The 72089-nt window shown below is 45.7% G+C and overlaps 1 protein-coding gene and 1 long non-coding RNA gene across 3 annotated transcripts; one reads left to right on the top strand and one right to left on the bottom strand.

Moving 5' to 3' along the window:
• Positions 1 to 32258: 32258 nt before the first annotated feature.
• LOC146892959 (uncharacterized) lies at positions 32259 to 51370 on the bottom strand. 2 transcript variants are annotated; one of them, XR_015003613.2, is made up of 3 exons: positions 51140 to 51370; positions 37667 to 37765; positions 32259 to 36641 (listed from the first exon to the last, which is right to left on the bottom strand). It is a non-coding gene; the product is annotated as an uncharacterized LOC146892959 (long non-coding RNA). The 2 variants fall into 2 exon arrangements; XR_015003612.2 differs by lacking the exon at positions 51140 to 51370 and adding an exon at positions 49315 to 49473.
• On the top strand, positions 48677 to 67057 carry Pirt (phosphoinositide interacting regulator of transient receptor potential channels). Its single transcript, XM_085695116.2, has 2 exons — positions 48677 to 48926; positions 63141 to 67057. The coding sequence occupies exon 2, from the start codon at positions 63161 to 63163 to the stop codon at positions 63572 to 63574; it is 414 nt and encodes a 137-aa protein (XP_085551242.2). The 5' UTR covers positions 48677 to 48926; positions 63141 to 63160; the 3' UTR covers positions 63575 to 67057.
• The last annotated feature ends 5032 nt before the right edge of the window (positions 67058 to 72089 follow it).

Raw genomic sequence — 72089 nt, 5'->3', positions numbered from 1 at the left:
GGGAGAAATCGGGCATTAGATTGACACACACTGAGGTCGGCGGTGAGGCACCGCTGTAGAAGGAGAGCAAAGGAATCGGGAGGCTGAGGGCATGGTTGAGAGTGCCCTCAGAGAGATAGCTGATTAAATCCAGTCCAGGAAGGAGGAAAGGCAAAGTCAACAGCCTGCAAATTCTGGAACCAATTATGTCGGAGAATGCATTTAGGTATAAGACTGTGTAATTCTCCGGTGAAATGGGCAAGCTAGAGGTGTACGGTTTACCCCCAAGAATTAATTCTGACTGTCATGGAAGGGAGGCAGTCACAGCCTCCTGACTTCAAGCTAGAAACACACACCAAACCAATAGTATCAATTCCGGTGGGAGAATCAGATGTACTGACTGCTAAGTCCCAGTCAGGAACCGTGGAAGACCAATACCTCAGCTCCAGGAGAGAGGGACAGAGTTTGGAGGGGAGGGGAAGTGGGCTGTAGAGAGGAGGAAAAGGGAGAAGAGACAGAAGAGACATAATTTTAATGCCAGCCTTGAGAGAAAAGGGGTTCAGAAGACATGCCAAACAGTATAGTGAGGGTCAGGAGGTTCTTTCTCCACCCCAAGGCCTAAGGGCATGCTCTTGGATATAACTAGACCCCACCCCTAAGCACCAAGCCGAGAAAATAACCAGGAAGTTGGCAGTGGGCTTTGGTCCACTTGTACAGCGGACTCTCTGGACAGAGGCACCAGCATCCTTCTATGACAGAACCACTCACTGAGCAACATCGCCCTGATTATATTGGCTCAAAATGATGAGAACTAGAGATGGAGAGTAAGAGGCTCAAAGACAGAGACACAGAGAATAGGATGGCTTCTCACAGACCTTATCTGCCACACACTTACATCCAGACACGGAGCACGCCTGTTAGGCAGGGAAGAAAGTATATGGGCCCTTTGTGCCCAGACTTCAAGATCCAGGACAGCACTCAGTTGTGCCTGAGGCCTGTTCAGCTTTGCCATGGCCTCCTGTTCTATGCTGCATGGTGGGCCACTCCCTGGAAAGGGACTGCCTGTGGCAGAGGACATCTGTGAGAGTGTTGCCCTGTTTCTCTGTACTGCAGCCGTCCATGAGATCTTCATCCAGCTGCCCATGGATAAAGTGAAAGATCCGTGCCCAGCATTCGTGCCTATTTCACAAAAAAAGCCTTTGTACACAGGCAGAGGCAAGATCTGGGCAGGAAAGGCAACTCAACTCCCACATCTCAGTTCACAAAAGTTACTTTTAAAAAAAAATGAGTTAATGGAAAGAATCCATGGTAAATTAGAGCCTGCTATACTAAATCATGGAGGTGGAAAAAGGAAACCATAGTCCCCAAAGGGCCTCTGTGTCCCGTGGGGAGTGTACCCATTGTCGTGAGTCAATGTGTGCTGTGGGAAGTCCTTCTGTATATGTGTTGCTTTTATTAGTTAATGAATAAAGTTGTTTTGGCCAGTGGCTTAGCAGAATAGGGCAAGGTGGGAATTCCAAGAGGATAGAGGAGGCAGAGTCAAGGAGAAGCCATGGAGTCACCAGAGGAGACAGATGAAGAAGATGCAGAAGACACACACCAGTTGGAACCTTACCGGTAGGCCACAACCACATGGCCATCCACAGATTAGTAGAAATGAGTTAATTTAAGATATAAGAGCTAGCTAGCAATACACTTAAGTGATTAGCCAAACAGTGTTTTAATTAACACAGTTTTTGTGTGGTTATTTCAGGTCAGGGCGGCCAAGAAACAAAGGAGCAACCTTCGCTTCAATTGTGTGTTGCCGACATGAGTAGAATCACGTAAAGGAGCCCAATGTCCCTGACCCATGGGAATGGCAGCTCCCCCTAGTGAATTCAGAGAATTGGCAAAGCCTTCCTCTGGTCTTTATGTGTATGTTGGCCCTGTGTGTATAAAAAGCAGCAGCTGCACCTTCCTCCTCCCTGGTGACTGCTGGCTGAGGCTGCTCCCATCCAGAGACTCCCCACCCAGACTAGCTAGCCTACCTTCTTGTGCTGTACATAAAAACAGGTGAGTTCCCACACTTCACAGTAGGTGCCCTCCACCAGCTTGGGCACAACCCACCCGATCCCAACTTTTCTGTGTGTCTATCTGCCGTTTTTTCATTGCCACCTTGTCCCAGTCAGGTTTCCAGTACCAAGCCATGCAGGACACAGAAGTGTCCTACCTTTCTAAGGTCAAGCCCATGGTGCTGGGACAGCCTTGGATCCAAGAATAGTGCTTGCTAGCTAATCCGGTCTCAGAAAATTGAAGGTCTTGAACTTCTCCACTTCAACCCACCATGGAGTTTGAGGGATCCAGGGAAATAGTACTGTCCTCTCTCTCCCACTGGTAAGGTAAAAGGCCAAGTGCTTCCCATTCATTCTTCAAGGACAATGAGCCCTGAAGTCTCCTGGTCATCATGTAGAGGTTTATCATAGCCTTTACAGATAAAGGAGACCAGAGAGAATGGATGATGGCATGTGGAACCAGTGGAAATCTGACATGATGCTTCCATCTTTTTAATTCCTGAACTCAGGGATGAGGAGAGGTCAGAGGAAGCAGCAAGCTCTTCATGTCACTTCATGATGCATACGTCCACACCATTTATTTTTCAAATCAAAATTCAGAGTGCATTGTTCTGACCATTGAACAGGAGTAAAGAAGAGTCCCCCTCCAATAATGTGACCATTGTTGTATAGTTATTTCCTCCAAATTGACACACCCCCTCCTGGAGAGAGGAAGGGGGAGCATAAGACTCAGGAAGCAAATGGGACATGCAAGCTTCAGAAGTCACAGGATTCACATAGCCCCGCCCTGTGGTTACATAACCAGGAAACACTGTTTGGAAGAGGAAGAAACTCTGTTTGTGGCTCTTCCTGCAAATTTGGCCGGAAGTCCTGGTGATGCAGCTTTCTTGTGTCACTACCCATGCTGCATTGGGGGATGTGGGTGATATAGCTGACTCTGGGTCATTGATACTCCCTGAAGAAACCCAACAAATTCATTGGTTCACCAAGCTGCACACACTTGAATGGAACCATTTCTCTGATCTGTCCTCAGTGTCCATCTGTGGGGCAGCAGTCATCTGTTCAGCTATCTCCGGGAATGTCACTCTGCAGACACGCACATATTTAGGACACCTTCTTCCTTTATCAAGAACACAGCCAGTCCTGACTAGACAGCATAGGCTTTGACCAAATACTTGGGAAAGGGAAAATCAATGAACAACTTTTCGGTCTATGGAACTGCCTCAGACATACAGTAGGACCCCAAATGTTGGAGTGTTGGAATGACTTCAGGGGTCAAGTCAAAACTTCTTGTAAAAGTGACAAAGTTCTTGGGGATGGGGTCCTCTTCCCTGGCCATTGTCTTGAGGCTATGCAATGTCATCATTGTTCTAGTAAGTATTGACAAACTTCTACAGTGTTGTATTCTCTTGCCCTGGTCTGTGCTTGTGTGTGTGCATGCATGTGTGTGTGTGTGTCACATGCATGTGTGCGCATGTGCATGTATGTACGTGTGTTTGAGGATAGAATTTAGGGCCTTGTCCATGCTCTATACCTAAGCTGCACCCCGTCATTGCATGGCACTGAATTGTCCTCCCATGCTCATTACCCAGAGTACCCTACTTGTCTTTCAGTTTGAACCTTCTATTTTTATCTCACTTGGTTCTGGTTGTTACAAGAGTAGATGCCTTATAAGCTCTAGAAACCCATTTCTCAGTATTCTATATTGGAACTCCAAAGCTCAAGGTGACAACAGAGTTAGTGTCTGGCAAGAGTCCCCTTCCTGCTCACAGACATGCTGCCTGGTGGTCTTCACATAGGAGGCATCTCTCTTACCCCTACGACTCATGGAACTCTTTTATGAGGGTGCTCATCCCACTGGTGAGGGCTCTACCTACTCTCCTGACCTAATCTTTCCTAAAGGCTCTGACTCTTGGGGCATTGAAGAGTAAGTATTCAATCTATAGAAGAGAGAAAACAAACATGCACACCATAGCTCTCTTTCAGACGTATTCCCGAATCTTCCCCCAAATGGTTCCATTGTCCTTCCCTTGAACTCCTAAGGAATCCTGAGCTTCCCTGGATGGCTCCGCATTTAACACACTATGGTTCCATCATTAGTTCATCTCCTCTATTGCACTGTTAGCTACAGAAGGGCAGAGACGAATCTTGACCACCATTGTACCAGGGAATCCCAAGCAGTGCCCAGTAAGTGGGAGATGCCCAGTAAAGACTTGTTAAAGAGAAAGAAAGCTTTGCCGTGGACTACTTTAGAAAACGCAGGCTGATTGGCTCACCTCCCTAAGGAAAATGACCCAAGCAGACAGAGAACTGTAGCCAAAGAAGTTTCCTTTGTTTGTTCCACATGGGAAATTACAACTATGAGAGCCACAGTTTTACAAGCCTGACCCTGTGAGATGGAGGGATTTCCCAGAGCAGTTAACTCTCATCAGAGTATAAACAGCCATGCTCTCCACGGGGTCTAATGGTGCTGGGCGCAGAAGGCTCCCCAGAAACTGAAAGTCCATGTCAGAGCCTGGTTTCTTAGGGCTGCCTGTGTGGGCATTCCCCAGCGCTCCTTTTGCTAAAGGTCTTTTACTGTGAACATCTTAAACAGAGAGACTCGGGGGCATCTTCCCAGTCAGTGGCCTGCACCAGGCACTTCCACACATGCCGTCTGATTGAATGTGAAAGAAAGCTGCTCCCCTCAGATTTACAAAGGTGCACCCCAAGGCACGGATTGGTTAAACAACTCACCCAAGGTCACAGATGGTCAGGAGGTTGAGTTGGTCTGGGGCAGAAATATGTCCTCTGTCATGTGACTGTTCATGCTTTTTACACTCCCGTGGCAAAAAGCCATAACATTTCACTGCCTGCTTACTTGCACACACACCATTAAGAGTCCAGCAGGTGATAATTGGCGTTGCTACAGCATGAAAGATTAAAGGAACTGTGAACCTCCCTCCCACCCTGGGAAAGAACTAGGTGCTTTCTTCTCCAAGAATCACAGTTTTCTCAAACACAAGGTGCGGATGGGAGCAAGGCCCTCCCACTCTAAGTTTTCCAAGAATATAACCTAGCAATTAGGTCCTTCTCTCCCCACTCATCTTTTCTCTTTTCTCCCCCCCCCTTCTTTGAGGTTATGTAAGTTGTTTATTCTCACAAATAACCCGGAAGCGCTTAGATGTGCTCAGAGGCCTGCACATAGGGATTCCATGGAGTCAGTCATTAATCATTCAGGATGCTTTGCTACCCTGTTCATGTCTTCAAATATTCCCTTATTTCAGATGAGTGAATTAAGTTCCAAATTTCAATTCCCACAAGAAACCAGTTCACAATATAAAATATAAGGCTTCTGAGGAGAATAGTGGAGGGTCCATGATGCGTCCTGGTGCAATACTGTGATTCAATCCCAGCCAATGATGGCCTCATAGTAACCCAGAGTCAATATGGCTGACTCCCCTGATTTTGTGGAAAGGGAAGCTGGGAGGGGGAGGAGGCAGTCATTAGCCTAGAAATTTGCAGTAGCTTCCCTCAACTTAGGAAAACAAAATGTAACCTGAGCAGTAGATGCAGTATGTGCCTCTGGGGTAATTTTCTACTGTCTGTGACCCACATAGGACAAGAGTTTTCCATGAACTTACCAAACAGCTAAACAACAAAACCTGAGACCCTAGATGAGAGAGCCCTATGTGTGATGATGTCTTGAGTGCTGAGCCAAAAGAGGAAGGAACTAGCTGTCCTCTAAGAAAGCTGTACAGCTCAACACATGCTGCCTGGCTGGCTGTTAGCATCTCTGGCTATGACTGCAGCTGTAGCATCTGCTCAAGCAACAGAAGACACGGCTCTGGGAGCGCACTATAACACCTTTCATCTCAGCCTTGGGTGAAGTGAGTGGCAAGTACAACTAGGTACAAGCAAAACAAATCACAAGTCCAGAGGTGTGCCTAACTCTTGGTGCAATTCCCAAGGAGTCTGTCCAAGAATTAACTGGGTTTCCAAAAGTGTAGGGTGAGACGTTGGGAGGGGCAGCTAGGAAGTCTCGTGATACAGTATGTTCATCTCTAGAAACAACCTTTGTTTATTCCAAAAGCGAGAAACCGAAGCTTTGCCAGGCTGAGGATGAACCACACTGTAGCGTTATTATTACTTATTATTATTGTTAATATCCACCAACAGAAGAAACTGCACTGTCCAGGTAAGATTTCCTTCACCGAGGCATTCCTTCCCAGCAACAGGACTTTCCAAACGTATGCCCATTCTTTTCTCCTCGCTCAGGCTTCTGTGCACCCCTAATCTGGCTACCCCTAACTTCCCAAACTTTTCCACTGAGTCCTCTAGAAGGTCAAGGTCATTACCAGCATCTCTACCTGCATTTTTGAGCTATCTTCTTCTGTCTTAACGCAGTAGGAATCATATTGAGAACAAAATAGTTCTAGGCCTGTTCCAAGCACAAAACCTACATTGATTCCTTTTTATTTTCAACTGTATAACTGAGCATATTATTACTTAATTTTCTTTTATATTTGCTTATTTATTTATTTAGATAGTAGGGCTTGAACAACAAACTTCAGGCTTGCTCTACCACTGAGCTACACCACCAAACCCTCCCATCCTATATATTCTGATTATGAACCTGAAGCACAGAGAATTAATTAGCTCTGGATCACAGAGTCAATAAGAAGTAGATTAGAGACTTGAGTCAAGACAGAAGCTAGACTCTAAGGCCCATGTGTGTAACCACTATGGTATATTGTACTCGGGAGAGTCTGAGGTCAAAGAAAAGACACCTTCACAGAGCATCCCCCATGAAGAAATAGGAAGACATTGGATAGATTTGTGTTCAGAATCAGTACCTAAAAGCAATCACAAAACTTGCTACCTGTGAAGACCCAGCTCCCTGCCATCCTCTGAGGTGGGAGTCATCCAGTTCTTTCCAATGCCCCTCTTCCACTTGGCCATTGTCGATCTACCCATGTACTCCCTACTTTGATGGTCATGCGGTTGAATCACCACTTCCCATAATGTTGTGGTCATCCTAGACCCTAGATTATTCCCTTTACTACTACAAGTCCCTACCCAGATCACTGCCACCCTCTGCAGTGCTTCCTCAGTTAGGGCTTTTGGTGACTTCACTTTCCATAAAGAAATCCCTGAAAAACCCTAAACTCTGGGTTCTCTGACCATCTCTCATCCAGCATTTTTCCCTTCATCCCATAGTCATACCTAAACATTTCCATGCAACTTAATTTTATTTCATCATCAGAAGAGAATGCTTATAGCTCTATTCCAACCATCTCCTCTCACCTGTAACTAGCCAGTTCTAAAAATGATGCCCCTCCCCAAAACCCAAGTCCACTGTGGTGCCACCATCTTACTGATTTTTATCTTGTAGACAGAAGTTCCTGTTCTGCCTGGTCCTTCAGCTGTTCATCCCCCAAAGAGGCTTATATTAATTATGAACTGGTTAACCTATAAGCTCAGGTTTATTATTAACTAGCTCTTACAATATAAATTAACCCATAATTCTTGTCTATTTTTGTCATGTGGCTTGGTACCTTTTATCAGTGAGGCATTCTCCTCTTGTTTCCTGTACATCTGACTGGTGACTGCAGACTGAGCCTTTCCTCTCCCTAGGATTTTCCTAGTCTAGTTGCTCTACCTATACTTCCTGCCCAGCCACTGGCCAATCAGCATTTTATTAAACCAAATGACAAATCTTTACAGGGTACAAGAGCATTATCCCAGAGCATCGCCTGCTGCATAGATTTACCCCGTTTCTTACCTGCTTCCTTTCTGGTACATCTTACTGTTCTTACCCCCCAGTATCTCTTCCAGTTGCTTTCTTTCTCTTACCCTAAGACATACCCCAGGAGGGTGGAGCCAACGCTTATTAAATCTCACTACTCTGAACCTTCACCAAAGATTACATAACTTCTTCCTTTCCCTTCTCTTCTTTCTCTGATAAGAAAATAGAGGCCATTGGATGATGAGTCCCCCAGGCTCTTACCAACACATCTACCCACCTCAGGGCTATGTCTCCCCACTCAACCCATGGATGAGCTAAAAAATCTCCTCTCCGAGGTCATTTCCTGCATTAGAGAACCCGGAGCTCTGGCCCCTTTATTAATACCAAAGTCACTAAATCATCAGTCACTCTCTCTCCTACATCATCAATTCTCTTTCCTTTTGAGCTTTTCATCAGTTACAGAGGACAAGGCCCTTACCAACCTTCCACTCCCTTCTTGTCCTACCCTGTTTCTCTGCTCCTTTTTACAGAGTTCTCATCGTTTTCTCATTTCCCTTTTTCTCTTAAACTCAACTCTTTGTGTCACCCCTGCCTATCTCTAGGGGAAAAAAAGTTCTTATGTGGGCTTTATATGATGTGCATCTTATGTAGTACAGCACGTTCTGATGGATGGATGGGTGGGTGGATGGATGGGTGGATGAATGGGTGAATGGATGGGTGATGAATGGGTGGGTAGGTGGATGGATGGATGGGTGGGTGGATGGATGGGTGGATGAATGGGTGAATGGATGGGTGATGAATGGGTGGGTAGATGGATGGATGGATGGGTGGGTGGATGGATGGGTGGATGAATGGGTGAATGGATGGGTGATGAATGGGTGGGTAGATGGATGGATGGATGGATGGATGGGTGGATGAATGGGTGAATGGATGGGTGATGATGGGTGGGTAGGTGGATGGATGATGGATGGGTGGATGGGTGGATGGGTCGATGGATGGATGGATAGTTGGATAGATGGATGATGGATGGGTGGGTAAGTTGATGGATGGGTAGATGGATGGATGGATGAGTGGATACATGATGGATGGTTGGGTAGATTGGTGGATAGGTTGATGAGTGGGTAGGTGGATGGATAGGAGGCTGAGTGGGTAGATGGATGGATGAATAGATGGGTGGGTGGATGGATGAATGGATGGAATAGGCAAAAGTTGGGATAATAGAAGGGTATTAAGTTAGGAGGCAATCAGATAGTTGTCTTTTTTCTCGCTCTGGTTTTCCAAGGTCCTCGTGAAACAAGAATGAAAAATTCACAAAGAATCTGTTAGTGTAGTTATTGGTTTTTGAATTCTGATACCTCAGAGTTGAAATGCTAAATGTATTAGTTACTTTCCTCATGGTTGTGACCAAATTCCTGATAAAAGCTACTTAAGGAGTGAAGGGTTCCTTACAGCTCACAGTCTGAAGGTGCAGTTTATCACTCCAGGGGTGCATGGCGGCAGGGGAGTAAGGTCACTCTGTGCCCATAATCATGGAACAAACATATGAATTTGCTTCCTCCGTTGTATCCACCCCAGGACCCGAGCTCATTCTGAGTCCACCCACTCAGCGTGAGTCTTCCCACCTCAGTTAAATCTTCCTGCTAATGCCCTCACAGGCACACCGAGAGGCACATTTCCCCAGTGACTTTCAATGCAGTCAAGTAGACACTGAAGATTAGCCATCACGCTAGCGATCTTGGACTGCGGTCTGTGGGATGTCGTCTTCAATTGAGCTTTCCGTCCTGGGACGCAGAAGCAGCTCATTAAGAACTAGATCATTATCATCACTCCGAGGCACGGCAAGGAGGGAACTCTCACTCTATACCAGTCAGGTTGATGTGTGTGTTACAGAGATCACCACATTTAATCTCACCCTCTTAACATCTTCCAAGATAGATATCTATTATCTCTATTTACGGGTCAGGGATCAGACACAGGAGATAAGTAACTTACTCAGTGTCAGGAGCTAAAATCTGACAGGGTCCAATACTCAAACCCTAATTGGGACCCCACCCCCTGATCATTTCAGACCTTCATACCATTTGTCCCCATACAGTGCGACCTCTGTCTGACATTCTAGATTGGGCATTAGACACACCATCGCAAATGACTTACTTTGCATAGCAAATCTGAGATACTTTTCTGAATGAGAAAACTGAGTCTCAGGGAGGTGGTAGCACCTGTCCACGGTCACAGGGCAAGTATGTGTTATAGGTGTGTTTGACAAAAGGCTAACTAACATGGCAAACTCATTTTAAAGAAGAAGCAAGGAGGGCAACAGAGGTCAGAAAAGATTAAAGAATGTTTAAGGACAGGGTCACCAAAGAGTGAGAAATGTGGGACCTGACTCAAAGTTGCCATCCTATCAGGGACAGCAGGGGAACCTGAGAATTATGCCCTGCATCCAGGACATGCTCATTGCACAAGTGCAACACAACCAAGGAAATCATGAGGGAAAAGAAAATCAAGTTTGACGCTGGCAGGAGATGAGCAACAACCAGGGCTGCCCCTCCTTTCCCGGGGTGCTAAGGGGTGGACGGTAAGAATTCTGCTCTGCCTCAGGATTATGCTGGAGATTTCGAAAAGAAAGCAGCCCAAAGCCAGCATCATCTGGAGGAGGTCACGACTCTGCCTGGGTGCTGGAGTGTAAACTCCCTGCTGGCTTTGGATCCTATTATTTATCTTCCTCTCTGAACCCTGCGTGTTCTGTTGACTTTCTCACCGGAGGTGCAATTATTTAGCATGGTGCTGAAGCCCGGGGAAGACTGCGCATTTTAATCAAAGCACCAAATGAGGGAGTCTTAGATGACTTTACAAAATGTATTGGAAGGGAATTTTGCAGAGCAATGTCTGGGTCTTAGGTAATTAAGTAAAAAGGGAAATAACTTCCCAAGGGGTGTAAACAAACACGCCGAGTCAGTCTCACTTCAGCATCTATGCTGAGTGAGGAAAATGGATTTCTGAGTGGACTGTGGGCTCTAGACCGGGACTGCCTCCTCCACTGTCAAGACCAACAGACTCCATGAGACCGAGCTGTGGAGTCTCCCACGAAGTAGGGGCCAGGAGGAACTAACAGATTTTCTATAATGGTAGAGGAAGGTGGAGCCTGAGGCCTTGAAGAACAAAGTGACTTTCTCAAGGTCATGGGCAGCTGAGGCTCCACCCTGGCTTTCTGAGTCCCAGACCTCAGTTATTCCCCAACAACCAGACCGAGGATGCTTAAGGATCAGCCATGAATAACAGCAAAGGGGCAATAACAAAGTCAGTGACAATGAAAAAAGTGAAAGCTGGTATCCCATCCATGGGAGCAAGTGCCAGTCATACGCCCTGTACTCTGTGCCCATTAACCCCCGTGGTACTCTCCCATGAAGGAGATGCCACTCTTATCCTCGAATAGAGATCAGAAGACAGAGACAGGACGTAAGAAACTAGCCAAGCGTTCTCCACGTTGAGAATGTCAGAATGTCAGAGAGCAGGTGTCAGTGCAGACCCCTTCCTTACTCCATTCTGCACTTGGAGAGCACCTAAGCCTTTCCCTGTTTGCTGGGACCTCTAGTCCTCAAACTTAAAAGCCTCAATCCCTCGGCTCCTGTTTCTAACTCTGCTACACCCATATGAACCATGCTTACCCTGAGGATCCAGCCTTTTTCTCATTTCTCCTGAAAGATAACAAGAGCAGCATAAAGTGAGAGGAAAGAAAGGTGCAGATGTAAGCGTGAGTGCTGTGCCTCGGGATCACATGGGAGCATCCCATACCGTGCCTCCCAGCACTCTATGGAAACCACACACTAGGTTGTTTCTTCCAAGGCCCCAGACTTCTGCTAGCAGGTTTTCTCACAAGGCTATCTCACTCTTTCCTCCTCCAAGGGTCTCCCGTTGGCTCCTCGGGTCTTATCTCTCCCTTCTTCCACTCCCCTCTGTCTCTTTTCTCCTTCCTTCTTTGCAGGAAGGAAACCAACAATTTATTTCCTTGGACACCCATGCCTTCAGGGTCTGACCTTCCACCCTGAGTGTCTTATCAAGGTATTCTCCAGGATAGAGGCAATTTCCTTTTCAGAGACAGATTCTGGAATGAACAGTTAGGAAAATTCATTATTCACTTTGTGACACCAATAACTAAGAGGTCTCTCCCTGCGTTTTTTTTTTTAAGGTGGCGTATCTATTTATTTGTGCAGTGTACGGTTTCTTCAGGATAACCTATAGTGGGAACACGGAAGTTGAGTTCCTACATTTATTATGCCTCTTTTGGTACTTGTCCTTTCTTGACCTTCAGCCTCCAAGACATCCTAAAGATACAAACTTTATTTGGAGTGAGACTGCAGACAGCTCGTCATTGCCTGATCTGACCTCTGAGCGATGGCTTTCAGAAAACGAGCGTGCTAAAATGTCCTTGAAGGTAGAAGCCCTCTTTGGTTCCATTTCTCCTCCCTAGAACCTCATAGAGGGCCTACAGATGGGAGATACCTAATTCACTCAACACAAGCACCCAGTCATGTCTATGTAGTCTTTGAAGGTATATGAATAACAAAAAGCTAAGCCCTTGCACTCAAAGACATGTCTATATTAGATGACAATGATCTTTGTGGACATGGATCCCAGTGAGAAACTGGAGAAAGCCTCAGCACATCTCTCTGGAAGGTTCATAGCATCTTGTACGCACTACATGGCAGGTAGCATCAATAGAACCCATACTTTGCTCTTTCCTGTATCGTGGCTTTGGCTGAGCCGCATCTCCCCACTGTAGTAGGTTCCACTTGACTTTGAGCTTATCTGTGTAGATGACTTGGGTCAGTATGATGATGGTGGGAACAATACAAGCAGAAGTTTGCCAGGTGAACTTTCATGTAGTGTTGGGTATTTGCACATCTGCTACCACCCTTGGCCAATCTGGACTACCCTGCTAGTCCAGAAGGGAGGACCCCAGCTAGTCACTGCAGCAAAGGCTAACCTAAATTGATCATTGACCGGGTAATCCCAGAAAGATGAGCAGAACCCATGACTAAGCACCATCTGATGCCAGACACATAAGTAAAATGTATTCATTGGGAGGCTGCTGGGAGTTAGGATATTTTTCTCTAGGATCACTGTAGTGGTAGATGAACAATATGGAATTTTAAGGACATCGTGGATTGCCTAAACACACAAAATCTATAGAATAAGAGGTAGCATTGTCAGGTGATCTCTTTGGGAAGCCTTCAAATATTTTGAGTGACTTGTACAAAATCGCTTTACAAAACCTGAGAGAGAAGTCTTAAACGCTTCCGATGTTTTAAGTTTCTGATACTTTAAAAATGAAGATATAAGGGCTGGAGAGATGGCTTAGTGGTCAAGAGCACTTCTTGCTCTTGAAGAGAACCCGGATTTGATTCCCAGCACCCACATGGTGGCTCACAACCATCTGTAACTTCAGTTCCAGGGAATTGAATTCCCTTTTCTGATCTTCGTGGGCACCAAGCACACACATGGTACACACACATACATGTAGACAGAGTGTTCATAAAATGAATAAATCTAATTTTAAAGAGTAACTTTTTTTCAAATGAAATTGCATCAAAAGTAAGGACAAAATGTAACATAAGTTAAATATTTTTCATGCAACAGATGAGCTTTTTAACACTAGGAGAGGCGGAATCACCCTGTGAGCAGCCTTATTTGGATGTAACATTAAATGCCTAAGCATGCCCTTCATAAATGTGAGAAGTAAGACTAATGGCCTCTGTGCTGCCCCATTCCAGTCCAGCCTAAAATAGAGGTGTGAAAACAGAGGGGGTGTGGGTGAGAACTGAGATTTAATAAAGATGTCTGGAGTTGGCTTAAGAGGAAGTGAGTTGTTCTGAGCTGACAGAAAATGCACCCTGGTTTATTGAGGGTCCTCAAAAAGAACACCCACAGATACCTGGAAAGCCCTGAACCCCAACTTCAAGGCTTGGTGTGTGGGCCCCGATCTTGGTCACCAAGAGGCCTTCAGATATCCCACCAGCCCCTCAAAATTGTTATGGGAGTTTCTAAAGTCCTAGCAGCAAGAAGCAGGGATAATATCAATGTCACACCGCCACCTAATGGTCATTATTGTAAAACCATAGTCTCCATTTCAAGGAGATTTATTAGTCTCCTTGGGGGTAAGGAGAAGGCTGCTAGCAGAACCTAGAGTTAACACACACACACACACACACACACACACACACACACATGCACGCACACACCACACATACACACATATATGTATAAATCTCTTTACACACATCCTAGCATGTATCAATGCATAATAACTGCAGCTATTAACACTATTATTTTACTATTGCCACATTACTGTAGAAATACCTGAGCCTGAGATTAACTGGGTTAAGGGGAAATGAGATTTTTTTTAAAGATACTAAGAATTCATTTCTTCCTTGATTTCACTCAATAAACAGCTACTAAACATTTACTGCACACCAACACTGTGCCATGTACCTGGGTCCAAGTGAGAAAAAATATTAAAACGGGACTTCCATTGCTGCAAGAGAGGTGGGCATTCAGGTAGCCCACTCTCAAGTGCTGCAAAAAAGACACTTCCATGGAATGTCAAAGTGGTGGCGGTCCCTGGGTAAACGCTGTGACTTCCTTCAACTCAGAAACACAACCAAGGTCCCTACAGTGTCCTCCAGACTAGAGTCTGAGGACAGCCCGCTTCAGCACTTTGGAGAGTTCCGGGTTTCAAAGAAGCAGGCGGGAAACTTCATGAGTTCACTGGAATAAAGAACTGTGGGTGTGCACAAAATAAGAATAGAGTGGGGCTTGGGGTGATCAAGCTGGATAGTGTTCCTGACTGTTTGGGTAACTGCTTGGTGTCCCTGCATCATCGGTGTCTTTGGTGGGAAGGGCACTGGTCCCTTGATACTCTTACTTTCTGACATCTGCTACACCACTATAGTTTTATAACAGTCTGTTCTGTAGACTCCCCTTCTGGACTCCTTGCAAGAACTGACTTCAGTTCTGGTGGCTTATCCCACCTCACTCTCACATACGGTTTGGACTTCTGCACCTACCCTTCAGAGCATTGAGAACTGAAGTTTTAAAATGGGGCTCTGTCCCTCCTTCTTTCTCTCAATGTCTGGTTTATTCTCGGTAAGATCAGACATAGGTGATGGCATCTTATCCCCCCACTGCCTCCTTTTCGAAGGATTATCTCTACAGGAAACTGCATGACTCTGCTCTTCGGCCCCTGCCCCTCCTTGTTCTCTAGGCTGCCATCCTACCACGTAGCCTGTAGACTGTAGGGTGGGTATGGATGGGAGACAACAAGGTTGGCCCTGTGGCATGAGTTCCAGGTGTCCCAGGTGGTATATGTGAGGCTTCAAGTCTTCGTGGTGCTTGTCACAGATTTCCTTGGCAGGCCCCAAGAAGGTAGGATTCAGATCACTGCCTAATCTTCTTGACAAAGTAAAGAAAGCAGCCAAGAGGTACACTGGATGTCTTCCATGGGAGGGGCACACGGATGGCCAGCAAGCCCTGCGGAGAGCCTCAGTACTCCAAGAGGCCACTTTTCTGGTCCTTGGATAGGCTTTATTTGTAACTAGGTTGGGGGAAAATTCATCTTTGTATCTCAATGAAGGGAAGGGAAGAGCAACCCAGGTTATTGAAGTGCAACTTTCCCACCCAGAGTGGGAAATGGCTGCCATGTAGGTGCCCTGGGAGGTTCTGGGGTGCAGCTCCAGGCCCTCCTGCTTGTGTTAGTCCACTACTCAGTTCCAGGAAATGGCTGACGTTCAGGGAAGGTGGAGTAGATAAACGCAGTGTTGAATCACCCAAGGGTGGGTGGCTCTGTGCATGCAAGTGAAGTGCAAGAGAAGAAGGTGCGTTGGTCACCACGTCCACACAGAAGGAGGGGCTCTGGGAGAGCCAGCAGAAGCTCCCAGCAGGTGCTTCTCGACTAGACAGGAGCCAGGCTCTTTCTTAAGAGTCAGCAGGCAGGAGGCAGAGTCTATAGGCTGTCTTCAAAGCAAACTGCGTTTCCACTGAGAGAGGGCCAGGGAGCCCATCAGAGCTCTGCACAGACGTCTAAAGGATGCAGTCAGCCACAAAACTAGGAAAATACCCATCGAACATGTGATGTGTTAGAGTTTCTTTCTTCTTAGCGTCTTTTTTTTTTCTTTCTTTCTATTTTGCCTCTTGATTCTGTTTGCGTTCATATTTAGTTTTTTTGTTTGTTTGGCTGGTTGGTTGGGTATTTTTTTTGTACTGTTTTGATATGTTAGTTTTTGACACAGAATCTCACTAAGTATCCAGTTCTGGTCTTGAAATCACAATATTCTTCCTGCCTCAGCCTCCCCAGTGCTAGGATCAACGGTGTGAACTATCGTCGACAATATAAGGTTTTTATAGCTTTCCTGAAGTATAGTATATATGTATATGTAGTACTTGCTTTTCTTAGTTCCATAACAAAAACCTCTACCAACACAAATGAACTACAGAGAAAAGTTTTATTATGGCTCACAGTTCGAGTGTACAGCCCATTGTGGTGAGCAGTAGAGGTGGCAGGGCCATGAAGTGGTTCGTCTCACTGTGCTGACGTTAGGAAGGAGGCAAGGGTGAACGCTGATGCTCAGATGGCCTCCTGGCCTCCTTCTGCTTTTATTTTCTCTTGACTCCAGGCCCTGGGATGGTGCCACCCACATTCAGTATAGGAATTCTTACTTAAGCCTCTCTGAAAATGTACCCTCGTGGAAGCCTCTCAAAGATGTACCCGGAGATATGCCTTCTAGGTGACTCTAAGTCCAGCCAAAAAAAAAACAAAGATTTATTGTCACAACATAAAATGGACTCTGCGTAGTTAAAGGATACAACATGATACCAATGTAATGGCTTCCATGATGACTATGTAATGATTTCCATGATACTGATACAATAGCTTCCATGATCAAGAAGAAAGGCCCATAGCCAGAGCACAGCTGACAAAAGAATTTAGCTTTCCCATTTGCTTATCTATCTGTCTGTCTGTCTGTCTGTCTGTTTTGCATGTGCGTGTGTGTGTGTGTGTGTGTGTGTGTGTGTGTGTGTGACAGCATTCATGTGAAGGTCAGAGAACAACTTGCTAGAGCTGGTTGTCTCCATACTATGATGTTCCTGTTATCCCCTCTCCCCAGATAAACTGCTAGTTTCTATCTCTGACTGTATGAAAGTGATCTCTCATTACGGTCCTAAGTGTCAAAATGCACTTTTGCCCAGAAAGGGGCAACCTCCATAAACCTCCCCAATCCCAACAACCCAAGTGAAACCCAAGTGAGAGGTGCAGGCTTTTTTGTGTGAGGGAAACAGAGAGCACCGGTATCCCTGAAGTCCCAGCTGTAGAAAGGGGTACATCTTCCTTAAGAAGCCCATGCCGGAAAAGGCCATGGCGTTGGTGTCTGCGATGACCATGCTGCCAGCACTGTGTATATGAATCATAAGCATCTGCCATGTATGCTGGAATATAGGATCCATACTCGCTGATGGTTCTGTGTCAGGGAGTCCCCCAAATAAACAAATGATCATAACTACATTTGTTGAGCCTTGTCACGTCCATCCTTGAAACAGTTCCAAAAATATTTCATTTTACATATGGGGAAATTGATGTTCAGAAATGTTAGATTACAAGCCCAAGGTCATGTCACTAAATGGCAAGCAGAGACAGAACCACATCTAGGACTGCCTGGCTCCAAATCTTGAGATCTTTCCACCATGAAAGACAGTTACTGTGGGTTGTCACAAGTAAGATGGAAGAAATGTATGATTAGTGTCACAATATAAAATTCAATTGTCCAAAACGCCAGCTGCTCATCCTCTGGGAAAAAGACAGCAGACCGTCTTCCAGAATGTCTCAGAAGCTGGTACTTCTTACCTTCAAGAAGTCTCCAACCTCAGAAAAGCCTTACATCTGACATTTGGATATTGCAAACCTAGAGAGGGATCCATCTTGAAGACACAAACCAGACAGCACTCCTGCATAAAGCCAGGCTGCTGAAGGCCCCATTGACAGTGGGAGATTGTTGAGACCAGTGCTTTTGTAGAAGATCAAAGTTCAGTTCCCCTAACCCATATCAGGAGGCTCAAAACTGCCTGTAACTCCAGCTCCGGGGAATTTAATATCCTCTTCTGACTTCCATAGGTACCTGCGTGACGACACACACTACACACACTGCACACACGACCGATCTTTTAAAAAAAAAACAAATTTCATAACATTTTTTCGTATAACACGAGGAGAGAATAAATCACAGAGAATAAATTTCTTGTGAGGGTCAGGGAGATGGCTCATCCATAGCAAGTTTGTCACACAAGTGTGAGGACCTGAATTTGCATTCCAAATACCCATGTAAAAGGTGGGCACAGAAGTGCACCCCTGTAATCCTCACACTGGAGAGGTGGGGACAGCAGGAAATTCCCTGGAACTTGCCACTTAGCAACCCTCACCCAATTGGTGAACTCCAGGTTTAGAGACCCTGTCTCAAAATGTAAGATGAAGAACAATATAGAAAGACCTCTGATGTCTGCCCCTCACCCCCACATATGAGCATACATACATGTATATGCAACTGTGTACAGATGTGCACATGCAACACCATGCACACACACACACACACACACACACACACACGAGTTTCCAGTGAGCCTAGACTCACACCAAGAGAACGGTGACAAGTCTAGGATTTAGGCATCTCGGTGAGATAATCAGAAGTTTCCAGCTCACAAGTATGGGCTTGCCAGTGCAAACCATGTGGGCTCCACGCTGCCCACATGGCACCAGAGCCGGAATCTCCCTTTTCCTGGGAAAGTGCTGGGGTGGACCTTGCCAGCATTTGTGTTTTTAGGGCTGGTTTCTTTTGCTTTCAGGGTTGACTTTATCTTCCTTTGATGGGCACATCTGCAAATGATAGTAAGGTATCCGATCTGTGATGGCAGAAGTCTGATCCACTGGAAATGATATCTTCTCCTTAAGCCCTCTCTGACGTGAGCCAGTATGCGATCCTACAGCCTAACCCCTGAGAACCCTACTTTTTCCATTTCCTAATCTAGAAAGGTGCATGTGTACTGGGGGCAAAAAAAAGAAAAGACCCTAGAAAGAAAGGCCAATATATTCTCTGTGCAAATCCTTCTACACTTGAATATGACTTTTCCAGATGACAGAAGCATTTTGACAAAGCCACAGATTGCATGCAGGGAACCCATAAACAAGGACTGGGTATCAGCTCCCAAGCATTAAATAAAGGCCTGGTATTGTGCTAGGGGCTGTGATCAGTGCCAGCACCAATCTTATTGCTGTTGTCACTCTCCAGTCGGGAGAACTGGAAGTCAGAAGGGTTCAATTTACTTCTCGTTCTAGGCCAGCTGGGGCCTCTACTCAAACCCAGATGATTTGGAGATCACTGGGCACCCACAAGTCAAGAAAAGCACTGATGTGAGTGATTGTTTTGGGAGCTGTCAGTAGGTCTGAGTTGCTGTATCCAAAACTAAGGGAGAGTTAGGGAGCCACACTTCCCAATTAGCAGACTGCTTTTTCAGCTAAAACGGCAGTCGCCTGGGATTTCGCAAAGAGGCTTAGCTACCCAAACTCATTGCATTTCCATAATATCACCACTTAAGTTTGACAGTTTCTCTGCCACAAACCAGCTTCACTGCTCCTTCTGTGTGGTTCCATCCAGGACACTAAAACCAGGAAGGCAAAGCCTGACAAGTTCCTTCAAAGATAAGAGAAAAGCAAAGCCCTCTCAATACCCTGTGTCTGTGGTTACAGCATGTAGAGAATCCACTCAGACTTGCAGGCAGTGGATCCTTTAAGGAACTGTTCAAGGGACAGGGACGCAGTTTGCTCCAGGTCATGGGCAGCCTGAAGCCCACTGAGGTTTTTCTGATTGCTCCCATCACTCAAACAGACCCCAAAACACTGTCCTGCTGGCTCACACATGGAAGCCCAGGGGAATTTGCATTCTTGGCTTCCTGATCCTTAGCGTTTTCAGCTGCAAGAAAAGAAGGAGCAAAAGAAGCCCCTAGAGGGTTCCTATTCCCAAGGATTAGAACAGAAAACAAAGCACTGACTTCAGAAGAGGCAGAAGCACAGCCTGCCATGGTGTATAACTCTAACTTCTTAACCATCGGGGACCACATCACTCCTGCACCTCACCCAGAACCACTCCCCCACCCCCCACGCCCCTGTGCTGAGAAGCATTCTGGGTATCTCCCAATCAGGAGTCCACGCTCTCAAGATCAGGAAGGAACCATCCAGGAAAGAAAAGAAAGAAGATGCATTTATCAAGTTTTTAGGAATGCATTTTTGACTTAATTTAATCCTCCAAAAACATTACTATGCCCTGCATCTTATGAAAGAAGAAACTCAAAGAAATGAAGTGGGTAATCTTAAATTAAAGCAAGTTATAGACCCAGGCCTGGGGGAAATCAATAGTCTTCACTAATATCTGGATCCTTCATGTGTCAATTAGAAAAGGAAAAATTCCAAGTTTAGTAACTAAGCAAAAGGTTTCCTAAGCCAGAGAGCCTTTTTAATCAAGTCTATATGTTAATATTTGCTTTTTTCCCCCTATGTTTGCCAAGTCATGTATGGTATGTAGAATAATGCCACCCACCCCTCAGGGCTGCCCATGTATTAGTCACTGGGATATGTGTATTTCTAAGTTACATGAGGAAAAGAATTCGGGTTGATAATTGGCTAATCAGAGATTTGTCTCCCGCGTATGTAAAAGGAGGAAGGGGCCACAAGACCAGGAATGTGGAGTACTGTATAAGGCAAAATTGATCAATTAATCAATCAATCAAATTTTCAAGCGGGGTCTTTTTCTAGAGCTACCAGAAAACACCTGCTCTGTTAACGTCACCATGCTGTCTCCCTGAGACCCATGTCAAATTTCCAACCCCCAGAACTGCAAGATAATGAAGTCACAATGCTCTGTGCCACTGAGCCGCTGGTAATTTGTTTCTATATCAATAGAAAACTAATATATCCCACGGGAAACCGAATCATTATGCAACAAGGTGCTAGCTCTCATTGTCATATTGGCAGGCCATGAATCTTAGGTGTAGACATAGACTCAAATTCCAGCCTGGGACAGCTTGATCCATCCATCTTACTCACAGTGAACTGACCCTCACCAAAGAAACTGAAATAGTCAAACCTGTCAACTCAAAGTCTGTCTCAGTGGAATGGTTTCATTGAGTGTACATTAAACTCGAGAAAAGGAGGAGGTTAATCAGAAGCAGAACAAAATTTATGGAATATATACATATTTCTCTCTCCTTTTCAACGTATAATCCGTTTATTCTCCTCTTGTTACAGACACTTCCTTGATTACTCCTCATTGGTGCGAGGCTTCAATATGGCCACCTCCAGATGGTGGCTTTCTGTTACAGTGATGTTCCGGCCTTCCAGCCGGTTTCTCCTTGCAGTCAGATGACCCAGTCTCCCAGCATCTAATTCAAATAGCCAGAACATGGAGAGCTCCCTAAACCAGGTTCTACGATGTCATCAGTCATGGTCAAGGTGGAGAGCTGGGAGCCAGGACATTTGCCACAAAGACCTGCCTCGTCTAGGGCCTGAGGTTGGCTGGAATCTTAAAAAGGGCGTGAAGGAGCAGAGAGTGGATAAGTGGCGTCTTCAGTGCCTCTCTGTACCCTGGAGACTGGCTTATCTTTGGAAACAGAAATGCGTGCCCTCTGTTGATCAGTCTGCTCTCTCCCCTCCTCCCCTCACAGGCCACGTTGAGCCTGTTCACCTCTGTGACTACTTTTCCCAATCCTTCCATCCTCTGATTGACAGCCTCTCTTCAAATATGCTAAAATATTCACCAAGTTCCATTCAGATGGTACCAGCCTGGGAACCATTCTGCTTATTTTTGGTGACTTCGCATATTTTACAGTTTAACTCTCAAAGGAAAAGAAGGGCTCCCTGGTTCTTGAAGGAATAACCCAGACTCACTATGGACCCTAAGTTACAATAATTGATGATGAAATTCTTATTAATGGCAGTTCAAGAAATGCACATCTTGCAGCTGAGTGTGGTAGAAAGGGTACATAATGTCATGGATTATAACAGTGATGTTCAGGGAGTCAAAGGGCAAAGTCCCACAGCCTTCTACAATGGTCAGGCTTGAACAAGGCAGCAATGGTGGTCATCTGTAAAGTGTGGTGGCAGGCATTCTGCACTTGATATTTCTCATCCTCACAGTAGCCCTTGAGGGCACAATCTTTCCAACTAGAAGCACCTGACTTGGGCGCCCAGGTCCCTCCTAATCAGCTCCAGCTATACCCTTGGGTTCTTGGGAGCCTTATGTGAATCCCTTTATCTTTCCTTCAAGTCTCAGCTCAGACTCCATCTCCTCTGCAAAACTTTCCCTTGCCCTTTCTGCAGACTTGGGTGTTCTTTCTCCAGCCTTCCCCAACTCGTCAGTACAACCAGAAACCCACTAAGGACCTTAACACCAAGGGCTGCATATGCAGCTGGGAATAAGCCATATTGACCCTCACCTCCAAGGAGCTGACGAGTTCAGGGAGAAATAGAGAATGCCAAGAAGCCTCCCTTCATAGGGCATTGGCCTCATCCACGAGGCTGACCAACAGCTTTCTTGAAAAACTGGCATGTATGCCACAACCTTCTCTGTCTCAGTTAAGCTTTTACTGAATGCTGGTGGGAGGCTCAGGTTAGGCACCTGCAGCCAGAGCAGGGGCTCTGCCCGAGGGATATGACCAGAGGATCTGGGTGGCATCAGGACAGAAGTGTGATTGTTTCTTATTGGCCATGGGAAACTGGTCCCAGGGTTCTCCACAGAAACCAAAATCCATAGGTGTCCAAAACCCTTATTTAGAATTATATAATATTTTCCTGTAATCTATGCACATGATCCTGTATGAACATGTCCCCCTTTATAGTTTCAGTCATCTCTGGATTACTTAGAACACCTAATGCATGGTACACGCTATTTAAGAATTTTAATGTGTTCTTCAGGGAATAATTTCAAGAAAAAAGTTTTTCCGAGTGTAACAGCAATTATTTTCTGAATGGCTTTGATCAATGATTTACTAAAGCCCTGGGTGTAGGGCTGCAGGCACATAGGGGTCACTTGATTTCTGCAGTACCTGTGCCTCTGTCTTCTTCATGATAACCAGCATGGGCAGTCACACCAGGGTCACCAGCTCAGCCCACCACAGTCCTACTGAACAGAGGAAGAAACCAAGGCTTACTGAATGAGGCAACTAGAAAAAAGACCCATAACCAATGCAGGACTTGGGTTTCCCTTTTAAATGTCATTACATTGGTTTACTTATTTATTTAGTGAGTGAGTGAGTGAGTGTTTGTGTATGTGCATGTGTGCATGCACGTGTACACGTCATAGCTTCCTTGTGAAGGTCAGAGGACAATTTCCAGGAGCTGGTTATCACCTTTCACCTATGGGTTCCTGGGATAAAACTTGGGTCTTTGGATATGGGAGCAAGCACCTTTATCTGCTGAGACATCTTGCTAGCTCAGAACTCAGTTTCTTTATTCCCAAACCTACTCTTGGACGCTATGCCATCACCCATGAGTTTGCCCCAGAATCATAGTGAGAAGTCATGACCTGTCCCCTAACGGAGAGTGCTAAACCAGGACTTGCTGAGCGACTGTGCCACCCTAACCATCACCACATGGCTACAGTGAGACAGTTCCCCCATGGAAAGTCCATACTTCTTATTATGAACTCATCTATCTTAAAGAAACTGGTGAAAGAGATGAGCAGATGAGTTTTCACAGTTCTCCCAGGGGGAACCTCTCGGTAGGTGACCCATCATCTGACTCATTTTCACAACAGGCTGCACTGACTTCCATGACTTTTTCACAGGCCAAATAGTCTAGGTATGAGGCACAGTATTAATTGTGTGTTCTGATAAATGGGGGGGGGGGGGAATTAAAGCCGAGGTTGCTAAGCGGCTCTGAAGCAGTCACCTGTTAAGGTGTAATTCTAATATTTTGTGACAAAGGTCTGAAGAGAAGCCTAGAATGGCTCCTCCTATTAGCTATGTTTTAATTATTAAGCCAATTATACGGATGAAGCAACAGGCGATAATTCAGCTCCTTGACTGTCATCTAATTCTTGCTCCCTCAGCTATCAGACCGCAGGACTCCCAAGGACAATGTAAGAAATGTGTTCTACAGTGTGTGTTCCCTTGTCTCCCTGAGCTTACAGTCCTGAAACACTGGAGCTAGAGAGGACCTTAGAATGTCTGGGCAGGTGAAGTGATATGAAACAACACACGGTCTTCACTAGCTCTGAGTGGAAGGCTGGGCCATCACAACATTCAGGATTACACTGCTTTCATTCTGGAGTCCAGAAATTCTTGAGAGAAAAAATAAGATGAATGTTAAGTGGAATGTTTTTTCTAGACTCCTCATTTAGCCAGGAATGGAGCCTCAGTGTTTCTGGGATACATCTGCCCTCTCTTTACCACATTTGTAGAGTTTGGTACGCTCACTCACTTTCTGGAAATGGTTGCTCCGTTTCCCCCTTAGCATCTCTTCAAATGCAGTGCTTCTCCTCCCTGTGGGTGCTGGACCCAAGGAACAGAGCCAGGAATCCAAGAGAGGGAAAGAAGGGAGATGCTGAAGAGTGTGTCCAGAGAAGGCAGACAGTCAGGGCTACACTGTGAAAAAATGTTCTCACCATTAGAGGTAACTTGGGGAGCAACAAGGAAACTGACCTATCCAGGTTAGACCACTTTATGTAGACAAGGAAGTGTGTTGTATTGCTAATCATTCATGGCGGGACTGAAGCTAGGGACAACGTGCTTTGGTACCGTAGGCTGCTTTAAAAGATAGATCAGGATAGACATATTCACACATGACAGTCATTCGTGTAAGGACTTACAAATGTGCATATCTGGCAAAGGTGATCGTACTCTTCCTGTAGGCAGATTAACGTTGTTAGTAGCATATGCTAGTGTCCACACACACACACACACACACACACACCCCAGCACACATGGGTGTGTTCTAGATGCATCTTTGTTCCATTTGTCCCTCAAACTACTTATACATCAGTAATGTTTATATTTTAGGATATCTAATCTAGGATTGCATTGTTTAATTCTTTTTTAAGATTTAGTCATTTGTTATGAATATAGTGTTCTACCAGCATGCATATCTGCACACCAGAAGCAGGCACCAGATCTCATTACAGATGGTTGTGAGTCACCATGTGGTTGTTGGGAATTGAACTCAGGACCTCTGGAAGAGTGTTCTTAATCTCTGAGCCATATCTCTAGTCCCTTTTATTGCATATTTTTATTCCAAGCTCAATTTCTCTTTCAGAATAAAAATTCCCACAAATTCTTGCTTGAATCACTTTATAAGTCAATTACTCTTAATAACTCAGTTTTACCCCTTCTGTAGGCTGCCGTTTTATCTTCACCAACCCCATATCAGACAGAGGTCTGATCTCTAAAATATACTAAGAACTCAAAAAAATGGTCATAAAAAATGGGGTACAGACCTAAATAGAGAACTCTTAACAGAGGAATCTAAAATGGCCAAAAAAGACTTAAGGAAATGCTCAACATCCTTAGCCATCAGAGAAATACAAATAAAAATAACTTTGGGATTCCATCTTACACCTGTAAGAATGGCCAATATCAAAAACACTGATGACAACTTTACGCTGGAGAGGTTGTTGGGTAAAGGGAACACTCCTGCATTGCTGATGGGAGTGTAAGCTGGTACAGCCCCTTTGGATATCAGTATGGCGATTTCCCAGAAAATTAAGAAACAACCATCCTCAAGACCCAGTAATACCACTTTTGGGTATATATCCAAAGGATGCTCAATCGTACCACAATGGTATGTGCTCAACTATGTTCAGCATTGTTTTTCATAGCCAGAACCTGGAAACAACTTAAATGTCCCTCGACTGAAGAATGGATAAGGAAAATGTGGTACATTTACACGATGGAGTACTACACAGCATAGAGAAATAATTACATCTTGAAATTTGCAGGCAAATGGATGGATCCAGAAAACATCATACTGAGTAAGTATGGCTTTTTGACATAAAGCAAAGAAAAACAAACCTACAATTCACAATCCCAGAGAACCTAAACAACAATGAGGATACTAAGAGAGACATACATGATCTAATCTACATGGGAAGCAGAAAAAGACAAGATCTCCTGCGTAAATTGGGAGCATGGGCCCATGGGAGAGGGAGGAAGGGGAGGGGAGAGAAAAGGAGGGGGTGAAGAAAAATGCATCATTCAATAAAAACAATTAAAAATATTAAAAAGATTTACAGATTTTAAAAAAGTCAGTTTTAGTTGAGTTGACTTAAAGGGACTTCCAACCAGAAACATAGCAGCTCTCTACTAATTATTACTTATTATCAATAATTATTGATTACTTATTACTAATCCACCTTCCTTTGTGCTGTTCTGAATGGTCTCATTGATACTTTATGCATGGAAAGCTTACCTTTCCTAATTATTGTTCATAGTATACTTTTGAATTATCAAATGTTGCTTTCTAAAATAGTTCCCATTTTTTAATATGTTGTGCTTACCTCTTTCTCATACTCCTAAGAGGCAGGTTACCTCTAGTGATGGGAGAGAAGGTAAGAAACTCAGGAGTAGCCAAAGAAATGGTCTTATAGGGAAAAAAAGAAATTGGCAGAAAATTCCAAATTGAAAGGATCTCCAGTGAACTAGTTAAGTATGTCTCCCTTGGCCACAGGTTCCTCAGTCCCTGTGCCACGGGCTGCTGCTGTCATCTCCTGGACTCTCTGGTACCACCAGCTTGTCGCTACCTAGGGTACTTGATACACAAATTTCATGCTCAGCTGGGGCTGCCTCTGATTCCCACACTCCCACTGTTGACTAAGAAGTTTCTATCTGTGTTCTGTGGCCAAGTTCTCAAAGAGAAGTGGGTAGCTTTTTCCTTTTATCTGTTTTCCTCAATCAATAGGGTCACTCTTGTGGACTCAGTGTGTGATCCTGAATTGTTTTTCAGCTTCCTGTGGACTACCCTAAGTAACCATCTATGCTGGAGTACAGGGTTCATGATACAGACAAAGTGCTATGGTGTGGATGTGGCTTGTTCTTAAAGGTTTGTGCCATGGAAGCTTGATCCTCGGTGTGGAGGGACCTTTAATACATGGGAATTGGAGGGAGGTAATTAGGTTATTGGAGGCTTCACACTTGGTGTGGGACAATTCTGCATTCTTTCAATTATGTTTTAAATAAACACTGATTGGCCAGTAGCCAGGCAGGAAGTATAGGCTGGTCAATGAGAACAGGAGAATTCTGGGAAGGAGGAAGCCCATTCCTCTGCAGTTGTGAGCCTGCACAGAAGAAGCAAGATGTGACCCCCTTGCTGAAAAGGTACCAAGCCATGTGGCTAGCATAGACAAGAATAATGGGCTAATATAAGTTATAAGAGTTAATAAGAAGCCTGAGCTAATGGGCCAATCAGTTTATAACTAATATAGACCTCTGTGTGATTTCTTTGGGACTTACCAATTGCAGGGACCAGGTGAGACAGAAAACCTCAGACAACACATACTTCTGAAGGGATAAATGCTATCTTGTGGAAATGGGTTAATTTCATCAGAGAACAGGTTTCTTGAAGGCAGGTCACTCATGCACTGCCATCACCTGGACATTGTCATTTCCCTTCCTGCATTTTATCTACCTCTAGTTCTGGTCTTCTGAACCCAGCAGAACCACCCATTAATCTCTGTGTACAGAATTCAAGGGCTTCTCTATCTCACAGTTCCAAATCCTTCCACACCGCTCCCGAAAACAAGTTCCAAAGGTTTGTGACCACAAGGCCAAGTTTATCCCAGTCAACTCCACTTGTCTCAGCACCAGTTGTCTGTATTAGTTATTGGTGACGGCTAATTTGATTGTCAACTTAACAGGCTCTAGAATTACCTAGGGGAAAAAACCAATGGGCAGGCCCTACGATGGACTTTCTGCATTGAGTTAATTAAGGATAGAAGATCTACCCTACATATGGGCAGCAGCTTCTCATAGGCTTGGGTCCAGGGATAGCATCACAAAAGAAAGTGAGCTGATCAGTAGCCTCCATCACTCTGATTTCTGAGTAAAGCTACATCTCAATCAGTTGCCCAAAGCTCCTTCCACTATGACTTCCCCACCATGATTGGCTGTGATGGCCCCTTTCTCGATTTGCTTTTCTTGGGTATTTGTAACAACAGGAAAAGTAGCTAATGCATTGCTCTTCTTCCTGCTGTGACTAAAATACCTGCAGAAACAGCTCGAGGGATGTAGCTTATTTTGCTTCTTGGTTGCAGGGGGATTTTAGTCTAGCATGGGAGAAAAGGTAAAGCAGCATAGTTCTGTCTGGTCCTAGTGACCTGCTCCTGCCATTTGGGCCCCATACCTAAAAGCTATCATAACCTCCCAAAACAGTATCTTCACCTCTATAACATTCAACCTATTACTCTTCTTAGTCTGGGTGTGCTATTATGTCAATACAGAAGGAAATAAGACACCAGGATTTCCCAAGTTATGAAGCACATACAGATCACTAAGGTATCTTGCTGACGTGCAGACTTTGATTCAGAAGTTCTGGGATGGATGCTAAGAACCTATGAACCTTATCAGTCCCCAGGGATGCCTGGTACACTGGTCCAAGGACTACATTTTGAGTAGCAAGGGTTCACAGCCTCATTTTTTTTTTAGGTCACAGTCTCATGTTTCCCCAGCTGGTTACATAGCCAAGGATGGCCTTTCCTTTTTCTTGCACATCCCACGTGCTAGGATTATAGTCATATGCCAGCATGTATTGTTTTGTGTTAGCATTTTGAGCCATATGTTTTCTTATCATGAAGAGTTGACCTTTGCATTGTGTCATGCTTAGTAGCATCTCTATATTCCTCCCATCACGCCTCTTCCAAATTCAGACAACTAACATGTCTCCAGAAATTGCCAGCACTACCTGGTACACAAAGCCCCCAACCCTCCAGGTCTGTTGACCTATCCCATAGTGAACTGTATGAGCTACTCTGGAATGTTTAAATGTGGCAGGCACTCTCAAATGTGGACCGTCCATCCAAAAGGCAGCATACCTACATGTCACAGGTAATGTCTGAGAGAGATTGTCTCATGTGAAATACTTGAACTCTTGGCTTTTCTTATTTACACAAGTACTTCCCTTTCTGAGGCTCTCTGCCTTCTGTTTAAACCATGCATGAGTCAAAAGATTTCGTTCCCAAAAGCAAGAATGAAAATTTTTAATAATATACATTTATACTCTGTCCTCCAGAACTATAGGCAGTTTCAGAATGTCACACAGAAACAGAGCCCTGTAGAAGGATGAAAGTGAATTTTAGCAAATGTCTTCAAGCCGCATAAAAGTATTGTCTGTGGCCTTGCAATTACAGACTAAGTTTGTGAAAATGTGGAAAGGGACTTCTTTGATGTAGAAATCAATAGACACAGATAATAGAGAGACAGGGCTGAAGATGACAGGGACAGAGCTCGAGACGTCACAGCATGTGGCTGGCTTCCTACCTCTGATCTAGGTGGACCTTCAGTTATGTGATTCCATTGTCAGTAAGATGTGCATTCCTCCTCTCTTGAATGGCTAGTAAAAATCAAAGAAGCCAGCACCTGTCCAGCCTGTGTTATCCAATACAGCAGCCGCCAGTGCTGAGTGACTATTTAAATTAACTGTAATTAGACAAAATTTAAAATACAAGTCTTCCCTCACGCTGGCCACTTTCAAAGCATTCACAACCACAGTGGACAATCACTGCGCATTGGACAAGGATAGAAGATGCTGTAGGCACTGTAAAAAGTTCTCCTGGACCACCTTGGTTTTAACACACAAGGAAAGATGCTCAATCATGCACGCCCACACAGTGGCATGCAGTAATGCAGCACTGCCCAAACACACTTCATCATTGCACCTACTGCAGTCATGAAAGCAATATGAAAACATAAATTTGAACCTTGGACATTAAGAGTGGGATTCACATAATTACTGGCACATTCCTTCCTACAAATGTCAAATGTCTAGACTCCAAATAGCATCACAGATATTCTAATTACAGCAGAATAAAGGAGTCTCCTGAAATTCTAGTCTCCTGTAAAATTGCTAATACAGTTTGCATTTATAAAAGGGCATGCTAGCTTCTGGACTCTGATATTCTCTACTCAGGTTCTGCAAGAGGCAGAGCAGGACTAAGGGAGATTGACTAGAGGGGATCAACACGGCATAGCTGCAGCAAGCAGAATCCTGCTCAGCAGGTGCCTGGCTGTCTTGGGTACGATACAAGGAGGGGACAGTCAAGATAAACATGTGGCCCTCCAAGGACTCAATCAAGCAATAACAGATAACAAATAGAACATTACCATCAGACACTGGCACAGCCCAGGCACTATAAGTTCTCCTAGATCACCCAAAACTATGCTAACTGGATTTCTCTTCTTACTGCAGTTGCTCTTTCAAATACCTAATACTCTAGGTATTTGACTTAACTGCATTCCAACTTTACTGATACAGAAAGGAGGCCCAGAGATGATTAAAAACATGTCCATGGCAACTCAGTCAAGAACTGTCAGAGTCAAGGATGGAACTGGGACGTGCCGAACTCCAGAATTCAAATGCTTTAAAGTCCTTGTCCCTCGTGTGTGATCAGCTGGCACTGTACAGGGAAAGAGATTTCACCTACTCAAGAACATTTGGCCCCCGGTCCTCACCCCTCCCCATTCTTCCAACTTCGGCTCTACTTGAATTGCAAGGATCCCACAGCATGTGGGCATCCAGCCTGTACATCCCGTCAGTTCTCCAGTGACCCCCATGTATGGTCTCCCTTCAAGCTCCTTGAGAAGGCTCCAGATTGCTTGCACAAGATCCCAGACCGCCCACAAGAGACAGCCTACAAATGGAGGGGACAGGCCCTTGTCCTCATGGACAGCCCTCTGAAGACATGTATGCAAGGAAAGCAAAGGAAGGCTCACTGAAGGTTGTTCGCTATTGGTGTATCAACACACATGTTGGAAATGCACCATCTGCCCTCTGACCTCCTAAACTGAAACCCTGGGGGTGGGTACCAGCACTGTTTGGTGTTTTGTTTGCTCTTTTGTTTGTTTTGGCTTTTATCCTTTTTAGTTTTTACTTTATTTTTCAAACTTTTATTTAGCATACAAAATACTGGGTTTCAACATGGCGTCTTCATACATGTGTCATCATACTTTGCTGTCAATCAGTTCCCTCCCCCACTGTCCCCCCTCCAGCTGGATCCCTTCCTATCTCCATTTATCCCTCCTGTCTTCTTTTACCACGTGGTGTAGTAACATCCCTCTTCCCCTTACAAGTCTTCTTCCACCCTCATGATCCCTGTTCTACTTTTGTGAGCTACAAACACACACGGATGTACATACACATGTACACTTTTTGTTATGTATTTTTGTTGACTTTTTTGTGTGTCACTCTGGGGCTGGCTTATTTTGCTTCACATAAAGTTTTCAGTGGCATCTACTTTCCTGCAAAACTCATCATTTCATTTACCTTTATGGATGTATATAATTCTATCGTGTATATGCACCAGATTTTCTTTATCCAGTGAATCCACTGATGGACATTTAGCCTGGTTCCTTTCTCTGGCTATTGAGGGTAGTATAGCCATAAACACAAATGGACAGATCTCTCTGTGTTCTGTTGACTCTGAATCTCTCAAGTATACACACAGGACTGCTGTAACCGAGTCATGATCGCTCTGTCTTCAATTTTTCGAGTAACTTCTGTACTGATTTCCACTGTAACTGTGTACAGTCACATTCCCCGCCCCCTTGAGGAAGTGGCCAATGAGGATTCCTCTTTCCCCCAAGCTCCATCACATTCGTTAGCAACTGTTTTCTTGGTGACTGGAGTAAGAGAGATTCTCAAATCAGTTTTCATCTTCCAGGTGGCTAAGCATGCTGGATCCCTTTTTAAGATGGGTGTCCGTTTGTTCTTCTTGTTTTAAGAATTGTCTGTTCTGAGCCCCCCAAGATCCAAACGAGGAGCAAAAGGAGGAAGAAAATGACGAAGGACTGCGAGGGATACTATCACCCACTGATACAAGGGGTCGGATCTAATGAGAGTTTACCAAGGCCAGATGGACCGTGACTGAACGAGCATGTGATCCAACCAGATTCTCTGAATGTGGCTGGTTTTTCTGAATGTGGCTGGCCTGCAGTCTTTCCGAGAAGCCATTGACAATGACACTGGGACTTGTTTCCTCTGCATATACTGGATTTTTGGGATCCAGTCTGTTTGGATGTTCACCTTCCTGGACCTGGAGTGAGGGGGGAGGAACTTGGACTTCCCACAGGGCAGGAGACCCTGACTTCCCTTGGGGACAAAGAGGGAGGAGGAGAGGGGGGGGGGGGAGTGAGAGGGTGTTGGGAGGAGGGGCGTAAATGGAAACTTTTTATAATTTAATAAAATTACAAAAAAAAAAAAAAAGAATTGTCTGTTCAGTTCGTTGCCTCATACATGGGTTGGATGTTTTGTGGGTTTGATGTTGAATGTTTGCAGCTTTATACAGAGGACAGACATTAGTCCCTTGTTCGGTATGTGATTGGTAAAGATTTTCCCACATTCTGTGTAACACCCTGGTTGTCCTTTCCCTTGCTGGGTAGAAGCCTTTTTATTTCATATAACCCCGTTTGCCAACTCTTAGGATTATTCTCGCTGCTGTTGGAGCCCTGTTCAGGGAAGCTTTGTCTATTTTATTATGCCTTCCTTCAGCAGCTTCAAATTCGGTTTTCAGGTCTCACTCTGTGCCCTTTGGTCTGTTTTTCCATTGAGCCTTCTGCACAGGAACAAGATACCAAGTCTCACCGCCAACATATGCAAATCAAGCTTCTCAGAACCATTTGTTAACGACGTTGTCTTTCCTGCAGCACGTGTCACTACCAGCTTTCGCCTCACCCATGTGCATATGGTCCGCACTAATTGGACTCAAGGAGTTAGTAAGAATATTGAAAAAGAAAAACGGGATATAAAGCTGGAAGAAAGATGGCTTGAAGTATCCTAAGGAAGATGGAGGGAGCTAGTAGATTGTGGGTCTGATCAAAATACACTGTAAACAAGCATGGAATTTTCAAAGAGTAAACAAAATGTTATTTAACTTTTTTAATTAGTTGGTTGTAGCTGTGTGGGTTTATCTTATGGGCATGTTATGCAATCCCATTCGTTTACAGACCTGTGCGGTATGGGTACCATGCTAGTTTTTGTTACTATGGCTCGGTAATATAATTTGGAATCAGGTGTTCTGGTACCTCCAGCATTGCTCTCTCTCTCTGCTAAGGACTGCTTTTGCTATTAGAACACTTAGCACTCCTATGTGGACTTCAAGATTTCTTTTTCTTCCTTCTGTGAAGAATGAATGTCCTTGGGAAATCGATGGGAATTGCATTGAATCTGTAGATCATTTTTAGTTACAACAGTTTCCACAATTTAACTCTGTCTGTTCAGGAACATGGGGAGCTTTTGATCTTCTCTTGTCTTTCACTTTTTCGAGTCTTACTCTTTTCATTGTACCCCTTAGTTAGGGTTATTTTTAGGGTCGGTTTGTTTTCTGTGGATATTTGCTGTTAGTTTTTGTTTGGGGGGAGGTGTGTGTGTTTGTGGCGTGTGTGTGTGCATGTGTGGCATGTGTGTGTGCATGTGTGTTTGTGCATATGTGTGTGTGTGGCGTGTGTGTGTGCAGCGTGTGTGTCTGTGTGTGGCATGTGTGTGTGTCTGTGTGTGTATGTCTATGTGTGTGTCTGGTGTATGTGTGTGTCTGTGGCACGTGTGAGTGAGTGTGTGTGTGTGTTTCCACGAATGGGAGTTTTCCCTCTGATTTCTATCTCAACAAGTTCATTACCAGTGTGGTGGATTGAATGGCAAATGCCCCCCCCCAGAGTCTCAGGCCCTTGAACACTTGGTCCTCAGTTGGTAGAGCTGCTTGGGAAGGTTTATACAGTTCAGCCTTAGTGGAGGAAGCACATCACTGAGGACAGATCTTGAGGTTTTAAAAGCCTGCTACCACTCTCAGCTTGCTGTCTCTGCTTCATGCTCCTGGCTAAGAATGCGAGCTCTCGGTTTCCGCTCCAGCCACCGTGCCTGCTGCTTGCTGCCACACCTCTCTACCATGAAGACTCTCCACCTCTGACACCGTAAGCCCAAATAAACCCTTGCTTCTATAGTTTGGTTTTGGTCATAGTGTTTTATCACAGCATAGAAAGCTACTGGTGTTTGTATCGTTAAGTATTTATTAAGAACAAGACCCACTTGTCCCCACAGGGAAGTGTGGTCTTCACTCACCATCTAGGAAAACTCTCTTTGTAGCAGATGGAGACCACTACAAAAAACCACAGCCAATTCAAACACTCATAGCTATAAACCTTCCTCTTTTTTTCTTCAGACGATTTATGTTTGTTTATTTATTTTATGTATATTGGTGTTTATCTGCATGTATATCTGTGTACCACATGTATGCAGTGCCTCTGGAGGCCAGAAGAGGGTGTTGGATGCCCTAGAACTGGAGTGTTGGAAACCAAACCCAGGTCCTCTGGAAGAGCAGTCAGTGCTCTTAGCCTCTGAGCCATCTCTCTAGCCACTAAATTATCCTTCTATAACTGCTCTTGCTTAGTCAAAGAGGTTCTGGTAGACTGTGCTTTCATTTTCAATTTTTTCTAGAAACTTTCAAAATTTCTTCCCATTTTCCTGATTTTGATGACTCAATCTATTGTTCAATCTCCATGTGTTAGTCTAGTTTCTATAATTTTTCTTGTTATTGATTTCTGCTTTTTTGAGCTAGAATCTGAAACGATACAAGAGAATATTTCAATTCTTTCTATTTATAAAGACTTATTTTGTGACCTAAAATGCCATCTATTTTTTAGATAGTTCCATGAGCTATTGAAATACATTCCGTTTAAGTCCATATGAACCTATATCATAGCTTAATTCTGAGGTTTTTTTGTTGATTTTTGGTTTGGACAATCTGTCTAGAGATGAGAGTAGAGGATTGGAATTGCCCAGGATTATTAAAAGAACCTATGACTTTTTTTTTAATCCATCAGTGGTTTTGGTTTCTGTTTGCTTGTTTGCTTGCTTGCTTGTTTTTGTGAAACTGGGAACCCCAACACTTGATGCAGATATACTTACAATAGTCATATCTTCTTAATTAATTATTTTCTTTATTAAATTATAATGATGTTCTTTATCTCTTCTGACTGATTTTGATTTGCAGTCGACTTGATCAGATATTATAACAGCTGTGTGTGTTAGCTAGGTTTTCTGTCAACTTGACGTAAGTCATCTGGAGAAAAGAGACCCTCAGCTCAGTAAGTGGCTCCATCAGGTTGTCTGTGAGGCATTTTCTTGATTAATGATTGCTGTGGGAGAGCCCAGTCCATGGCAGGTGGTACCACCACTGGACAGTCCTGGGTAGTCCTGTATGAGTTCTATAAGAAATCCGGCTGAGCAAGGCATGGGGAACAAGCCAATAAACAGAGCTCCACCATAGCCTCTGCATCAGTTCCTGCCTCCAGGTTCCCGCCTTGAGTTCTCGCCCTGCGTTCCCTTCATAATGGACTGCAATCTGGAGGAGGAAATAAACCTTCTCTCCACAATAGGGACCCTAACTAAGACACTATCATTTGGTTTCAGTTTTTTTGACAGATTTTCTTTTCATCCTTTGTCTATTTCTAGTAAGGTATAGATTTTGGTGACAACAGAGGTTGAACCCAGTTTTTAATCCAGTTGGGACGTCTGTGTCTCTTAACTGATGAATTGAGGCCATGTACATTTATGATTACTATAGAGGGAGGTTTTATAGTCCCTGCAATTTTGTTGGTTGCTTTTCTGGTTGGCAGGATTCTTTTTCTCTCTCCAGGAGTATTAGAGCTCTATTGATTTAGTGCACTGATCATAATGGATTCCGTCCTAGGTCTCCTTTGTCCATCCATTCCTCTCTTGAAATGCATTCTTCCCTGTACTCTTGTGACTACGACCATCTTCCACCTCTGTGTAAAGCATTCGTTTCATCTGCAGTGATGGCCTGGTAGTCATGAACTGCCTTGGCCTGTGTTGGATTTGCATGTCCTTATATCTCCATCAATTTTAAAAGGTAGCTTTGCTGGATCTAGCAATCTAGGTTGATAGTTACTTACTTTCAGGATCTGGAAGACATATGTCATCATCTGCCCCTGGCTTTGAGGGTTGCTAACAAGCGATCTGATGCTATTCTTCTGACTCTGCCTGTGTAGGCGCGTTGACATTCCCCATTACAGCTTGCGGTGTTGTATCTTTGTGCTGTATTTTGTCATCACGACTATCACATGCTGTGAGGAGGTCCTTCTCTGCTCATGTCTATTTGGGGTTTTAAATGCTTCTTATATTCGAATGTCTATTTCTTACCCTAGGTTTATGAAATCTTTTGCCTTAATTTCACTGACTAGATTTTCTTTGCCTTTAATATTTATTTAAGCACTTTCTTCTATCGCATGAATTCTTCAGTTTGTTCTCTTGATCTTATCCCAGAGTTTTCTATATTAATATTTAGGTATATTGTTTCATTGGCCTGTCATTTATCCCTGGTTTTTTGTTTGTTTGTTTTGTTTTGCTTCTTTGTTTGTTTGGTTTGGTTTGATTTTTTTTCCTTCTGCTTGGTAGAGTCTCGACAACAATAAAGTACTTCCTTGGGCTGTGGAGATGGCTCAGTGGTTAGGAACTCTGTCTGCTCTTCTAAAGGACCCAGGTTCAGTTGCTAGCACCCACATCAGACGGTTCACAACTACATGTCACTCCAGCTCCAAGGGAACAGATGCCCTCTTCTGACCTCCAAAGACATCTGCACAGACACATACATGCAAAATATAAATAAATAAATCTTTAAAAGAAAATATTTCCCAAGTATTAGTGCAATTCAGTCCTAGAGCATTTGCCTACATGCCCAAAGACCTGGGTTCAATTCCCAGTACTGAAAAAAAAAAATCAGCCACAGTGTACAGGGAGCTGGAGAGATGGTTCAGCAATTAAGAGCACTGGCTACTCTTTCAGAAGACCTCTGTTCGATTTCTAGCCTTCATTGATAGCTCACAATTGTCTGCAACTCCAGTTCCGGGGATCTGATGTCCTCTTCTGGACTCTGAGAGAACTGAATGAACCTGGTCCACAGAGAAAAATGCAGGTAATACACTAAAACCCATAAAATAAAGACAAATAAGTCTTTTTTTAAAAAAATACAATTGTAAAAAAAGTTCAAAATCAGAATTAGATAAATTTAAGAAAGAGTAATTTTTCAAAGTATATGATATTTTTGGGAGACAATCAAAGTAAAGAGAAAATGCTATTCAAAATGGGTGAGAAAGAAGGACACATGGGGAGGGAAGAAAATAATGAAGGAACAGAAAATATTGCCTAAGAATGAAAAAATGCAGAAGTAACGTTACCTGAATGTATGAAGCAAAATAAAGATATCAAAAGTTCAAAACTACAATAGAATACAAATTCTGCCAGACATGTAGGCAAAAGGAACCCATGGGGTTTAAAAATGAGAGATTAAAAGAGCTGCTACCTCACAGTATGGAGACGAACAGTTATAGTGTTTGAATGGGGGAGGAAAATGAACTATGCTCAAATGGGCCAGTTTCTGATGCCTGCCACTACTACAGTAGATTCGCGCCCTCTAGTGACCACACTCAGTTTTACATTCTGTAAACTGAACGGAATCTAACCCTTTTTCGGACTTCCCAAATCATACCCACCCACCACGATGCCCACAGAAAGTCCGTTTTAGCTTAGCGGTGTCTCCTGGATGCAGTGGGAGTGTGGAGGCAACCTCATTACTGAGGTCAGATTAGGCACAGGACCTACCTGCCTACTTTAAAGGTCTCCTGAGTGTTAATCACCCAGGTGGAGGAATGCAGCCTTGGAGGGCATCTTGGACACCCTTGGAACTTTAGAGTTCTCGATCTGTAAAACAGTGAATAATGGATAAGTAACTCCAGAACTGATTGTTCCTTCTGCCTCAAGCTCAGATCCATCAAGCCTCAGGTAACTCTCGGTTGGTGGTGTCTGTTCTGGTCCACTGAGCTATCTATCTCCCCTACGTAGATCCTTTCCTAGAGACAGCGCCTTGCGACTCATCAGAGCAGGACCTGCTTTCTCCACAACAGCCTCTCTGGGATTTCTCTCACTCCCTGAGGAAACTTAGTTTTTAAGAATAGACTCTCTCTCATCATGGTGCCTGGCCCCGGCTCTCCAAGGCACGTAGTCTAATAAAATGGGATTTCTCTCCCCCCCGACCCATCTACCACAATCACCTAGGAAATGGCTGTCACCAACTTCTGGGAAAGGCTTTGAAGCTCTGGGTCGTTAGCACTTATGATGGACTAGGGCTGTAAATTTGCCCTGAGGTTGGGGCAGCCACACTTTCATTGGGCTTACCTTTAGAAAGAGGCTTCTGAATAGACAAACCCATCCCTTCCTGTCCCTCCCCTACCCACTCCAGACCCCAGAAATTCTGTTTTAATAGCCTGACAGGGGATTTTGATGTTAGCTGATGTTTGAGAGTGAGAGCCCTAGGAATCCCTTGTTATACACACCCATGTGCACACACACACACACACACACACACACATACACACATGCATGCACATGCAAACACACACAAAATACACAACTATATACATACATATATACATGCATGCATGCACACACATACACGCATGCATGCACACACAAGCACACATGCAAACACACACAAAATACACAACTATATACATACATACATGCATGCATGCATACAGACTACATACAATGTCTGAACAGTGGGGTTCAGAGAACTTTCCTGTGGGTGAACCTTAGAATTGCAGAGTGATGTCCAAGTCATGGAGGCCTCCCTCATTCTCCTACCCATGCACCTGTCCCTGAATTGAATCTTTTCTAATAAATATGTAACTGCAAATAAAGGGTTTCCCTGGGTTGTTTGACCCATTCTAGCCAAGTATCCGAAAATGACAGCAATTCCCAATTTAAAACTGACCAATCAAAGGGAGAAATTATATAATTATATTTTAATTTCAATTTTTAAATGAAAAAAAAGAACTAGTCCAAAGTACCAGTGACCCAAGCTTGTGTCTGCCATAGAAAGTGGGGAGTGGCTTGTGGGACTGACTCCTCAAGGTTTTAAGGTGGTTAACACCAGAACTGAACAAAATCTAGACCCTCCGTGGTGGCTGGAAAACTGTAGAATTGCTTGTTGGTGCTGGGGAACACCTCGAGTGTTAAGATGTAGTCTGCATTATTCCAGGTGTGATTAACTGGCAAGTCTCATGGGTCCACAGTACTAATTCAGAAGCACTTTCAGGTAAGTTATGAATAAACTCTCTACCTTAAACTTACTCATACTGAATGGACTTGTAAAGCTAATCTGAAGTCTTCAGTTGTGGAAGTCTCTGGGAAGTTGCTGGCATGGTTGAGGTCCATATGACATCTTTGCCTGGACTGAGTAGTTTTATGTCAACTTGACACAAGCTGGAGTCATCAAAAAGCAGAGCACCTCAATTGAGAAAACGCCTCCATAAGATCCAGCTGCAGGGCGTTTTTTAAATTAGTGATCAGGGCTCAGTACATTGTGGATGACGCCATCCCTGCCCTGGTGGTCCTGGGTTCTATAAGAAAGCAGGTTGAGCAAGCCATGAGGACAAGCCAGGAAGCAGCACCCCTCCATGGCCTCTGAATCAGCGCCTGCTTCCAGATTCCTGCAGCCCCACTTGAGCTCCTGTCCTGACTTCCTTTGATGATGAACTGTGATGTGGAAGTGCAAGCTGAACGAACCCTTTCCTTCCCAGGTTGCTTTGCTCATGACGTTTCATCACAGCAATAGCAGAGTGGTCAGAAAGAGCGGCTGCTGGGCACTCACGCCACTGTCTTCATTCACTTAGTTCAGCCCCTCGAGCCAGAGGATTATCATCCAGCCAGGCAGGAACCAAAAGTTGCAGAACTCCGAGAAGGCATTGAGCCTCGCGGGAGTTCTAGAGTGTCTACATCTGTATCCCTTGACTGCTTTTCCTGTTGATGTGACAAAAGTCACAAGGGATGTGTGTCTATTTTGAAGTTGGTACCAGGGATTGGGCATCGCCCCCAGTGAAAGGGTCTTCCCAACTCAAGTAACCTAACCAGGATAATCCGCCTCAGGCCCAGAGGACCCTCTCCCAGGTGATGCTAGACCTCATCAAGTTGATAATTGAGAGATTAACCATCACACTGAATTTCGAGAGTCAAGCACACTTACTGCCGTTTGGGTATTTGCTAAGGTACTGTTTTCAACCTGGAGCCTTCCAACCTCATGGCACAGCGAACACACAAGTTACACCCATAGTAAACAATGACAGTGGAGGCCCAGAGATTCTAATGGAATCAATGACTTCTTGTTACTCTGGGAAAAACTCAGCGAATTTTTCTTTCTAGTTTTTAGAAACATTGATTTTACCTCAATTAAACTTTTTGGAGCCTTGGTGGAGCTTGCAGGAATAAAGAAAGGCTCCCGCGTGACTCTCTATGGCCAAGTCTACCTACGTGGACTGTACAGAAACCGAGAGTGTGGCTCCATCACTGGCTTGGCAAACGCAGCCCTCAGGTCCCCTCCCCAATTAATTTTGGGGAGTAGGCAGGACAAGGTCCCTATTAATTTCACTGTTATACTTTATAACAAGGGTCTGGGGACACAGCTGTCGCTGGCTGACACTGTTTAATCTAGTTTTTGAAAACTCCACCAGGGAGGACAGCTTGATTCAAATAGGTCCACAGAGAAATTCTGTGAAAGGACGCATGAATGTCAATTAAAACTGGCTAACAGTCCTGTGCGGCAGGATGGAGACTGTATGGGCTGAGCAGAAAGGGCCTTTCCTCTGGGTTGTAATGCTCTGTGAGGAGACCTACCCACCACAGTGCTGAGATCCTTAGCGAAACAAATGACCTCGTTAGTTAAGTAGGTTAGTACTCCCACCACGCTGTCCTGAATTGCTCTTCTGCTTTTCAGGAAGAGGTATTTTTGAGCCAGATTAAACGTCAAAAATCAGTCTGCGAAGTTTGAAATCGATTGCAGGCCAGGTGTGGTATCGCACATCGGCCATCCCAGCGCTTGGGAAGTGGACTCAGGATGACAGCAAGTGGGAAGTTAGCCTGGGCAAGTGGGAGGTTAGCTGGGCTACATGGAGAGACCACCTCAAAAACAGCCAATAAAGATAACTGAACAAGCGAGGAGATGACACCCGGCTTATCCCCAACTACTGAGTGCAGTTCTGAAGTGTCCCACCCAGCTGGATTTCTCCTCCAACCTGACCCAAAACTGGAGAAGGCGGTAAAAAAGATTCCTTGACTTTCTACAGCCCTTCCTTTCCCACTTGAAGACATGCTGAGTTCCTGTCCTGGCTTCCTTCAATGGTGGACTACAGTGTGGAAGTGTAAGCCAAACAAACCCTTTTCTTTCCAACTTGCTTTTGGTCGTGGTATTTCATGGCAGCAGTAGAAACCCTGCTGGTTTGAATAAGATGACTGTTCATCCTTTCCCACCATTTAGTCCAAAAGCAGAAGGCCCAAAAGGGCTGTCAGGGTGGCTGTAAAATGCCACCAGCATACCCTGGATCCATTCATTTTCTAATTGACACTCTTTGGTAGCTAATTCCACCCTTAAGACTCCTCCATTGTCCTCCACTGCAGCGATAACGTTCACACTCACAGCCAAAGCAATGAGAGGGAGGAGGGTGGGCAGAGTGGACCTATGATTTGAGCATCTCTTTCCAGACTCACGCTGGAATTTAACTGCCATTATAACAGCATCAAGGGGTGGGAGATTTAAGAGGCAGCAAGCTCATGAGGGCTCCACCCTCTCAAATGAACTAGCGCATCATCCTGGAAGGGAGCTCCTAATACAAAGATGGAGTTCATTGTTTTCTCTCTCTGACTCTCAACTCTCAGGCCACCCAGCCGCATTAGGACTCTGCGTGGAAGCCCTCATCAGATGTCAGCTCCGTCCCCTCAGACAATTTAACCTCTGGAACATCTTGACCGATAAATCCTTTCTTGATAAACTGCCCAGTCTGTTATAATGGCAGGGAAAAAAAAATGGACTCACACAACAAACATTCTAAGAATTCAAGTTTTGAAATCCCCTCCCACATCTTCCCTTTCCTTAAAATGGTGCTGATTTTTAAGTTTATCCATAAGTCCTTATACAAGCCTGCCCTGAAAGGTGGGGCCTCCCCACCCGCCTCACACACACTCACACACACAAACACGACATGTTGAGCGTACTCACGACACGTTATTAATAACTAAGATGAGTAGAGATAGCTGTGTGTGGCTGCCGGGCCTCGGTGATGAAGAACTGAAAAGCGCCTCCCTTCTCTCTAGATCCGCTCCTTCAGGGGGAAGCAAGCTGCCACACTGTGCAGGAGCGCTAGCCTGCCAACTGCCAGCAAGAACTCCCCAGGCCCTTGGAGTACATCCAAAGCCTCAGAGAAGCTTGAGAGGACATGGGGCCTAGGCCGCCATTTTGGCTATCACTTCCTGAATGATCCTGAGCCAGAAACCACCAGCTACGCTATTCCAATTCTTAAATCACAAGATCTCTGTGGAATATTAAGCTTTTATCATGCTACTATGCAATTTGAAGATATCTTGTTACACAGCAATAGAAAGGACGAATGTGAGATACAGGCTTTGGTCAACACTGTGGTAGACAACAGTAGTTTCCATCGAGGCCTAGTTGCCACTTCTCTGAGTGCACAGTCAGACTACATGTCCCATCACCGTTGCAGCTGAATGTGACCACGTGACTAAAATCTCTAATACAATATGGAAGGAAGAGATAGACACTCCTTCTAGCTTTGGCCAAAAGGGTGTTCTCATGCCTCTCCAAACAGTTTTTCCTTCCAACCGGACTCTTGTCTCTTCGTCGGTCCACACAGATAGCCGTGGCAAGGGCCTCAGAGAGGCCACACCCAAGACAGGAAGAGCCTGAGTGTTTGGGTAGTGATATTAAAAGGGGAAGCCTCAGCTGACCGGACGCCTGATAAAGGTTATTAAAGAAATGTGAAATAGTAAGTTAAGTCACAAATATGTTGACTGTTTTTCTTACTTCAGACTAGACTATTTGTCCAAATAAATAAATCATTTTTCTAAACAAAATAATAATGTTGGAAAGAGAAAAGAGTTAGTGGGTGGACCCCAGAAGTCTTTGACCCAGAAATATCCAGTGGATCAAGCATGTGCACCCAGCAGACTCTGTTAAGGGCCATGTTACATTATGCTAGAAGAAAGAATGACAAAATACCTAGGAGAGAGATCACACGGCAAACCGGAAGCCAGAGAGGAAGGAACCGCCACGCCTGTTTTCACGAACAGTCATCTCCCAAGAGCTAACCATGGTCTCCCGAGAACTGCATTAATCCCTTTCCAAGCTCAGTGCTCACCAGGACCTAGCGGCATCCCGCTAGAGCCCACCTCTTACCACTGCCACACTGGGGCCAAGTTTCCAGGTCACAAACCCTTAGGGGCAGAGCACATCCAAACCGCAGCAGCATCTTCAGCCTTGAGACATGTGATCTTGAGTCAGACACAACGACAAACGTCTAACTCAAGCTTTGTCCCTCTGGGTATCTTGGAGAACAAGCTAAAGCAGGCAGCTCTCACCTAACGCACCCTCCTCCTGGATACACCTGTCAAGATTCTCTACCCCAAGCCCACAGAACTGTTGTCGGCACTGTATCTTATACCCAGGGAAAAGCATCTTTGCAAGTTTACTCGCGCATGCGTGGAAGCAGACATTTATTAATATTCTCACAGTATAGCACAACCTATAAGGTCCAGGAAGGCCTGGCTGCCGGTCACAACTTCAGCTTCCTCCTGAGACCATCTTTATGTCCTCCTGCTAACTGCCTCTCAGTTAAGTCGGGCGTCTGGACCTTGACGTCTGGTATGCTCTAAAACTTGTATAGTGTTACTAAAATGTTCTACCCTCCGTGAAATCCGGAGACCCCTCACATGGCGAGATGAAAGCGCAAACACATAAATCCGTTAAGTGGTTCAAGGGTTAGAAAGTCTTAATTCTCTGAAATCGTCACATTGTGGGGAGTATTTCTGCAATGTTGTATCTATCGACACAGACCGTGAAATTGGATTTTCTAATTTCAAATCCAGCGTGAATTACTAAACCAGATTGACTTAGGACTATTCAAAGTAGACTTCAGAAAGCTACTCTACCCGGAATTGACCACTAGATGGCAGCCACACCCCAGGAGCCGGTTGCTACCCTTGGGGCTCTCCAGGCCTTGCCTTTCGACTTGGAACATCACCCTGTCCAGCGTTTTCCGGAAACTCGGACAGGCCCTAGCCGCTGAAAAGCACAGGTCCTAGCAGATAAGAAAGACCTGGGAACCGCATTCCTCCTCAAAAAATGAAAAAGAAAAAAAAAAAAAAAAAAGATGGTTCCCGTCCTGCCCTCCCACTTCTTTGCAAACTCTACCTGTGGTTTATTCTTCCTGTCCCCCAGAGGACTTCTTCCCATGACAAAAATTTCCTTTGTCGCTTTTGCACTCCTTTTTCCCTAGGCAGCTCCCAGCTGGATGCTGTCTCACGCCACCTGCTCCGCTCACAGTGGAGAAGGGGTTTTATCCCCTAGAGTGCTCCTCTGGGAACCTAAGACAGTTGAGAACTGCCAGGTGTGTGGAGCGCCAGGCAGAAGCCGAGAAAGAAGAAGGCAGATAGACTGGGACAAGGAGGAAATGTTTAAAGACAGAAGTGGGAGCTGGGACGCCCCACTTCCCCAACACAGCCCGCCCATGCCAGTTCCCGGACATATTTTCCAAGAGTTTATGAGGATTCTCTGCATTTTTTTATGATGATGCTCTGCTGTTGTGTTATCCTACGATGTACAGATAACAGAGCGGCGTGATAGACAAGAATGTGAACATAGGAACTTTTTTATTGTGCTCTTTTTTCCCCACTGCCATGCTGTCCCACCTTGCAGGCCTCAACCCAAGCTCCCACTCAGGCTCGGTCCCTAGAGTGCTTTGGCAAGGGATAATAAGGCCTGTAGAAACCACTGCTCGGAACAGGGCCTCCTCCACAGAGAGCTCGGAGATCTAAATGGCTAGCAAGTCCCTGCGTCCTAAGTCTGTCTTCCTGCGAGGCAAGGATGGGGAGAGGGGAACGATCCCTGCATTCGAGTCTTGGTCTTGGTGACCCGCCACACTGTACCATAGCAGAGAAGCTGCAGCCCTACCTGTACCGCAGGCTACCGTAAGGACCAAGCAATGTACAGACACTGCCAGGTACGTCATCTGTTGGTCACAGAGTTGGGAACCTCTTCTGGACCGAGGCACTGTAGGAGAATCTGAAGCCAAAGCCATAGCTGAATGAAAGACACAAGCCGTACAGTATGGACAAAAATATTCAATGACTCAAGAAGGAGTATTCAGGCAAGACCAGAATGTGAGGGGAAATGACAAATGCATGAGGTAATGTGTTTGCCAATTAGGTCAGTTTATCCATCCTATATATGTGAATTTCCAAACATTGTATTGTATAAGTTGGCACATACGTGTTTATTTGGTGATTTTAATAAAACAATGAATTCTTTTTTCCAATTTTATTTATTTTCTATTAGATTTTTAAAAAATGATTCTTAAGAAGAAAAAACCCACTATGATGTGAGAAGTCTCATAAGTCAGAAAAGCTGATATCCTCCATAAATAAGAGTCGGGGCAAAGGAAAGAGACTCCTGACTAGAAGCATCTCAGGACGCAGGGTACTAAGAGTCGCAGCAGCATGCTGTGTGGATCTTTCCAGAAGAAATTGCCTGTAAGAAGCTGACAGTCGAGCCAGGGCTCAAGCCTTTAATCCCAGCACTTGGGGCAGAGGCAGGCAGATATCTGAGTTGAAGCCCAGCCTTGTCTACAGAGAGAGAGTTCCAGAATAACCATAACTACACAGAAAAACCATGTTTCAAAAACAAAAAGAAAAAAAAGTGAGTGGTACACACTTGAGTGCTGAGTGAGCACATGACAGGAATGTTTCAATGCCATGGATGATTCCGACAGGCTTGGGCTTTGGCTTTTTACACCAGAGAAAGGAAGCAGGGGCGGGGCACTTTGATCCATGCGATATAAACATCTCTACCTTACAACGATGCTTGGAAGAGTTGAGTGAAATTTGCTTCAATTAAAAAAAAATAGAATGGGCAAGAGGGAAACAAATTTTTAAAAAGAATGAACATTGATCATTGTTTCTTCTGCATTGTGGATACACACAGTGGTTATTGGGAAACTTTTCCTATTTGTGTATGTTGAACACACATTTCATATTTTTTTTTAATTGAGGAACTTGAGAGATTGTTAGGAAAAGCAGGGAAGACACAAGACATAGTTATCAAGTGTGATAGGCCAAAGAACAACTTTGAAGGTTCGGAGGAAGAAGGGAGACCAATCTTAGTCAACTAAATGAAGATGAGCAGAAAGAACATTCTAGAAGGAGCAGGTCCATGTGCACAAGCAGAGAGACTCTAAGTGGCACTGGTCACTAGTTTTTACTAAAGAAACCAGTTGACCCTAGTTTGCTCGGAGCATTTTTACTTTCAGCTCTGAAATCTGGCATTGGAAAACCCATCCATCTCCACACATGGAGGGTTGGTCACCCTAGTGTCCATGGTTATGTGGAAAATCGTATTGACCAGGAAAGGGGCAGCAGATCTTAGCTAGAGAAATTATGAGCTACAGACTTGGAAATGAGTCTGAAAATTGCTGGGACCTGTTTACTGCCCCATCAACACCAAACCTCAACTCAGGACACCCAGAACCTCCTGCCCTAGAACAAATTGGCTTCTCACTTCCTCTGTTCTGCTAGAGCGAGCCTACAGATGGCATAGTTGCTGTCTGAGTCTGACCCCTAATTTCAACTTAACTTATGTCTATATTCTGCATGCATACATTGTGAATATACACCTCACATGTATATTCTTAGGCAATTGAAATATGCATCTTCTCATTCATTCACTGTTAAAAACAAACTCCATGGTGGCAACCAGCAAGATAGCTCAGTAGATAAAGGTGCTCACCATCAAGCCTTTGATCAAGGCAGTCAATCTGAATGGTAGATGGAAAAAAGAAAAACTCTACTTCCACCAGGCGGTGGTGTAGCACGCCTTTAATTCCAGCACTTGGGAGGCACAGACAGGCAGATCTCTGTGCGTTCAAGGCCAGCCTGGTCTACAGATTAAGTTCTAGGACAGGCTCCAAAAGCTACAGAGAAACCTTGTCAAATAAATAAATAAACCTACAGCCAACACTGCCAAGTTGTCCTTTGACCTCCCCACACACCTGTTTTGTCACACACACCTGACACACACACACAAGATAAATAAATGCAAATTTAAATTCAGAATGATAACATCCAATAAATAAATTGGTCAATTAATAAATTAAAGCTTAGAGACCTAATTTATGCAAGGCCAAACAGAGAATCACAATGTACCTCCTTATCTGCCATGTGGGGCTTTGTAAATAATGAATTATTATATAGATAAAATGCCTAAAATAATGACTAGCATGGAAGAAATCAATTAGGGCTTACGGATCAACTCTTATCGATGGTTAGTTTTGCCCCACATAACCACACCCTGCAGAAAAAGAAAGCATAGAATTCTGAGTTTAAAGGAGAATAAGTTCTTGTCTGCATTGCAGAGCAATTTCTCCCAGGGCTCCTTGGCGCATGATAGCTCCAGTTTTATAAGCTGATCTGAGTATAAAGTAAGAGGCACCAACATTAGAGAAGTGACATCCACTAAATGCTTCAAACTCGAACTCCCCCGAGCCCTCCCTACTAGCTGTTCCCTCCTTGGCTCCCTAAGCAGAAGTGCTCAATTGTCACAGAGGAGCCAAGCTTGCTCGCATAGCCCATTCCTCTCCCTGCAAGGCCTTCCCTGGCTAGAGATCCCCACCACCACCACCATCTTTGCAAGTTAAGGAAATCAAGACACCTGAGATGGAAGAGCCCATGACTTTGATCTTGACCTGAAGCTTCCGTGGATGACTCTTGGGGAAGTCATTTTACAGTCCACAGGGGAAACACCCCACCCAATATACCATTGCTAGTAGCGAGGTTCCCTCCCCAACCTCACTGCCCTACTAACAATGACTTCCATGTTCTTAAGACAGTCGGGAGAAGGGCAGCAGTCAGTCTGGCCACCAGAATCTTAGATAATATCGATCACACGTTGTCCATCAACATCTTGAGAACCAGCCACACCACAGCTCACACCGGCTTCCCCGAGCATGGGCTGATGGGATCATACAGTGGAAGGCTTTGTGCCATGTTTTGCTTCCTTATCTTCACAAATACAACTGGCCTCTCACAAAAAAAGCAAAGGGGGCACTATCGTGCCAGATGGGAGAAGCATGAGGGACCTGCTTTGCCAGCGCCTTGCGCCCCACAGACAGACACCTGGTCTACTGGTGTTTTGCAGTGACTCGTGCTTGTGAGCCCTGGGATGTCTCCAGAGGCATTTCTCTCATCCTGGAGCTAAAGATGTTCCCTAACTCTACACATACGTCTCCAACATCCAACACAGGTAGAGAGGCCCATATCTCACCATCAATCCTGCCTCAGCAGGCTCTGAGCCAGGCATAACAGATAACCTACCACCTGCACCTTGAGCCTCCTCCAACCCAGATCCTCCCAGGACTGCTGAGCACAGGTCGGGAGTCATCCTGCCCATCCATCAGCAGTCAAGTACACACTTCTACTGAAACTCAAAGGCACACTGCAGAAAAGCTTCATTAATTTTTCACAAGATTTGTCTAATAGTGGCTGAGCAGAGCTGAGAAAGCCACATTCAAGTGCCGGTGCCAACAGCCTGCAAAGAGTTAACCCATTAGGCCACATCCTGGTGAGCTCATCCCTGCCGGAGCCTGCTCAGTGGCTGGGATTCGGCAGCACACTGGCTGGATGTGGCCAGGGTGGCTTTCTCCAGCTGGGATGAAGGACTTGAGCAGAAACTCAGCGCCGGCTTCTTCCCTGTGTGAGCGCCCACTGAGTCCCAGGTCGCCCATCTTCCCCCGGGTCACTGTGCACGGTAAGTAAGGAAAAGAACCCCCACCCCCGCAGCCCTTCTGTAGTGCCTCCCTGGAAGAAGGAAGGTTTGAAGTTTGCTTTAAGAGTGTGTTGAGTCTCTGAAGTGGAGTTGGAAGGCAGTGTGAATATCAGAGACTGAGATGGGACAAAATCAGCTTCAAGCCGGTTGCTGGGACTACCGGGAAAGACAGGCAGAAGTGCGGTGAGCCGGGTGCCTCTCACTGTGCATCTGGGAAAAGATAGCGTATGTTTGGGCAACTCCCAGCCTTCCACCCTTGGAAGTCGTTAAAGGGAAGGAGTGAACAGGGACCCTCTGACCCGGCAGGAGCAAAGGTGCCAAATTGTGAAGTGCAAGGACACCCATAGACCCCGATGTACCAGGTACAGACCATCTGCCCCCTGGGCATCCTACATCCGACTTCGGCAGCTGCGGGCTTGTCCCTCCTTCCTGCAGGTGTGGCCGGCACCCACGGCAGGTGCCGCAGAAACAGGTGGAGTACCCTGGCTTGGACAGTCTTCCTTTTAGAAAGGAGGGACTAAGACAGGTACATAAAAGCCCAGACAAAGGCATGGCTCCCTCAGGCAGAGGAGGGCCTTGGGGACTCCGCCCCTCAGTAAAATCAAATGTAACCTTACATTTCCCCTGAGCTGTTTTTCCGCTCTGTAGCCCCACAGGGCCCATGTACTAGTTGTGTGGCCTGAAGAGCAAGGTGTGTGGTGTCCTCAAGATAACTCTGACCTTAGAGAAGAAAGTCCCCTTCCTGAGAGTGCTGTGAGCTGGGGACAGATGACGGTGAGGCCATGTTGACAGCAGCGACACACTCCACACTCTCCAGTCTCTACACTATCGGGCCAGGCACAGGGTCACACGCGCCTTATCAGGGGACTAGACATCACCAAATGAACTCCTGGAAGTGGGGCAGTACAGCAGCTGGAGCTGAGCAGGGTGACAATGGCAAATTCAGGGAGAGAGAGAGAGAGAGAGAGAGAGAGAGAGAGAGAGAGAGAGAGAGAGAGGCTTCCCACCCACACTGGGTCCTGCTCGGGAATATGAAACCATGCCCATTCCATTATGCAAAGCCTGTGGCCTGCCTTCCGCCCTCCCCACCGGTCTACCGGCCTCCCTGCTCTGAGGTCATCTGCACCCTCCCCTGTCCTCTCCTCCATGTCACCAGGTCCTTGCAGCTCCCAGAATAGCCGGGTTCCTATCAGAGCTCTCTTAGGTGGAAGGGTCTGGGGAGGAGGGACAGAGGAGTCAGATAACTCCAGGCCTGAGTGAAGCAACACAGTGGGGCCTCTTTTTAACATCAAGGTAGCTAAATGTGTTTGTTGTGCGTGGGGCGCCCAGTTTCCACTTGAATTTTTAGTCGACAGTGGATGCACTTGGGGTAGGTGTTATCCAAATCAGTGCTAGGTCACTCTGATGCTTAAAGAAAAAGTATCTATTGTTAGTTTGAAATCAAATTCGGCTAACCATTTTGTCCTTGCACTTATGAGATGAGAACCCCATCTAAACTGATCCCACATTTCAGCTCATTCCAATGAAGGCAGTGGCGCCATGAGAGAGCTGGGGAGTGAATTCCAAAGCAACAGTGGCCAGCTATAGAGTGCCAGGGTTCTAGAAAGGAAGACAGTAAAGAGGAAGAAAAAAGCCAAGTTCCATCCCCTAGGAAGAATATCAAATACCAGATTTTGAGGTCCAGCATCTGGGAGCCTCAGTTTCCTAATCTGTAAAATGGGAATGAGGTTAACTGTACCCTGCCCCCTCACAGTGGTAGGAGACCTCAGAGACCCTCCAGGTAAAGAAAAGCACCACGTGCCAGATACTGTATCCTCCGTGGCGGTGGTGGTGGTGGTGGCTTTGTGGCCACTCTGCTACAGGCCTCTTACTGCCCTCACGGGCCCAGCTCAGGACTCAGCATCCCATCCCATGGCTCCTCAGCTTATCACAGCCCCCGCCCCCTGCCCTGCCGCTCACCCCTCACCCCTCACCCAAACACCCATCATGGCAGCTCTGCTCATTGACTGTGCTCCAATTAAAGAGTCCTCCCTTCTCACTCTTCCCTCGATTTGAAAATGAAAGACAAAAATGCCACTCAGAGAGTAGTATCAACCTTAACTTGGGCTCTGGAGCCACAGACACCCAAACCTACAGTCCAACCTGTCTTTCTGCTCACCTAATTGCTCAGTACTCTCTGATCTTCCGTTTCTCACCTGTGAAATGGGGGTGTGGTAGTTGCACCTCCCTCAGTGACTTCCTAGAAAGACTTGGTAGAGGAAAACAGCTGGTGCCCAGCGAAAGGGACTGAGTGGTAGTTACTATCGGTGTTGACAGCGGAGTCTGGTATGAACCTAGGCCACCAGGGGGCAGTCTTCGTGAGTCGAGATTCTTAATGGGAAGCACAAAGCAGAGGATGTAGGTCTGGCCTCCTTCCCACCAGAGTCAGCAGCTGCCTCTTAACTGTCACTGTACTGGCTGCTCTCATTCGGGGGGCGATGATTTACAACAGGCACGTGGAAAAGAACAGGGTCAGCGATCTAGAGATACAAAGCCAGCCAGCCAGGTTTCAACCCTCAAAGGCTCCAACCAAAACTGGAAATAAAACTAACTCTCTGAGTAAATTGCTTTGTAGATGCATGCGAAACCCTATCCTACCCTGCCCAAAACTTCTCTATTTATTTAACCATTTAGCAAAGTTCTGAGCCAATGCTAGACAGTACAGGAAGTTGACGAGATTCTGCTTCAGCCCCAAAGGACCGGGGAAGAAAGAGCCTCTCGAACCACAAGGGTACTCCTATCCAGTCATCTTCAGAGCCGTGATTCACTTCTTCCCCTTACAATTCCTCCCATTAAGTGATGCATTTCAGGCCTTTCGGACTCTACTGCAGGAGAAACGTATTCAGTCCGTCTTATCTTAGCCACTCATTCTCATTCTCAGCCTGCAGGTCATCCACAACAAGCCATTGGCTGGAGGGTGGGTATTGAATGTGTGAGGAAAAAGCCAAAACTTCCCTCTCACAGTCACATGTCCTCTCCCATTTCCATATTTGGCATCTCCATATTCCTCCAGGTACACAGAGGCAGGGAGGAACTGGCAAGAAGGTGTCCTTCTATCTGCCTGCACGCAACTCCCTGAGCATCTTCTAGTTGCTCCCTCCATACCTGCACTGTTCTGAGCTTTGTCAGTCTAGCTGGTTCTTAGCTACTTCTAGAACATCAGAGGAATGGGAATGCACAGTGTTTGTGTTCTTCTGTTGCTGTTCCAGGATGTCTTTGAGGCTCATGCATAATGTTATTATGTGTGTCAGAAGTTGAAACATTCCATTGCACAAATATCCCCCAATTTATTACCCTCCCCCAACGTAAAGCTTCTACGAATATTCTTACAGGTTTTTTTGTTTGTTTGTTTGCTTGACTCTTTTGTTTACATATGTGCTTAATATTTAGGAGTAAAACAGCTAGGTCAAGGGACAGGTATGTGTTGAACTCCACGAGACTCCTAGTCTGCACAGCAGTGCAGGAAAGCTCTGGTTGGTCTCCACACCGGGCAGCAAGAGTGATGGTGAGAGATTTTGACACTTTAGCTACTCTAGTGCAGGCACGCTGCTGTCTCCTTGGTCTTTGCGTTGCACTGTCCTATCAAATGCCAGTGTCGCTTCTTCATGGGTGTTTGTGTTCGTTTTTTGTCTTGTTATGGGCCTGATAATATCTTGCCCATTTTTGGTTGTTGGAGAGAGACAGATCCCTAGAACATATTGAACAGACCTATTACCTTCTGCCACACTTCTGCCATTCCACACTTGGGGGAAGATGTCCCCTTTTGATGATTTCCTTAGGGGGAAAGCACAAGTTTTTAAAGCCAATGGCAACTTCTTTTTTTTTTTAATTTTTTATTTATTTCCATTTTCTGTGTGAATGTTCTGCATGGTTACCTGCATACCAGAAGAGGGCATCAGATCCTATTAGAGATGGTCGTGAGCCACCAAGTGGTTGCTGGGACTTGAATGCAGGACCTCTGGAGGAGCCGCCAGTGCTCTTAAGCCCTGAGCTATCTCTCCAGCCCCTCCAATGGCAACTCCTTAACCCCATGTCTAACAGACTCTGGGGAAAGGAACCGAGTCCTCCGCTCAGATACAATTTTAATAACACTAGTCTTCATGAATGAGCTAAGGAATTGCCGCACGAACCCTTGTGGAATCTTCTTTAAGAACAATATCCCAGGTTGTTAGGGGACGGAGGTTGGCAAAGCTCTGTGAGCTCAAAATCTCGTCAATACAGTGAGTTCTCACCCAGCTAGGGCTACATAGTGAGACCCTGTTTCAGAGGGAGAGAGACAGAAAGAGAAAGAGAGAGAGACTGGCCCAGAGCCATCATGATAGCTCAACCAGTAAAGACACTGGTCATGGAGCCTGATGACCTATGTTCTGTACAGGGATCCACACGGTGGAGGACTAGAGCCTCCTCCCACAAGCTGTTATCTGGCTTCAACACATCAGCTGTGCGCATGTGTGCCCGCATAAACACATGTGTAAAAAAGAACAATGATGAGCCACCTACTGACCTCACCTGTTTCCAAACCAAAAGAAGCAATCGTCTTTCAGGAATGGCAGAGGCTTTCAGAATGTTCCTATGGTGTTCCTAAGCCACAGGCCCCCTCTGTTCTCTCCTAATTCCTCCCCTAGTGCCTTCTGGACCTTAGAGTTTCTCATAAAGAATTTCCCCAACTCTTCCAAGTTCCCTGTGATACTGATTCCTTCCTTTGACGTGAATTAAATGTGGACTAACAGAGCCACTGTCTGCCATGTAGCTCCTCCCCCAGAGCCTCCCAGAAAGGGAGCACTCCTTCCTTCGCTCACAAGCCCTAAGAACCATCATCCCAGTTCCCCAATGTGCTTCCAGGCTCTGCTTTATCACCCTCCTGATAGAAACCTCCCGTTGGAGAACCGTGGTACATCTGTCAGAGGGCTTCCAGACTCCAAGGATCAAGGCTGGACTTAAATTTGAGTTTCAGAAAAACAATAAGCACTGTGACAGTGTGAGTCACAATATAATATACTACTGAAAGCACACTTTCTACTTTTAAGACTATCTGTTTCCTGTCTCAAGTTCAAGTCTAACCGAACATTCTTCCTTTCATCTGGCAACGCTGTGTGTTGTGTATTCCACCCATCTCTGTTAACTGGAACCACCGGCTAAACATTAACATTTTCTACGCACCTTGCCCCTGGGCTCATAGTTGTCTTCCCGTCTTGTCCTGCTGTCTCTGTGTGCCTCCCTCCATCTCCATGGCTACAGCCAAACACCAAGCTGCCCTGTCTTTAGCCTGAACTGCTTGCAAGTGTCTCTAAATCACTGTCCAAACTTCTTGGCTTCCTCTGCACCTCTCCATCCTGCAGCCAGAGTGATCTACCTAGTGTGCAATCATGCAGCTGATCTCTCCTCCTGCCTAGCCCTCCGCTGCTTTCTGTTGCCTCTCTTTGCCTGCTCCTTGATGTCTTCTGTCAGAGCTACTCGCTGTGGTGAATGTTTGAGGCTTTGCTGACTCTGAGCGTGCATTAAATCCACTGAAATTACAAAGCAGAAGCAGCAGTAGACAGCACATAAACAAGTGAGTTTAGCAGTAGTAACATTCCCCCTCCCCGAAGAAAGAAAAGAAAATTAACTACTTGTTTAAGATTCCAAAATTCTACTTTTGGGCAATCGTAATGTATTGCAAAATACTCCTGTGAACTCTTCGATCATTGTGAGGGTGTCTCTTGGGACTGGAGAGATGACTTAGCAGGATTAAGAGCACTTACTGTCCTTGCAGAGGACCTGGGTTCTAGTCTCGGCACCCACATAGTAGCTCACAACCATCCATAGCTGCAGTTCCAAGGGTTACCTCTTCTGACTTCTTCTGACACCAGGCACACACACAGTCCAATACATACATGCAGGCAGAATATTCACATACTTAAACTTGATAATAATAAATCTGAAAATAAAAAAAATAACAAATCTCTGAACTGCTTAGCTGGGCTTAGTGCTACACACCTGTAATACCAGCTGTTCGTGAGGCTGAGGCAGGAAGATTGCAAGTTTTACTCTGTCCTGAGCAAGTCAACAAGACTCTGTCGAGAGAGAAAGAGAGAGAGAGAGAGAGAGAGAGAGAGAGAGAGAGAGAAAGCAGGTGTGTGCAGCAAGCACACTGGGGGTGCAGGTGCACCTCAATGGGAAATCACTTGTCCAGCATGTGTAAGGCCCTAGGTTCAATCCCCAACACCACAAAAATTAATTTATTTACTTCTTAATAAGTCAAGTGCAGTGTTCTTGCTCTGCAACCTGTTTATAAGCAGGTGGTAAGCACAACTGCCCAGCACCTTCCATCACTTCCTTCCAGCTCCACTCTGTGCTTCCTAACCCTCCAAACTGTGCACATCTCCCCATCTCCATGGCTACAGACAAGTACCAGACTGCCCCGTCTCTCACCTGAGCAACCACTTCTAAGTGGCTCGGTCTCCGGGACTGGGCTTCCGCCTGCACGCGCAGGCGCATCATTCAGCAATCCTCTTCCTTCACGCTCAACAAGCACTCTTGCCTGTGACAGGGTTGGATTCTGCACACTGCCCCTCACCCAGTGTCACGGTCTCTCCTCCACCTCCCTGTGCCTAAACCCCTGAAGGGTCCATTAGCTTTCTTCCTGTAAGCTACTTTTCCCCCAAGAGCTTTTCTGAGAGTCCCCAAGACCAGCATCACCCTGTAGGTGTTCCGCGGTGTTCCTCTTCCACTTGCCCCACTTGTTAGCATCAACATCTGCCACTGTGTTCTCCTGCATTTGGTCTATCTGGTGCCCAGCTCCATCCCTGGCACATAAAAGGCCCGAACTAATGTTTTCAGTTGTCAGACTGGTGGGGTGTGTTGGTACATGGCTGCATTTTCAGCATTCAGGATGCGAGAAGAGGTCAGTCAGGAGTTCCAGGCCATCCTTGGAACTACGTGGGAAATTCCCCAACCTAGGCTCCGTGAGATTCTGACAGGGAAAAAAAGACAAAAGCAAAAACAAAAAACAAACAAACAAACAAACGAAAAAAACCTAAGTGTTTAAGTGATTTTAAATGACCTCACACAAAGATGTTCAAAAGTGTTTAAGGGAATAGATGTGCTAATTACTCTGATTTAATTCGGCACTTGTTGGGGAGCTGGTTCCGGGACCACCCCCGTGGATACCAGAATCTAAGGACATGCAAGACACTTATGTAAAATGGTGCAAAATATGTTTAGCAGCAAACGCACATCCTCCTGCATACTCTAAATGGTCTCCGAGTCCTCTCTACATAATTGTGTTAGGCTGTGTCCCAAGGGGAAATGTCTGCCTCCTGACTGCCTTCCCCCTGCTGGCCTGTAGCTGTGGATACCTGCTCGGAACACTCAACAGGGCCCTCATGGGAAACCCGGGCCTTCTGCGGTGCTCTTCCTTCGCCCTTACGAGGCGATCATCATCATAGATGGAAACTGTTGTTCTGGGGAACTGTTTAGGAAGTGTCGGTAAGGAGAAAAGCCTGTGTGTTCAGTACAAACGAGATTGTTCTCAAGTTGTTTTTTTTTTCCAAAGTTGGTTCGATCTGTGGGTGCTGAGATCCAACTATGTATGCAGATCTAAACATCCTATTGGAGAGATGGGTATGGTTGGGTATGGTGGGCACGCCTTTAATCACCACAGGTGGAAGGCAGAAGCAGGCAGATCTCTATGAGTTCGAGGCTAGTCTAGTCTGCATAGTTCCAGGCCAGCAGCCCTGAAGTTCCCACAGCACCCACTTCCAGCATCGACCCCCACCCCAAGTGGCCACTCTCCAGGCCTCTCCTAGCACAAATAGCTTTATTTGGTTTTGAATCTTCGCTAAATGGAATCTTGTAGCCGAGACTCTCAGCATCTGTGTGAGACCCCTCTTGGGACCCCTTCCCTCTCTGAAGATGGCAGCAGCCTGTCGCAGTTTAGCAGCACGCCGAAAGGAGGCTCCACCTACCAGCCCCCCTTGAGGCTTTCTAATTTGGCCCCTGGGAGCCGCACATCCTTCTCAAATTACTGTCCAGAAGGCAACAGACATTCAAATCTACCTTTGTTCTGAGGCCCAGCTGTGAGCCTTTCACTGTCCTTACCAGTCCCTCCCAGGTCCAGATCACCCCCCCCCTCGCAGTGTCTAGAACTTGAAAAGTTACCACCTCTCTCCACCAAGGCCTGCCCTCTCTGGGTTGCCTTTCTGTCCCCTTCCTCTAAAAAGCACACCAGTCATTGGATTCAGATCCCATTGACGCAAGACGCTCTGTCTCTATATTCTTTTTCTTTGTTTTCATTACCCTCTTTGGTAGGAAATCACCCTGGAATTTCTTGCCCTCTTCTCTGTCAGGGGTACGGATGGCAGGACACCAGTGTTTTTGGTGAGGCACCTGTTTCACAGCTGTCCCAATATTTTTTTCCAGTTAAAATTTTTTATGAATATGCTTTGATCATGCTTCCCTTCCTTCAACTCCTCCCACATCCTTCCCATCCAAAATTTATGCTCGCTCTCGCTCTCTGTGTGTCTCTGTCTCTCTCTCTGTATGTCTTCTTTAACCTTAAAAATCATCTTAGAAGGGTGGTGGTGGCACATGCCTTTAATCCCAGTACTCAGAAAGCAGAGGCAGGTGGATCTCTATGAGTTCAAGGCCAGCCTGGTCTACAAGAGTTAGTTCCAGGACAGGCCACAGAGCTACAGAAAAACACTGTCTCAAAAAACCAAAAAAAAAAAAAAAAAAAAATCTGGGTGTGCTAGCGAATAGAGCATAACACTGCAGTGAGTGAGGGGTTCCCTGAGACACACAAACTAAACCCCAGTATCTTATTCAAGGCTCAAAGGGTTGGTCTCTCTGGACCAGATCCCTAGGTGTGAACCCCAATCTCAGCTGTGACATCAAGATCAGCTCCTTTGAGCTAAGTGCTCCTCTGTGATCCAGGTGCCCTGGAGGCACAGGAGAAACCCCACCCCCACAATGTGCAAGGAGATGGGAGGAAAGGCCTGCATGCAGCAGTGTGGTGCCTTACATCAATGACGGCACTCCCGGGTAACGTCTGGCCATGCATGACGTCATTTATAAACTGTCATGAGTGAGGTCCTGGCATCTGATAAGTGGTGGCCCCAGATGCCACTAAACATCCCGCAATTGTATAGACTCCACATCTGTGGCAATGAAATTCCGAATCCAAAATGGCCACAGAGTTCCTGTTCAGAAACTGTGACCCAAATGAGCTGGTCCAAGGACAGTTTCTTAAGAGAATGTTAATAAAACATTGAAAAACACAACCCTTAAAATTGGTGATTAATGGAAACCTGAATGTCAGAGCTCGAATCAACTAATCGTTCACGGGCCAATCCAAAACAACCTTGGAAGTTAGTTACCCAGCCCAACTCCTTCATCTCACCGATGAGGAAACAGGCACCCAGAGAGAAGCTTGTCCTCGACCGTTACAACATGCCAAATGGGGTCACAGCGGTGTCAGTACAACAAGCCAAATGGTGGTAGAGTGTTTTGTTTGTGAATTTGTCAATCACAGCAACACTAAAAGATCAGTCCTCTATGATTCCTATTTTGTATGTAGGGCTACAAATTGTCTAGAGGTTTAGGTACCTGCCCAGAGTCCTACAGTTCATAAATTTCTGTCCTACCCCAACCCCACTCTGGGCTCAGGAACAAAAGACCTGAATCTTTTCATGCATAGAGACTCCCTAGAAATGTGAATGACTGGGCCCAATTCTTCCCAGCACTAAGTCTAAGCATGGCCCTGTCCTGCCGGTCCCCTCTGTCCATAGTTTCCCCTTACCTGAATCCTGGTCACAGAGAGAGAAGACATGGAGGGGGGAGGAATAACCCTAGTCCTTGATCCAAGTGACTCCTGCAGTATCTCTCCTTTAGTGACCACCAACAAAAACCTGCCTCTTCAGTCCCAAAGATACACTCTTTCCCCATGTAAGGCATCTCAGTTAGTGTTCCCATTCTTTAGGATTCTGTGAGTCCCATTATGATAGACAGATAGACAGATAGATAGATAGATAGATAGATAGATAGATAGATAGATAGATAGATACATAGATACATAGATACATAGATACATACATAGATACATAGATAGATAATAGATAGATAGATAGATAGATAGATAGATAGATAGATAGATAGATAGATAGATAGATGGATGGATAGATAGATAGATAGATACATAGATACATAGATACATAGATAGATAATAGATAGATAGATAGATGGATGGATGGATAGATAAATAGATGGGTGGATAGGTAGATAGATGACAGATAATGCAATGCACACATACATAGATGACAGACTAATGACAGAAGAATGGATACAAGATAGCTCAATTACAGACTGAGAGTTGTATAAGAAGAAAAGAACGAAAAAGAAATAATAAATAATAAAGAAAAATGGCCATGACCAGAGGAAATAGATATAAGAGAGAGAGACAAACATCTACACAGACTTTTCCTCATCAAGTACAACTAGTAACAAAATCAATAATCATCTTCCATTCCCATGGCATTTCATAAAATAAAGATTACTCCAGTGTCAGGAAGAGAAGGGAAGGCTTACTTTCAAAGTAGTTTAACCTGAATAACTATGGAAGGAAATGAAAACCTATCAACAGTGCTCTGCCTCCCACGTACGGAAGCCAGTGTCAGGGAATTACAAACCCAAGTCCCCTAAATTCAGTGAAAAGTCACTTCAGGATGACTGAAGTTCCAAAGTGGAGAATTCAAAACGTTGCCCACACTCCATCACGCTTCTGACTGCAGCCTCAGCTCTTGCAAAGTGAAGCTAAGCTAGTAACCATGTTGAAGAGCCAAAGAGAAGATGTGGGGTGCTTCCAGCAAGCCTAGTGAAGGTGCCACCCTCTTCTCAGAATCATCCCCCTGCCTCCAAACTGGCACCTTCTGTATAGGAGGCCCTGTCACACCCCATTTAGCAGTTCAGGGGAACAGGCCCTTCCTGGTCCAGCCTCAGCTCTTTTCCCAGGTACAACTGAGAACCACTATCCCTTTTCCCCCAACTTCAGCCTCTCTAACATCAGTGTCTTCCCTAGTTCTCTCCTATGAATGGGTACCCAGGGAAATCCTGAGGAAGACCAGACACTCTCCAGTGACCCCAGGTTGCAATAAGCAACCCCCAAGGTTTTCCAGGATGTTTTATGTCTCTTCCCTACCCCCATCCCACAAGAGAGAAGATCCACCTTTTAAATGATGGCTTAGCTTATGCAAATGTCCATTCCCAAAGGAAGCCAGCACCCCTGTGCCTATGGTTACGAAAACACCATGGCAGTTTTTGAGAGCAAAGGCTCAAATATTCCCTCTCGGTGGACAGCATCTGAATGTGAATATCTAAATTCTGAGACGACTGTGGTAATTTTTATGATTTCTATTTCCTCCTGTTAGTGGGGAGGGATCTTTAATTGCTTAATCTAGAAAGTGGAAGCTGTAGGCATTGTTCTTTGAGGTGTTAGAAAATAACTCAGTGATCAGGTAAAGACTGAACTGCAATGGGTGAAGGAAGGGAGGTGGAAGGAATCAGACTGAAGCCAACATTGTAGCAAGACTGAAGAAGGAAAGCAATCTGGCACAGGGATTTGGGAGTCCCCAGCGCCAGACCGCTCTCCTTCATCCCAAACTGCGTTTTGCTCCAGAGCTGCCAACACGGTTTCCCCAAATGCATCCTGTCTTCATCATCTGGTCTGCCACCGGCCCTCTCACCAGCACCATAACTGGGCTGGGAAAAGGGAATTCATTATGGCTGTGATGCCCAGCCCACCTTCCCCAGTGTTCTGACGGCTGCAGGAGACAGTCTCCCAGTCCGCGCTGGCATGTGTATGAATACTGAAGGCTCTAAATTTGTTGCAAGAAGCCCTTGGAGGAACTCATGCTGCCCAGATAGGGTGGACCTGGGTTTGATGTAGTGAACAGGAGAATGGAGGGGAGGGAGGGAAGAAAGCAGGGGAGGAGTGTGATCCAAGCTCACTCATTCTGGCAAAAGTTTACAGAAGCAGGGTGCCAGATACATCGTGGGGATGTGAGGCAAACCTCGGGACCTTCCTAGCCTTCCCTTCCTCTCAGACAAAACCCGTTCACGGTGGAGAAAGCATCTTTCATCAGTCATTCATCTCGCGTTATCTGACTGTAGACATGTGGGCTTTTACACTAGAACCCATTTCCAGTTTGAGAGACTTCGATCCCACGTTGAAGGAGTGTGAGAACACACCAGTCAGATGGAGCCGTTTCTGGCAAGCTGGCAGGACTTCTCAGCTCTGAAGTGCTTTAGTCACGTGAGAATCTGCACCCCTGAGTGGAGAAGAGAAGATGAGGGAACCCCCACGGTTTAGAGAGATGTTGGAAGAGACGGTTGAGCTGGATTGCTGGCACTTAGGTTACATACAAGTACACCTTCTGTTACCGTGACGAAATAGCTGCAAACGGCTAGTTTATAGAGGAACAGTGTTTATTTAGCTCAATTTAGAAGGTACAAGGGTCTGAATCGTTAGTGATCCCGTGTGGGCGAAGTCCCAGATCGGCGCCGGGAATTGCTCAGGCGTGTCTGGCCTCTCCTCCTTTTTTGAAAAATGCACGGAGACCCAATCACAGATACACCACGCAAACTACCTCTTCTAATGTAGCCACCACCCTAAGGCACCACCATGCACACCACAGTCAGGTTGAGGTGCCACGCTCCCAACCTTACCAGGGACCCTGGGGACACATTCAGCCGAATCCAAACCGAAACTCTGCCACAACAGTTTCAATGTGGGTTCAGTGTGTGTGTGTGTGGAGGGGGGGGGGGGGGAGGGTGAGTTTGCAGGATAGAAAATCATGTGACATGCTGCGGAAGCTGAGACTCCTTAGTGAACAAAGCTCATGAAATCTCAGGTGCCTGAAGCAGCACTGACCTGCAAGTGAAAACCCAAGCTCTTGTAAACTAATTGACTCACCTCTCCCTCCAAGCCTCAGCTTTCTAATCTGTAAAATGGGACTAATAATCAGTGTGCGGGGTTGTGGTGTTGCTTCAGCCTGATGAGAAGAGTTAAAAAGACACACACACACACACACACACACACACACACACACACACACAGGCGAGTAAGGATAGATAATTGTCATCCCAACAAGCAAACAATAGCACTTACCAAACACCCAGAATATGCTGGACATCGATCCAGTGCAATCCACACCTGCTCTCCTTTAACCCTTTGAAAACCCCTGTGAGGGAGCTAATGTTATTACCCTCATTTTGTAGACAATAAAACAGAAATACAGAAAGGTTAATAATTCACTTGAGGTCACACAGCTAGAGAAAGGCTGGATTTGAAAATGATACACCACTCAATAAACTATGGTTTGTGCTTGTTTCTTCTCAAGTGTCCCTGTTCTCTGGTTTAAATAAGAAGGGTAATTATTAGAATGACAGTTATTAGCCCAGTGTGGTGATACTTGCCTGCAATCCCAGCACTCAGGGCGTAGAGGCAGGAGGATTGCAAATTCACAACGTGAACCTAGATCATACAATGAATGAGTCTCTGTCTTAGAAAACAGAGCAAGAAAAAAAAATACTATCCTGTATCACTTCTTTGAGCTTGTGTGTGAGAGCTATATGTGTATATGTGTTCACAAGTATGGATGGGTGCACTAGCAAGTGTGAATGTATGTTGGGGGCCAGAGTGTGACAATTTGCGCCGTCCTCAATTGCTCTTCACCTTAATTTTTGAGATAGGCTCTTTTGTCGAACCTTGAGCTTGCTAATTGGGCTAGACTAGCTGGTCAGCAAGCTCCCAGGACTCCTCATCTCCATTCTAACCTTCACCCCAATGTGCTGGCCTGCCTACTTTTTAAATGGGTGCCCGGGATCCAAATGCAAATTCTCACACTGGCATAGCATGCACTTTACCCTCTGAGCCATCTCCCCAGCCCTGGGACATTTTTATTTATGCAGACTTCACCTAAATTTACCATTAACTTCAACACACGTGCATGCATGCATGCACACACGCACACACACACACACACACACACACACACACACACACATATCATATTCCCCTCCACTGAGAGCCAAGCTGGAGAGGGACACCGAGTACTGAGTACAGGAAGGACAGGAATGGATCACCTTGGCTTCACCGTCCTTTCTAACTGTCGCTAATACTAGGTGCCTGGTCTTGAGCAGCCATGACGATGGAGGTGCTCCCCAAGACCCTGGAGGTAGACGAGAAGTCTCCAGAGTCCAAGGACCTCCTGCCCAGCCAGACAGCCAGCTCCCTGTGCATCAGCTCCAGAAGTGAGTCTGTCTGGACCACCACTCCCAGGAGCAACTGGGAAATCTACCACAAGCCCATCATCATCATGTCAGTGGGCGCTGCCATTCTGCTCTTTGGTGTGGCCATCACCTGCGTGGCCTACATCTTGGAAGAGAAGCATACGGTTGTGCCAGTCCTCAAGATGACAGGGCCTGCCTTCCTGTCCTTGGGACTCATGATGCTGGTGTGTGGGCTGGTGTGGGTGCCCATCATCAAAAAGAAGCAGAAACAAAGGCAGAAGTCCAGCTTCTTCCAAAGCCTCAAGTTCTTCCTTCTGAACCGCTGAAGGCAATCTGACCAGGAGATCTACTGACCAACATCCGGCCTGCTAACCTTCTCCGTGGGGTACAACCAAGCTGATTCAGGCAAACCCTCTTGGCCCTGAGAGCAGGACAGAGCTCAGGGCTTCACCCTCACACAACCTCGCAGTGTTGCTGGCTGAGTTTCACCTGGTTTCTCCATCGCTGCTGATGCTCCCTTGGGTAGTCTCGATGTTCGCATCCCTGGCACCTGCATTTAGCCATCATTCATCCCACTTTCTCTGCCAAGGGCAGTGCATGCTGGGAAACTCTTTGGGGGCTGACTATGCTCCCAAGAAGAACTTCTTGCTGGAATTGCGTGTCTGAGCTGGAGTCCCCATCGGCATCCTTCTGGAACTAAAATTGATCAAGGATGGAAGAATGACCTCAGACCCACTGGGTTTGACAGTCTTGACGCCCTCCTTGGGTGAGACATTGACTAGCATTACAAGGGACAGAATAATTCTCATGTACCAAACATTCCAAAATCTGAACAGTGATGGGGGTTGTAGGCGGGGGACACTGTCCAGGGCAGATCATTCCTCTGGGCATAGCTCTAGAAGTCAGCTAGCCAAGGAAGTTCATTCCCGAATCCATAGTATTGACACCAGCGGCAATAGCATAGGCTAAGCGGTGTCTGTTTCCCCTTGACCCTCCAATGCCCTTCTCACGGACTGCCTTCATCTTGGCAATTAGCCAAGAACAAATGCTCCTTGTTCTAACTCCTTTCCCCTATCCCATCTCTGTCTCTATGCATTGCCAGAACAGAAGGAAGGAAAGGTCACAGATTGGACCTTGCCCTTCCTCTCAATCATGACCCAACCTGAGATGGGACGCCATGTCTGAGTGTTCCATGGAATTCCAGAGATAGCTTCACCAAAGAGGACCCCAACCTCTATCGCCCCTGCTCCTCCCCACAAGCAAGAGAGTATTTATTGAGTTTTCTTCTCTGGGCCTAGGTTGGGAACAGCCAGACCCAGTCCCTGATCTCCTCTTCCTTCTAAAAGTGAGAGAGAGGCAGACATAAGCAAGCCAGTTGGCACTACCCCATGTTGAACTCTTAGGGTGGCTATAGGAACACATGGGTCCAACATAAATTTAAAGGAAGGCAGAGAGGTTTCTGGAGACCATTCTGGTTCCTCCTAAAGACAAATGGAAAATAAGTGTTGGGAAAGGGTAAGGTGGACAAGGAAGGAGCAACTTTTACCTTGCATGTGAAAAGGCTGGGCAAAGAGGCCTCATGGAGTTAGGAGTCTGCATAGCTCCTGGATGCTGTTTCATCCCCTCTTGTCTACTTCCCTCCTGCTTTCCCAAGTGCCTTACATCCAGCTTCTCCTTGGTACACTGCAAGCTGCTGGGGTCTATAGAGACTGGGAGAGGCATCTCCAGGGGAACCCACCAAGTAGATCTAGCCCAAGAGGTAAGTGCCCTCAAAACTCCTTATAGACACCAAGAAGACATTCGGTGAAAAGCCAGGTGCCCATAACAGATCCCCCAAGCTGTGCCAGGCCAGACCAGAGACTAGGGGAAAGCACCTGATAACAGGGTGAGTGACAAGAGCTGCATTCGTTCCAGTTGACTCCCTTCATCCCTAAACCTTCAGACACTTGGGATCATCATGGCAACCTTCCTCCAAAGTCTCAGAACTTTCATAGGCAGAGTCAGAATTCATATTTATTCCTGTTGCATTCTGGGGGAAATCCATGGAGGCAGTATTTTTCTCATGATCTCTCTCTCTCTTTCACACACACACACACACACACACACACACACACACACACACATTCTTAACTAAAGAGTCAGAATTTGGGGAGCCTCTGGCCTTTCAAAGCTCACTTCAGATAGCCATGTCCTTCATTAAGACTCCTGTACACCCATCCCAGCACGCAGGCAGATCAGGACCAAATCTGGGGTTATTTCAATGTTATCACTAATTTGAGTGTTAGTACCTCGGAAACAGGACTGACATGGAAGGTAGGCCCTCTGACGAGGCCTCTCATTTCCTGGTGCTTTCATGGAAGGGAGCACGCAGATGAGCGCCCAGCCAGCTCACTTGGAGTCCACACCCCACAAACCTCATTATCCTCAGAGCTCATTATCTATGCACAGCTCTGAGGGGAGGGTCTTTGCAAACATCACTATCATGTATGCCTCAACGGAAGGGAGTTCAGGGCTAATCCTGGTGCCAGGAAATCTTCAACTTGTGGATCTCTTCTGCAGCCACATCAGTACCTGCCCATACCCCCCGCCCCTCAAGCTAAGTCCTCAGTAGACAGAAACAAAGAAGAGCCTCTGAGGAAAAAAAATACCAAATATTGGTTACCCCCTACTGGGCTCCCCACCTAAATGAGGGCCAGGAAATGGGCTGAACCACCCCAAAAGCAGCACATCGTGGAACTTTTTGCCAAAGACCATTGCCTCATGAAAGCCTGAGATGGGGGCAATCTGTAAGTGAAGCCAGGCTGGATGCCACCTTTCTGAACCAAAGCATCCTGGGCAATGACGTCAGTCATCTCACTGGTCTGAAGTCAGGGCCAGCATCCACAGCACTATCCCACCAGAATGTATTACCTGCTCCTCCTGAGGCTCCTCTGTTTGGGAGAATTTAATCTAATCTGAAGCCTAAAGGAATTAATGTCATGTCAAATTGTATTCTATTTAACAGTATCTGCCGTGTTTATCCTGTTTCACCAGGCATTTGAAGACAGTACCCACAAACCCCTCCTCCTCTAAAATGCTCCCCCATTGCCATATTTCCTCTCCCAAGAAGGGTGTTGGGGAGAAAAGAGACAGAGTGTCTCTCATGCATGCGTCCTGAGATGCCTCTCTGCAACTGGTGGCTCTCCTCTGAGGTGATGGTGGTGCAGAGGGATCTCACAAGCCCAGTATTGAGACCCAAAACTTGACCTGAAAAAAATTACATTTTAGAGTGAATTTGTGGTCTAGACAAGGGAGGCGGATACCAGGTCTTGGAGAAATGCTCCAAATGCAAAGCAAAGTAGAAAAAGATCCACTGGGGGCTTATTTTCACCTCCCACCCCAGAGGCCTGTCTGTGCTTAGCCTGTGTGGGGACAGCTGTTCATGCCTGAGACTTTCTCCCGAGACTCACAGGCAGCCTCAGAGAATCTGCCGGCCCAAGCAGCAACTGTCACTCTGTAACTAGGTTCCTTAGGTCTCCAGCAAGGAACCTCAGGTCTGAGGGACTATGCTCAGTTCTCCTGCAACCTGTAGGGACATGTAAGAGGGACAGACCCCCAGGCCTTCTCACAGTCCAGGCCTTCTACCCTAAGAGAAAGACAGGTTCACTAAAGGGTACCCCAGAATGAGATCATCTCCCTGTCCTGCAGGTTCCTCTGTAAAAACCACTAAAATGACTGCAAAATAGAAAGGAGAGTCATTATCAATGGTCCTTATCAATCAGTCACTTGTACTAAGTTGGGATTGTCTTCAATAAATGACAAAATGCCAATGGGGACTGTGCTCTTTTCCTGGGATGCATGGGAAGTGTTTCTAGCCACAGCCACATCACCTACTCCTTGAGCTCTGGTCCTCCTTTCCTCTGCTTCTTTTTTCATTCACCATTTTTAACTGACATTCCAATTGCCCGGTCACCCAAGCCCACAGCAAACGTCAGAACCTGGATGACAGAGTGAAGACATAAGCTCTGACTTTCAGAATCAATCAGGCTAATCCCCAGAGATGAGAGACAAGGGAATCTTCACGTGTGATATAGTGTGATCACAGTGGGGGGATCTTCAGGTGTGATGCAGTATGATCACGATGGGGGAATCTTCAGGTGTGATCCAGTATGATCACGGTGGGGGGATCTTGAGGTGTGATGCAGTATGATCATGATGGGGGCATTCTTCAGGTGTGAAACAGTGTGATCATGGTGCGGGAATTACAGATGCTCAGATAATGTTACTCATCTGAGTACCTGCCTCTCCAGGCCTCTGGAATATATATGACAACTTTCACATCAGATTCAGAGGGAGGAGGCCCAGGTAAGAGAAAAGACGGGTTGCCCACTGTCTAGTAGGAGAAGATAACCTCCACTTTGACCTCTGGGTCTACTCTGTTTTGCAGTCTTGCTCTGAAACCCATTCATCTCAGCATTCGAATTGTGGCAGGTGCGTGTTTGTGGAATATACTTGGGTCTACGGGATAAAGGGCTCCCCACGCTTCTGCTTGTCTACACTGCTTGGAGATCCGACCTTCAACACATAACACTGTAGTTCTGTATTTTTCTGGAACTTTCCCTTCCTCAATCCCCATCTTTTTCTTGCTCTAAACAGTTCTCTAGGGATAGAGAGATGGCTCAGTAGTTAAGAGCACTGGCTACTCTTCAAAAGTCCAATCCCCAGTACCCACCTGGTAACTCACAACCATCTATAGCTCTAGTTCCAGGGGGATCCAATACTCTCTTCCAGCCTCTGTGAGCTGACATACATGCAGGTAAGACACCCTTACAAATAAATTAAAAATAAATAAGTCTTAAAAAATTAAGCAGTTCTCTGAAAACCATTTTCATGGCAATGGTTTCATTGTGGCTCTGTGAAAGGGTGCTTCCCCACATCCAATTTCTAATGGACTGTTAGCTTGCTACTATTAGTGTTTAAATGTATTATCTTACAGCCCTGGAGGTCAGAAGTTCAAAACCTGTCTCAGAGGGCTACAGAAAAGCATTGTCAGGACCACCATTCCTTCTGGAAGATCCAGGAAGGAATCCACCCTCTGCTTTATGCAGTTTGGCTGTCTGCATTCCTGCGGGTAGTCATTCTAGCTCCAGAGAGGGGAAGGATTGGGCTTCTTATGTCATCACATCTGTCCTGACCCTCTTGTCTCCTGTCTTCCTGATAAAGTCCTTTGTTCTTGGCCTTATATGGGGCTCTTCTATTGAGACTTTATGTTAGAGCCACAGGGAGAGCCTATCTCAAGTTTAAGTCTTGGTCTTAGTTGGCTAAGACGTCTGTGACAAAATCCCGCAGAGCAGATGGCTTAGACAACAAACGTCTGCTCTCATGGCTGTGGAAGCGGGAAGGTGGAGGTCAGGGCAACAGAACTGGATGCATCTGAGGCCAGTGTCCTTGGCTGGCAGGTGTGTCCCCATGGGGTCCCTTGTCCATGCAGGTCTGTGTCCTAATCTCTTCTTATAGGGCCACCAGCCATGTTTGACTAGGGCTACCCACATGACCTCCTTTAATATGGCTGCTTCTATAAAAGCTTTGTTTCATATAGAGCCCCATCCTGAGGGCCTGGGACAAGGATGTCAACATGTCCATTAGGTAGGGTGCAGGTCAACCTCTAAAACTCTCGGTCACATTGGCAAAGTCCCCTTCTCCACGTGGAACAACCTACGCAAAAGCTCCAAGCTCCAGGGATTCCAATTAGACATCTTTGGGAGGGCTTGCCGTTCACCTGCGGACTGGAAGGATGTCTCAGCAGTTAGGAGTGCTTACTGCTCTTCCTGGGGATCTAAGCTCAGCTCCTAGTACCCACATGGAGTAGGAAACAGTCCCAACTGCCTGCAACTTCAGCTCCAGAAACTCTTCTAGCCACCTTGGGCACCCTTACACAAGAGGCATATATTCATGCAGACACATGAATACATAAGTGGAAATAAAAATACATCTAAAAAAGAAAGAAAGAAAATTTCACTGAACATCCACAGCAGCTTACACTCAATCTATACTAAACTCAATCCCTTCCCCCTCTTAGGTCTCTTACTTCAAGAATAACAGAATCCTCTTAGACCATTCTCCTGATCCAAGCGTCCCTGGGTTGTCTGAAGTTCTTTGTCTACAGGTTGGGTCCCATGAGGTTTCCCCCTTCTCTGTTAGCACTGGTATTGTCCTTATTCAGGTCCTGCTTAGGCAGCCACATAGCTGGAGTATCATGGGTGAAACTTCTCTGTCATTTCTAGAAGACACAGTGTCACAGATTCCCTGGTTTCCTGACCCTTTCAATCTTCCTGTCCCCTCTTCTGAGATGTCCCCTGAGCCTTAGATACAGGGATGTAATGGTCAGCTCTGAAATCACACACATGCAAGCGACACCAAATGAACTAAGCAGGCTGTATTTACATATTTAAGAACAATTAAAGACGAGGGCCACAATTTTAAGGTGAGCAGGGAGGCGGCACGATACATGGGAGGAATAAAAGGGAGGAGAGGAGAGGGGGTAAATGATGGAATTACGTTTTAATTTTAAAAAATTAAAGTAGCCTAATCTTACGGAACAGATGACATGGTATCATATGCAGGCTGAGTATACAGACCTTGGAGACAGCCTACACTTCCTACTGGAAATTTCTCAGTTCCCTGATCTTGGCCAACCTACTTTTCCATGACCCTTATCTTCACAACTGTACAGTAGTTAATTTTTTTAAAAAATGCTTACTTCCTTTGGCATATTACTTGGGAAAGTCCATAAAAGGCTCATACGCCACACTGAGTAAAGTCAGTTGTTATCGCTACAGAAAATTGCCCACAACTGTCCAGATGAGATTGAAATAATCTGCATGATTTCGTAACAGAAAAAAATGTTAAGTCTTTACCACTACTTGTGAGTTGTTTGGAAGTAAAGAACTTGGGGAAGAGGATGGTCACTGTGGACTTTGTTCTTGGGCCAACAGAAGCTTGTCAGAGCAAGGGTTTCCTCTGTCATACCTGACTCCCCACTCCTCCGTGCCTTCAGCGCCTCACTGGCTACCACCACCTTGCCAATTCCTTTAGCACTGAGAAAGCTCCATCCATTACTTCTGCAACAGTTGAACTATACAGGTACAGCAGAGCCTCTTTCTTGAGCCGTGACCGTGTTCTGATGAGCAGAAGACTCCGCAGGCTGGGCCTTTGAGGCTCACATCTTTCTCTCCCTCCACTGTCATCTAGCTCTACACGGAACCACCTGTGAACCTGACATAAACAACTGTATTGAGTAGCTAAGATGTCCAGGCTTCCTTGTTACAGCAGCTAGCATTGCCTCATCCACAAGTCCCTGTCAATGTCCATGTTTATGGGAGCCGTGCAGCCTCTTTCGGATTACCTAGCTTCCTATCTGATTCCTCCCTCCAGCCTGTTCTCTTAGAATTCATGCTCTATGCACCAGGGCAAATGCCCCCCCCCATTTTTACATATGTGTGTATATTAGGCTCACCTTAAGTAGGCTAGGCTGGGCTCAAACTCACCACAGTGTGCTTGCCTCAGTCTCCTAAAGGTCAGGTTTGCAGATGGATAATATCATACCTGCACCGAGTGCAAAATCCTTTCCTGTCATTCCATCATCATTGTTTAGCTTAGCATATGAAATAACAAGTTTCACTGGGACATTTTCACACACACACACACACACACACACACACACACACACACACACACGCACACGCACAGGCACGCACATACGCACACACCACTGCGCTTTATTCACACAGATTCTCCTTCTCTGTCATATCCTTCCATGGCTCCTTCTCCTGTTGTAAGGTCTGAGCTCCCCGTTTGGCTTTTGACTCCACATCTCCTGCCACTAATTTCCTGGCGTTAAGCCAGACTCCATCCCCACTGTAGCAGTTTGAATAGAAAAAGATGAGCACCCCACTTCCACCCCCATAAGCTCATATATTTGAATGCTTGGTCATTAGGGAGTGGTGCCGCTTGAGAGGAATTAGTGGGTATGGCCTCATCAGATGAAGTGTGTCATTGGGGGTGGGCTTGGCTTTGGGGTTTCAAATGCTCAAGCCAGACCTAGTGTCTCTCTCTTCCTGCTACCTGAACATCTGGCTACCAATCTCAGCTACCACTCCAGCACCATGTCTCTCCTCATGCCACCTTGTTTTCTGACAAGACACGAATGGACCAACCCTCTGAAGCTGTAAGCAAACCCCAATTAAATGCTTTCCTTTCTAAGAGTTGTCATGGCGGGGCTGGAGGGATGGCTCGGAGGTTAAGAGCATTGGTTGCTCTTTCAGAGGTCCTGAGTTCTACTCCCAACAACCACATGGTGACTTACAACATGCATAGGGAGATCTGGTGCCCTCTTCTGGAGTGCGGGCATACAAGCAGAAAGAACACTACATTCATAATAGATAGATAGATAGATAGATAGATAGATAGATAGATAGATAGATAGATAGATAGACAGATAGATAGATATTTTATAAAAGTTGCCACAGTCATGGTGTCTCTTTACAGCAACAGAGCGCTGACTAAGACAGCCACCAGACTTCTTTCGGGTCCTCCCTCGGTGCTCAGTGCCCCTCGCTCCATTCTGTCCCAGTCCATCTGCCAACAATAGTCTCCACTTCTCACGCAGCTCATCTAGCTCCTCCCCTCTCACCCTTCTCCTTTCTTCCGCTGTACTCTCTCCCTTCAACCTGCCTGTGCTCATCCCTATTACTTAGCCACTTACTTGGTGAGAAGCACTTATTTTCCATGGGAAAGTGGGAGGCTTTGGTGCGAAACAGTCCTGGATTCAAAACCTGACTGTATCGGCTACACCACATGATT

This window comes from Myodes glareolus, chromosome 9 (assembly GCF_982192425.1).
Source record: "Myodes glareolus chromosome 9, mMyoGla1.1, whole genome shotgun sequence".
Taxonomy (NCBI): domain Eukaryota; kingdom Metazoa; phylum Chordata; class Mammalia; order Rodentia; family Cricetidae; genus Myodes; species Myodes glareolus.
The sequence above is the reverse complement of the archived record's forward strand: the minus strand, read 5'-3'. Positions and strand labels throughout refer to the sequence as shown.

Coding starts and splice junctions, on each gene's coding strand:
- Pirt (XM_085695116.2), top strand. CDS start 63,161: ATGACGATGGAGGTGCTCCCCAAGACCCTGGAGGTAGACGAGAAGTCT.